Genomic DNA, 72,089 nt, shown 5'->3' with positions numbered 1-72,089 from the left:
AAAGTATTTTCACTGTGTCATCCATAGCAGAATTCCTGGGTCCTACCTCAGTCCTACTGAATTGTAATTTCTGTGGTTATGAATTTGCAACAGGCTCCCCGATTGGTACCCACTCAAGTGTTAGGTCAAAAGCTGAGATGTAGCAAACTTCCATAAAAGCGCCCCTAAACAGAGTGGAATATAAATTACCACAAAGCTTTCCACATTCTTAAATCAATATCCATCTACTATAAGTGAGGTAACATATGAGCAGCCTGAATAGTATTTAAGAAAAGAAGGAAGAAATTTGCCAACATTTTAAAGTCAGGAAGATTTCACTCGAAAATATGGATTTCCGGCTCCTCTTATAAATCATAGAATCTGGCTACACTGAGCCCAAATTTTCGTGTAGCAAAAGTCTGCTGGAGTGGAGTCATGAGCACTAGATTCAGAGAAAAGCACATATGCTCAGATTTAGACCACACTCCCCACCACTCCCTACCATCTCTTATACTGTCTCACTTTATCCATTTCAGTCATAGGTCTGCCTTCTGTGGTCATTTCATTTTACAACTGATTTAATAAATGCAGTCTCAGTATTTATTAATGATGGATTATCATTGACTAATTTATCCATCTTTCACACCAGAACATGAGGGCATATGCTGTTAGCTATACATATGCAAATTTTAAGCTGCTCATTTCAACAGAACACCTCTAGAATGCAAAAGATAAATCCATTTTTATATTTACTGTTGTGTTACCTATAACTCTGCTCTCTCTGTGAAGAATGACAGAGGGGACACTGAACAATAAATGGCAAGTCAAATGCATGATTTTTATCAACAGTTGAAATGTGTCAATGAGACAAAAAGGATCAAGCAGCAATCTTGGTTTAATAAATTAAAGTCTGTTCTAGCACCGCATATTGAAACACCAGCTGCTCCCAGGTGTTTCTAATGGGGACACTCTGAGATGAAGCCTGGAAGAGGGGGTGAAGACAGTGTGACGAGAAAAAATAAGCACTTCTGACTTGCCAGAGCAAATGCTCCTTTTCACCTTTTGTACTTGCTGACAGGACCTTAAAATCTAACTCTTACTGGTTAACATTTCCTTTTATTCTGTGCTCTCTCACTTTCTCCACTATCTACTCTGAAGCCCCTGGTGGGAGGGGGTAGGAAGGTAGAGAGGAAAGAGGAGAGATCATGTAAAGATAGAGTACATTTCTAAGAAAGGTGTTTCTACCAGAGATTTAATGTTAAAAAGGAAAAAATTTGCTTGGAAAGGGTTTATTGTTATCTTTTTGTTATGAGGAAAGGCACTTATGTTCACTCACAATCATCCTAATTTTTAAATGTACCACTAATACCAGGAAAGCATAACAAATGATTATGATGTCAGATACTAGATTTCGCGACAGAAAAATATAGGTGTGAGTGCCAGCTACATAACTTCCAAACTATAAGTAGCTACTTCATTTTTCTAAGTGTTAATTTCCTCATCTGCAAAATGGAAAGAAGAATACTTTCCACCTCATAAAAGTATTATGAGGATTAAATCCATGTGAAGGACTTAATAATGGGCCAGGCATTTAGTAAACAAATGATATCTCTCCCTAATTATTATTTTTATATGTAAAATGTGGATAATGGGGCTTCCCTGGTGGCACAGTGGTTGAGAATCTGCCTGCCGATGCAGGGGACACGGGTTCGAGCCCTGGTCTGGGAAGATCCCACATGCCGCAGAGCAACTAGGCCCATGAGACACAATTACTGAGCCTGTGCATCTGGAGCTTGTGCTCCACAACAATAGAGGCCACGATAGTGAGAGGCCCGTGCACCGCGATGAAGAGTGGCCCTCGCTCGCTGCAACTAGAGAAAGCCCTCGCACAGAAACGAAGACCCAACACAGCCAAAAATAAATAAATTAATTAATTATTTTAAAAAAATTAAAAATAATTTAAAATGTGGATAATAATGAAATCTAGCTCATCAGGTTATTATGGGGATTTAATCAGACCATATTCATGGAACATTTATTCCAGCACCTTACACATGGAGAGTCCTTGATATATGCCACTTGTTGTTATTAAAAAATTATTACTATAACAATTATTGTTCGTAATAAGTCAGAATAATTTGGAAGAAAGAAATTCAGTTTGGAAGAGATTGCTAATGGTTATCTAATTTTTCAAACCACAATCCAAATTATGCGGTATAAGAATCATCCTAGGGGGAGCCATCAAGATGGTGGAGGAGTAAGACATGGAGATCACCTTCCTCCCCACAAATACATCAGAAATACACCTACATGTGGAGCAACTCCTACAGAACACCTACTGAATGCTGGCAGAAGACCTCAGACCTCCCAAAAGGCAAGAAACTCCCCACGTACCTGGGTAGGGCAAAAGAAAAAACAGAGACAAAAGAATAGGGATGGGACCTGCACCTCTGGGAGGGAGCTGTGAAGGAGAAGAAGTTTCCACATACTAGGAAGCCCCTTCACTGGTGGAGATGGTGGGTGGCGGAGGGGGGGAGCTTCGGAGCCACGGAGGAGAGTGCAGCAACAGGGGTGCAGAGGGCAAAGCGGAGAGATTCCCGCACAGAGAGGATCGGTGCCAACCAGCAGTCACCAGCCCAAGAGGCTTGTCTGCTCACCCGCCGGGGTGGGCGGGGGCTGGGAGCTGAGGCTCCGGCTTCGGAGGTCAGATCCCAGGGAGAGGACTGGGGTTGGCTGTGTGAACACAGCCTGAAGCGGGCTAGTGCGCCACGGCTAGCTGGGAGGGAGTCCGGGAAAAAGTTTGGACCTGCCTAAGAGGCAAGAGACCATTGTTTCAGGGTACGCGAGGACAGGGGATTCAGAGCACCGCCTAAATGAGCTCCAGAGACGGGCGCGAGCTGTGGTTATTAGCGCGGACACCAGAGCCGGGCATGAGACGCTAAGGCTGCTGCTGCAGCCACCAAGAAGCCTGTGTGCAAGCACAGGTCACTATCTACACCTCCCCGCCCAGGAGCCTGTGCAGCCCGCCACTGCCAGGGTCCCGTGATCCAGGGACAACTTCCCCGGGAGAACGCACGGCGTGTATCAGGCTGGTGCAACGTCACGCCATCCTCTGCCGCAGCAGGCTCGCCCTGCATTCTGTACCCCTCCCTCCCCCCAGCCTGAGTGAGCCAGAGCCCGCGAATCAGCTGCTCCTTTAACCCCCTCCTGTCTGAGTGAAGAACAGACTCCCTCAGGTGACCTAAACACAGAAGCGGGGCCGAACCCAAAGCTCAACCCCAGGACCTGTGCGAACAAAGAAGAGAAAGGGAAATCTCTCCCAGCAGCCTCAGGAGCAGCGGAATAAATCTCTAAACTCAATTTGATGTACCCTGCATCTGTGGAATACCGGAATAGACAACGAATCATCCCCAAATTGAGGCAGTGGACTTCGGGAGCAACTGTACACTTTGGGTTTATGTTCTGCATCTAATTTTTTTCTGGTTTATCTTTATCTTACTGTAGCATTTAAAGTTTATTATCCTTGATAGATTTGTTTATTGATTTGGTTGCTCTCTTCCTTTTTATATATATATAGATATATATTTCTTTCTTTACCTTTTTCTCTTTTTCTGAGTGTGTATGTATATGCTTCTTTGTGTGATTTTGTCTGTACAGCTTTGCTTTTACCATTTGTCCTAGGGTTCTCTCTGTCCATTTTTTTTTTTTTTTAGTTTAGTGTTTAGCACTTGTTAAAATTGGTGGATTTGTTTTTTGGATTGGTTGCTCTCTTCTTTCTTTTTTTTAATACTTTAAAAATTTTTAATTTTTAGTCATTTTTTTATTTTAATAACTCTATTTTATTTTTTCTTCTTCTTTCTATTTTTCTCCCTTTTCTGCCAAGCCGTGTGGCTGTTAGGGTCTTGGTGCTCCTGCTGGGTATCAGGCCTGTGCCTCTGAGATGGGAGAGCCAAGTTCAGACATTGGTCCACCAGAGACCTCCCGGCTCCATGTAATATCTAACGGCAAAAGCTCTCCCAGAGATCACCACCTCAACACTAAGAACCAGCTCCACTCAATTACCAGCAAGCTACAGTGCCAGACACCATACGCGAAACAACTAGCAAGACAAGAACACAACCCCATCCATTAGCAAAGAGGCTGCCTAAAATCATAATAAGGTCACAGACAACCCAAAACACACCACCAGATGCGGTCCTGCCCATCAGAAAGACAAGATCCAGCCTCATCCACCAGAACGCAGGCACTAGTCCCCTCCACTAGGAAGCCTACACAACCCACTGAACAAACCTCAGCCACTGGGGGCAGACACCAAAATCAAGGGGAACTACGACCCTGCAGCCTGTGAAAAGGAGACCCCAAACACAGTAAGTTAAGCAAAATGAGACGACAGAGAAACACACAGCAGATGAAGGAGCAAGATAAAAACCCACCAGACCAAACAAAGAAGCAGAAATAGGCAGTCTACCTGAAAAAGAATTGAGAGTAATGATAGTAAAGATGATCCAAAATCTTGGAAATAGAATGGAGAAAATACAAGAAATGTTTAACAAGGAACTAGAAGAACTAAAGGGCAAACAAACGATGAACAACACAATAAATGAAATTAAAAATTCTCTAGAAGGAATCAATAGCAGAATAACTGAGGCAGAAGAATGGATAAGTGACCTGGAAGATAAAATAGTGGAAATAACTACCGCAGAGCAGAATAAAGAAAAAAGAATGAAAATAATTGTGGACAGTCTTAGAAAACTCTAGGACAACATTCAGTGCAACAACATTCAAATTATAGGGGTCTCAGAAGAAGAAGAGAAAAAGAAAGGGACTGAGAAAATATTTGAAGACATTATGGTTGTAAACTTCTCTAATATGGGAAAGGAAATAGTCAATCAAGTCCAGGAAGTGCAGAGAGTCCATGAAGGATAAATCCAAGGAGAAACACACCAAGATACATATTAATCAAACTATCAAAAATTAAACACAAAGAAAAAATATTAAAAGCAGCAAGGGAAAAACAACAAATAACACACAAGGGAATCCCCATAAGGTTAACAGCTGATCTTTCAGCAGAAACTCTGCAAGCCAGAAGGGAGTGGCAGGACATATTTAAAGTGATGAAAGGGAAGAATCTACAACCAAGATTACTCTACCCAGCAAGGATCTCATTCAGATTCGACGGAGAAATTAAAACCTTTACAGACAAGCAAAAGCTAAGAGAATTCAGCACCACCAAACCAGCTTTACAACAAATGCTAAAGGAACTTCTCTAGGCAGGAAACACAAGAGAAGGTGAAGACGTACAATAACAAACCCAAAACAATTAAGAAAATGGTAATAGGAACATACATATCGATAATTACCTGAAATGTAAATGGATTAAATGCTCCACCAAGTGACAAAGACTGGCTGAATGGATACAAAAATGAGACCCATATATATGCTGTCTACAAAGGACCCACTTCACACCTAGGGACACATACAGACTGAAAATGAGGGGAGGATGGAGAAAGATATTCCATGCAAATGGAAATCAAAAGAAAGCTGGAGTAGCAATTCTCACATCAGACAAAATAGACTTTAATATATAGACTATTACAAGACACAAAGAAGGACACTACATAATGATCAAGGGATCAATCCAAGAAGAAGATATAACAATTGTAAATATTTATGAACCCAACATAGGAGCACCTCAATACATAAGGCAAATGCTAACAGCCATAGAAGGGGAAATTGACAGTAACACAATCATAGTAGGGGATATTAACACCCCACTTTCACCAATGGACAGATCATCCAAAATGAAAATAAATAAGGAAACACAAGCATTAAATGATACATTAAACAAGATGGACTTAATTGATATTTATAAGACATTCCATCCAAAAACAACAGAAAACACTTTCTTCTCAAGTGCTCATGGAACATTCTCCAGGATAGATCATATCTTCGGTCACAAATCAAGGCTTGGTGAATTTAAGAAAATTAAAGTCATATCAAGTATCTTTTCAACAACAGTGCTATGAGACTAGATATCAATTACAGGAAAAAATCTGTAAAAAATACAAACACATGGAGGCTAAACAATACACTACTAAATAACCAAGAGATCACTGAAGAAATCAAAGAGGAAATCAAAAAATGCCTAGAAACAAATGACAATGAAAACACGACATCCCAAAACCTATGGGATGCAGCAAAAGCAGTTGTAAGAGGGAAGTTTATAGCAATACAATCCTACCTCAAGAAACAAGAAACATCTCAAATAAACAACCTAACCTTACACCTAAAGCAATTAGAAAAAGAAGAACAAAAAAAACCCAAAGTTAGCAGAACAAAAGAAATCATGAAGATCAGATCAGAAATAGATGAAAAAGAAATGAAGGAAACAATAGCAAAAATCAATAAAACTTAAAGGTGGTTCTCTGAGAAGATAAACAACATTGATAAACGATTAGCCAGAGTCATCAAGAAAAAAAGGGAAAAGACTCAAATCAATAGAATTAGAAATGAAAAAGGAGAAGTAACCACTGACACTGCAGAAATACAAAGGATCATGAGAGATTACTACAAGCAACTGTATGCCAAAAAAATGGACAACCTGGAAGAAATAGACAAATTCTTAGAAAAGCACAACCTTCCGAGACTGAACCAGGAAGAAGTAGAAAATATAAACAGACCAACCACAACACTGAAATTGAGACTGTGATATAAAATCTTCCAACAACCAAAAGCCCAGGACCAGATGGCTTCACAGGTGAATTCTATCACCTACCCTTCTCAAACTCTTCCAAAATATAGCAGAGGGAGGAACACTCCCAAACTCATTCTATGAGGCTACCATCACCCTGATACCAAAACCAGACAAAGATGTCACCAAGAAAGAAAACTACAGGCCAATATCACTGATGAACATAGATGCAAAAATCCTCAACAAAATACTAGCAAACAGAATCCAACAGCACATTAAAAGGATCATACACCATGATCAAGTGGGGTTTATCCCAGGAATGCAAGGATTCTTCAACATACACAAATCAATCAATGTGATACACCATACTAACAAATTGAAGGAGAAAAAATCCATATGACCATCTCAATAGATGCAGAAAAAGCTTTTGACAAAATTCAACATCCAGTTATGATAAAAACCCTCCAGAAAGTAGGCATAGAGGGAACTTACCTCAACATAATAAAGGCCATATATGACAAACCCACAGCCAACATCATTCTCAATGGTGAAAAACTGAAACCATTTCCTCTAAGATCAGGAACAAGACAAGGTTGCCCACTCTCAACACTATTATTCTACATAGTTTTGGATGTTTTCGCCACAGCAATCAGAGAAGAAGAAGAAATAAAAGGAATCCAAATCAGAAAAGAAGTAAAGCTGTCACTGTTTGCAGATGACATGATACTATAGATAGAGAATCCTAAAGATGCCACCAGAAAACTACTAGATCTAATCAACGAATTTGGTAAAGTAGGAGGATACAAAATTAATGCACAGAAATCTCTTGCATTCTTATACACTAATGATGAAAAATCTGAAAGAGATATTAAGGAAACACTCCCATTTAGCATTGCAACGAAAAGAATAAAATACCTAAGAATAAACATACCTGAGGAGAAAAAAGACCTGTATGCAGAAAACTATAAGACACTGATGAAAGAAACTAAAAATGACACAAACAGATGGAGAAATATAACATGTTCTTGGATTGGAAGAATCAATATTGTGAAAATGACTACACTACCCAAAGGAATCTACAGATGCAATGCAATCCCTATCAAACTACCAATGGCATTTCTCACAGGACTAGAACAAAAAATTTCACAATCTGTACAGAAACACAAGGACCCCGAATAGCCAAAGCAATCTTGAGAAAGAAAAATGGAGCTGGAGGAATCAGGTTCCTGGACTTCAGACTATACTACAAAGCTACAGTAATCAAGACAGTATGGTACTGGCATGAAAACAGAAATATAGATCAATGGAATAGGATAGAAAGCCCAGATGGCTTTCATGCACATATGGTCACCTTTGATAAAGGAGGCAAGAATATACAATGGAGAAAAGACTGCCTCTTCAATAAGTGGTGCTGCCTAAACTGGACAGCTACATGTAAAAGAATGAAATTAGAACACTCCCTAACACCATACACAAAAATAAACTCAAAATGGATTAAAGACCTAAATGTAAGGCCCGACACTATAAACTCTTAGAGGAAAACATAGGCAGAACACTCTATGACATAAATCACAGCAAGGTCCTTTTTGACCCACCTCCTAGAGAAATAGAAATAAAGACGAAAATAAACAAATGGGACCTAATGAAACTTAAAAGCTTTTGCACAGCAAAGGAAACCATAAACAAGATGAAATGACAACCCTCAGAATGGGAGAAAATATTTGCAAATGAAGCAACTGACAAAGGAGTAATCTCCAAAATTTACAAGCAGCTCATGCAGCTCAATATCAAAAAAACAAACAGCCCAATCCAAAAATGGGCAGAAGATCTAAATAGACATTTCTCCAAAAAGATATACAGATAGCCAATGAACACATGAAAGGATGTTCAACATGACTAATCATTAGAGAAATGCAAATCAAAACTACAATGGAGGTATCACCTCACACCAGTCAGAATGGCCATCATCAAAAAATCTATAGACAATAAATGCTGGAGAGGGTGTGGAGAAAACGGAACCCTCCTGCACTGTTGGTGGGAATGTAAATTGATTCAGCCACTATGGAGGACAGTATGGAGGTTCCTTAAAAAACTAAAAGTAGAACTACCATACGACCCAGCAATCCCACTACTGGGCATATACCCTGAGAAAACCATAATTCAAAAAGAGTCATGTATCATAATGTTCATTGCAGCTCTATTTACAATAGCCAGGACATGGAAGCAACCTAAGTGTCCATCGACAGATGAATGGATAAAGAAGATGTGGCACATATATACAATGGAATATTACTCAGCCATGAAAAGAAATGAAATTGAGTTATTTGTAGTGAGGTGGATGGACCTAGAGTCTGTCATACAGAGTGAAGTAAGCCAGAAAGAGAAAAACAAATACAATATGCTAACACATATATATGGAATCTGAAAAAAAAAAAAAGTGGTTCTGAAGAACCTAGGAGCAAGACAGGAATAAAGATGCAGACATAGAGAATGGACTTTAGGTCACGGGGAGGGGGAAGGGTAAGCTGGGACGAAGAGAGAGTGGCATGGACTTATATACACTATCAAATATAAAATAGATAGCTAGTGGGAAGCAGCCACATAGCACAGAGAGATCAGCTAGGTGCTTTGTGACCACCTAGAGGGGTGGGATAGGGAGGGTGGGAGGGAGACGCAAGAGGGAGGAGATATGGGGATATATGTCTATGTATAGCTGATTCACTTTGTTATAAAGCAGAAACTAACACACCATTGTAAAGCAATTATACTACAATAAAGGTGTTAAAAAAAAAGACAACTTTTTTGTCATTTACAATAGCAAGAAAACTATCAATATCTTAATAATAAATACAATAATAAATGTAATAAAAATGTGCAAGAGTGCTATATTAAAAGCTCCAAATCACTGTGCAGATTTTTAATAATATCTAAATAAATGAAAAGATACATCATAAAAAAAAAAAGAATCATGCTGTACATGAAATTGCCCTAGTTTTCTTGGCAGGATATCGGCTTTGGGGTGTGGTCCCCACTCCTCTAGTCACTAGTTGGGTGATGTCAGGTTTGCCATCTCTGAGCTTGAGTGTGTCATCTCTGAGCCATAATACCCACCTGATTTAGGATAAAAGCAATTCAAACAATTTCTGTGAAGATTCCGTGAGATGAGTATGTCCTTGCTATGAAGGCTTGGGTTTCCAGTACTGCTATAGTTCTTGTAAGCTCTCCAGTACAGGTTTGATTTACACTTGCTCTTGTTCACATCTGCACACATTTTTAAGTTGTTAGGAGAGACTCTGCATAGATTACTCCTATCATCTAACACAGTGGTTCTCCCTGGTACCAACCTTCCTTCAAGGAGATATTGGTAATATCTAGGGACATTTCTTATTGTCTTGACTGGGTGGGGGTGGTGGCAAGGAGAAGGTGTTCTGCTGGTATTTAGTAGCTAGAGGCCAGGGATGCTCTTACACATTCTACAAATGTACAGGGCAGCACACTACAGCAAAGAATGTCAAATAGTTTGGCCAAAATGTCAATAGTAAAGAAGTTGAGAAAGTTGATCCAGTACAATGACTTCTGCACTTCCTTAGACTTTACTGAGTTGAGAAGTTTAAAGTAGAGAGACAATTCCAAAACTGGTCTTAGAAACTGTCAACCTCAAAAAATAAAATAGAACTATCATGTGATCCATCAATTCCACTTCTGGAAATATATCCAAAGGAAACAAAAACTCTATGTCAAAGGAATTTGTGCAACCCCATGTTCTTAGCAGGATTATTCACAATAGGCAAGACATGGAAACAACCTAAGTGCCCATCAATGGTTAAATAGATAAAGAAAATGTGGTGTATATATAGACAGTGGAATATTACTCAGCCTTAAAAAGAAGCAAATCCTGCCATTTATGACCACATGGATAAATCTTGGGGGCATAATGTTAAATGAAATAAGTCAGAGAAAGACAAATACTGTATGACTGGTTATACGTGAAATCTAAAAGAACAAAAACAAAAAATCAAACTCATAGAAAAAGAGATCAGAATTGTGGTTACCAGAGGAGTGGGGTGGCGGAGGGGGAATTGGATGAAGGCAGTCAAAAGGTACAAATTGCCAGTTACAAAATAAACAAGTGCCAGGGATGTAATGCACAACATGATGACTAGACTCAACACTGCTATATGGTACACCTGGAAGTTGTTAAGAGTAAATCCTAACAGTTCTCATTAAAAAGAAAACAATTTTTTTTTTTTTTTGTATCTCTGTGAGATGATGAATGTTAACTAAACTTATTGTGGTCACCATTTCACAATATATGTTAGTCATATCATTATGTCATAAACCTTGATCTCATACAGTGTTGTATATCAATTACATTTCAGTAAAACTGGTAAAAAAAAGAAACTAGCAGCCTGAATGGTATGATTCTCTGCAATACTGAGATCTTCCTATACCAAAATGCTTTCTATATTTATCTCTGCATTTACAGATTCATTCTTTGATTTCAATTATTTTTAATCCTTTCCTAGATGAGAAATGTGTAACATCTCACTCGTCATTGATATACCTATATGTTTATTGTATCTATGGTAAAAGCCCCTAATATTTGCCAAGACAAGCGTGAAGCAACATGAGCACAATAGGCTCTGAGCTTGGAGGTTTCAGAGGCCAGTCATCCAGGGTGACTGGTTTCAGTGCTTCAATACCTGGCTGTTTTGAGTCTCAAGTACATAAAGCAGTATTTCTATAACCTGAGTATAAGATCATCCCCTGATCAAAAATGGCTTCATAGAGTCTTGGAATAAAGTTTAAATATTCACCCGGCCTACAAGGGCCTGTGTGATTTGACCCTGCACGAGCCCTGACCTGGTATTACAACCTGTCCCTCCACTCACTCAGCTCTACTCATACTAGCCTTCTTGCTATTCCTCTAATAAACCAAGCTCATTTCAGGCTCAGCACCTTAGCCATTTCTTCTTTTCTGGAATACTCTTTCTCCTAAATCATTGCTCATTTAGGTCTTCGCTTCGAAGCTCACTTCATGAAAGCCCTGGCCTTCCTATCAGAAATATTACCTCAGCACCACCTTTGCATACAGCATTTCCCTTCAGTGTTTTGTTTTTCTTCAGAACACTTCACTACCCCACATTGTATCATATATTTGTTTGTACATGTGTGTTGTATGCCTCTGGCATTCTCAAATATAAGCTCCCTTTGACTTGTAATCCCCATAAATGTCATGTTAATCAGAGTTCCAAGGGATAGAGTTTGGCAGATGCTTAGTTAATCTGTATTTTTATATTTCATTTTCCCCTGGTTTTTCCATTAAAAAAGAGAAACAGACTACATCTGTGTGTCATTAAAATGTGCTAGAAATTCCAGAACTCATCAGAAAGTTTGATTTATCAGACTGGAGGCTCATTGACAAAATCTGACCAACGTAGTTTTGACAAACATTAAATCTGAGTGGGTTTCAGAGGAGCTTCACTCTCTAGTTCACACTCATGCCTGGTAAACTACTACCTGTATCTATATTCTATATTAGGTGATGTATGTCTATACACATACATACAATCGTCCCTTGATATTCAAAGGGGGTTGATTTCAGGAACCCTCTCGGATACCAAAATACAAGAATACTCAAGTCCTTTATAAAATATGGTGTAGTATTTGCATATAACCTATTCAATCCTCCTTTATACTTCAAATAATCTCTAAGTTACATATACTATCTAATAAAATGTAAATGCTATGTAAACAGTTGCTGGCATGTGGCAAATTCGAGTTTTGTTTTTTGGAACTTTCTGGAATTTTTTTCGAATATTTTTGATCTGCAATTGGTTGAATCCATGGATGGGGAACCTGCAGATACAGAGGGCCTACTGTGTGTAGGTGGATAGATAGAAAGATACAGATAAAGATAAATATAGATATAGATAGATTATATAGATATATAATATCTAACTATAATACCTATATTAGATTCATCTATTTATAAGAAGTTAATGTATTATCATACCCGGTCAGCTCACACATTTATGTTATTTGCCTGACTCCCAAAGGCATTTGAATTTATTTATAAGCCCTGATCTACGTGATAAAAAGCAATTTGCCTAAATGAATTTCATTTGATGAATTCGATTAAACTTTATGCATAGGTGGAATAGGTGGCTGACTATACAGTGTGATGTGAAGACATCATATACCATTCTTTTCCTTTTCCTTTTGATTTGCCAATGACTAAATGGCAATATTAAAAGGCTATTACAAGCCACAGAGGTTTGATACAGGTGCAGTAGTCTATGCTGTACTAGTACGTTATACCAGTACCAAATATACATTTTCCAGTAGAATTTATCACCTCTGTCTCTAAAGCAACTTCTGATGATTTTGATGATATAGGAATAGTGGGAAGTCCATCATTAAATTGGGCACCCACAAAGGTAAAGTTCAAAGATACCACTGGTCAGGGAGGTTCAAAACAAGAAGAGAAATAAGGGAGAAGTAGAAAATATTAGAATTAACCCTGTGTAACACTTTGGCTGCTCTTGTGTATGCTCCTTTGGGTTTATCTCATCTATTCCTACATTATTGTATGACTTTCACCATGCCATTGGTAGAGCAGCCCTAGTTCCTTGCTTGATCTTCTGACACAAATGCCCCTGTCCTGATGGGAACACCACGGTGTTCCATCCTAGACATTGGATAGACACAAATCACCATATCTACTATATTATTGAAGCTTATTGTAACCCTGGATGTTTTAAAGTGATAAAAGCTGTGTGTGATTTTCAAGAAACATAGATGGTTATCAGTAGAAAATTGTACCTGAACCATTTTTAAATATAATTTTTTCTGTAAGAATTTAAAGAATAAACTTTTCTGATGTTTTTCCCATATCTGAAAAGAAAACTCTCAGAGGGAAGAACAGGCACAAGGAATGTATAATCCTTACCCATGGCCTGGATTTATACTATAACAAAGTATATGGACCTTTAACTTTCTTTTATTCTGTGCTATAAAGAGGCATCAATCTTGCTTTAGACTGTGCTGTCAAGTTACTTGCAGGCATAAGTTGAAAGTATGAGAATCTTTAGATACATAGCCATGTAAAAAATGTTCAGTGTATAAGCACTCACCAGATTTTTCCAGCAACAACGTACCAGGGCAGAAGGTTGACAAGATTCATATAATCAGACATGAAAATGCTGCTAATGGAAGCTTTATAATTGCTTTGAAGCACAATTCATCATAATCACATATTCTGAAAGCAAATAAATGACATGATACCTTAAATTATAGGTTTCCTACAGACTGAAGAGTAATCTTTTACTTTTTTTATTCTTTTTTTTTAAACATCTTTATTGGAGTATAATTGCTTTACAATGGTGTGTTAGTTTCTGCTTTATAAGAAAGTGAATCAACTATACATATACATATATCCCCATATCTCTTCCCTCTTGCGTCTCCCTCCCTCCCACCCTCCCTATCCCACCCCTCTAGTTGGTCACAAAGCACCAAGCTGATCTCCCTGTGCTATGCGGCTGCTTCCCACTAGCTATCTGTTTTACATTTGGTAGTGTATATGTGTCTATGTCACTCTCTCTTTGTCCCAGCTTACCCTTCCCCCTCCCCGTGTCCTCAAGTCCATTCTCTAGTAGGTCTGCATCTTTATTCCTGTCCTGCCCTTAGGTTTTTCAGAACCTTTTTTTTCTTTAGATTCCACATATATGCGTTAGCATACGGTATTTGTTTTTCTCTTTCTGACTTACTTCATTCTGTATGACAGACTCTAGGTCCATCCACCTCACTACAAATAACTCAGTTTCGTTTCTTTTTATGGCTGAGTAATATTCCATTGTATACATGTGCCACATCTTCTCTATCCATTCATCCTTTTATTCTTTATGGCTCCCCCACACTCTAATTGTTGATAATTTTGGCAGGAAGAATATGCATACAAGTTTCATCCCTCTTTTAAATGACTTTTAATTTAAAATGAAATTGAAAAATGCCCTATATTAAGAAGCCCTATGGAATGCTATTGAAAACACACATCTGCTGGCTAATTTTTTCATGTAATTATGTAAAGTAAAATCTTCATAAGTAAAGAAAATTGTAATCCCCAGTGCTAGGTTTTGCAAAATAGCCCAAAGCAGATTTTTTTCCCCAATGAGTGAGTCAGAATTAAATCTAACAAATACCACCACCAAAATTCTATTTTCTCTCCTTTCATAAAGAGCTGTAAGTAACTTCTCTTTAGTTAAAATCCATCACTGTGTGCAATGCTACTTTGACTTGGAAGTGAGTACAATTTTAATTTGCAAAGCATGGCTTGCTATAATGCACCCAGTTGTTTGCCTGCCAATATCCCTTCGTCTTTTTCTCCTAACAAAACCATTGTTTTTCCATCCCTGCTCCTCTTCCTTGCCTAGCCCTTTCTGTTTTCACAGCCACTCCAACTCAGGCCTATGAGATGAGAAAGGATGTGAATCAGTTATCTTTTGTTATATAACAAACCATTCCAAAAACTTAGTAGCTTCAGTTACCATTTATTTAGCTCATGATTCAGTGAGTTGGTGACTTGGGCTGGTTTATACTTGGTGGTTCTTCTAGTTTCACCTGGACTCAGTTATGTGTTTTTTTTGAAGAGCTGCCTGGTTGCTGGGCACTGATTGGCCTAGAATGGACTCAGCTGCAAAGATTCATTTCTGCTCCGTGTGTCTCTCATCATCTAGCAGAAAAGCTCAGATTGTTCATGTTGAATCTGGATAGGTTTCCGAGAGAGAAAGTAGAGACATAAAAGGCCTCTTGAGGTCTAAGCTGTTACTTCCACTGAGTTCTGCTGGCCAAAGCAAGACACAAGGCAAGCCTGGATTTAATGGGTGGGAAAGCAGAATCCATCTTTTGATGGAAGCAACTCAAAGTCACATTGTAAGGGCCATGGATACAGACAGTAGAGAAATTGTGTCAATGTTTCCAAACATTCTACCACAGGGAGTTTGCTGGGATTTGGGGAATAAATTCCTTTTCTTTTAAGGCTGTTACTTAGGAAGAGATAGCTCCTTTTCTTCAGATATTTTCTTGTGAGGATGTCAGGTTTACACCTGCAACATCTAACTCACTATCAACAAAGTAGCAAGTCTGCACAGAGGAAGAATGAGTCCAGGGAAACAAAGGAGAGGCACTGGAAAAAGCCAATTCTAGTCCATCCTTCTTCCCATCCCTCCCTGGCAACCACTGATCTGCTTTCTGTCACTCTGGATTAGTGTTAGTTTTCTATAAATGTCATCATACAGCGTGTATACTTTTTGTCTGGCTTGTTTCAGCAGGCACAATTATTTTGAAATTCTTCTGAGTTTTTGCATGTATCAATAATTCATTTATTTTTATTGCTGAGTAGCATGCCACCATACAGTTTGTTGGTTTATTGAATAAACTGTTGAAAGACATTTGGGTTGTTTGCAGTTTCGGGCTACTACAAATAAAGCTTCCATGAACATTTGTGTACAGTCTTTGTACAGACATATGCATTGATTACTTTGGGTATACCTTGGAGTAGAATGGCTAGATCATATGACGTGTTATTTTTAACTTTTTAAGAGTGCCAAACTGTTTTCCAAAGTAGTTGTACCATTTTACACACTTAGTATCAGTGTATGAAAGATCCATTCTTCCTACATCCTCACTGTCACTTAATATGGCCAGACTATTTAATTTTTTGCCATTCTTATAGGTGTTAGTGGTATCTCATTGTGACTTTACATTCCCCTAATGTCTAGTAGTGCTGAGAATCTCTTCATGTGCTTATTTGTCATTCATATACCTCTTTTGATAAAATGTCTGTTCCAACATTTTGCCAATTTTTAAATTGGGTTGTTTTCTTACTGTTGAGTTTTAAGAATTCTTATATACTGTGGATACTAGAATCTGATATTGGGAAACAATTCTCCATGGTTCTCTCATATTTTTGCACATCTTCTGAGCAACGGCATTAACAAATTTGTTTATAGAGCAAATATCCGTGTAAGGTAAAGAGAGTGTTCTTTTCTGGGGCAGAGGACATAGTGTTTATTTCCCAGGATCACACTGTAAAAGTAATATTTCCTTTGGGAAAAGATTGAGCACATTGGTAGCAGTCACTGTGGAAGACTGGAATTTTCTAAGTTCAGAGTTCAGTTGTCAAGCAAACTCACTACCTGTGCAGAATCACTGGACTTCTCTGCATCAACTCATGGGACTTAGGGAAGGAAGAGGAACCAATAAGAATATGAAGTTCATATTGTGGCAGGTTAATTTATTAGCTCTCAGATTGATTAAAATCTCAGATCTTTTACAGTGTAATTTTCCAATATTTTCTCACAGTCTATGGCTTATCTTTTTACTCACCTAGCAATGACTTTCAGAACACAGACGTTCATAATTTTGAAGAAATCTAACTAATAAACTTTTTATTTTATTGATATTTTTTGTGTTGTCTTCTTGAAAGACTTGAAAACTTTATTACTAAATGCTCTTTTGTATGGTAATATTCTTGGCTCTGAAACCTGCTTTGATAATAATATACCAATTCCAGCTTTCTTTTGACTAGTATTAAGAGGGTAAAACTTTTCCCATTTCTTTAATTTAAATCTATTTATTTTTTAATTTAAATTAGGTTTTTTTAGGCAGGACACACTTGGGTTTTGATTTTGTATATAATGTGAAAATCTCTTCCTCTTGATTGAAGTGTTTAGACTATACATACTGAATATAATAATATGGTTAGGTTTAAATCTACCATCATGATCTTTGTTTTCTATTTGCCCATCTCTCCTTTGTTTTTTGTGTTTTTTTTCCTATTTATCTGCTTTTAAAAAAAATTTGAGTATTTAATATTTCCCATTTTATCTCTTTAATTTGCTTATCAGCAATTACTATTTGCTGTGTTTAGGGTTTATAGTATACATCTTTAACTTACCACAATCTATCCTCAAGTGATATACTTTAAATAGTGTAAGAACCTTAAAATAGTTTACTTCCATTTCCTCCCTCCTAGCATTTGTGATATTGTTGTTATACTTCTATGTATGTTATAAACTCCAAAACACATTTTGTTTTTACTATATACAGTTTATTATTTTTAAACAGATCTAAATAATAAAAATTATTTATATTTACCTATTTATTTAGCATTTCTGGTACACTTTATTCATTTGTGTAGATTTTTGTTTCCACCTGATGTTATTTTCCTTCTGGCTAAAGAACTTCCGATAACATTTCGTAGTGTGTATGTTTCATAGCCATTAATTATTTCGGTCTTGGTATATCAGAAAATTCTTTACTTTGCCTTAATTTTTGAAAGATATTTCACTACGTAAAGAATTCTAGTATGATATTTGAACGTTCAGTATTTAAAAAATGTTGTTCCACTATCTTCTAGCTTATATTGTTTTCTATGTGAAATCTGCCATCATCCTTACTTTTGTTCCTCTCTAGGAAATGTATCTTTTCTCTCAGGCTACTTTAAAGACCTTCTCTTTGGTTTCTCACTAGTTTTAAGTACTTGGATTATGATATGACTTGGTGTAGTGCTCTTCTTATTTCTTTTGCTTGGAATTTGTTGTGCTTTTGGGATCTGTGAGTTTATACTTCTCACAAAATTTGGAAAAAGTGTGTCCATCATCCCTCCAAATATTGTTTTGGTCTTTCACCTTTTCTCTTTGTTCTTTGGGGGCTCTGCTTATACATGGATTTGGCTGCTTGAAGTTCTTCCACATTTCACTGATACTCTGAATTTTCTTTTCCAATCTCCTTAATCATTTTGTTTCATTTTGGATAGTTTTTAACTTCCCCCCACCCCATGATGTCCAATTTCCCATTAATCACACAGTGTTTTTTTCACCTCAGACATTTTAGTTTCTATATCTAGATGTTTGATTCGGTGTTTCAAAATTTTTCATTTCTCTATTTTACATGATCAGTTTTCCTCTAGCTTCTTAAACATATGAAATATAGCCACAATAACTATCCTAATGTTTTTGCCTACTAATTTTATCATCTGTGTAACTTCTGGTTCAATTTCACTAGATTGATTTTTTTTTTCCTCAATATGGGTTGCATTTTCCTGCCTCTTTGTACGTCTGGCGATTTTAGACTGGTTGCTGATATGAGTAATTTTATCTTTGGGGTGCTAAATATTTTCATATCCCCATAAATATTCTTGAACTTTATTTGTGACAGACTTGTTACCTGAAACCAGTGGTCCTTTTGAGTCTTGCTTTCAAGCTTTGTTAGTCTAGAGTTAACTTTTCCCACTGCAGAGGCAAGATCCTTATTATTCACAGTGATGTCCCCTGAATAATGAGGGTTTTTTTTTTTTTTACTCTTTCTGTTAGGAAGAGACAATATTCCCAGCCTTGTGTGAACTTCAGAAACTATTTCCTGTAATCTTTTTAGTTGGCTCTTGCCTGGAACTTCAGTAGTTTATTCACACATATTCACTTATCTGTACTTACGAATGCTTAATCCAGGTCTTCAGAATTCTCTTTCCCCAAAGCTATCTCCACTTTAGTATTTTGCCCTTCGTAATGTAGCTTCCTTGGTTTCTTAAGACCCCAGGGTCATCTCATCAAGTGAGGGAAACTGCCAGACTATGCTTGGGTTCCTGCTGCCTGTCCTGGAGTCTGAAAACATTCTCCATGCAGTAAGCCAGGACAATTGTAGGGCTTACTTCATTTCTTTCTCATCACTTAGGGATCATTGTCTATTCCTTGATGCCTACAGTCTAGAGTACCCTTTTACCTCTATCAATTTTGTCTGTTCTTTTAGTTGTTTCAGGAAAGAGTATACATCTGGTACCTATTACTCCATCTTCACTGGAGAGTCTCATTTGATACTGATATATTTAATTCACCTTTGAAGAGCTTACATTCAAAGAGCTGTTTGAATGAGTGCATGGAGAATTGCTTTATTAATCAGGAGCCCAGGAGTGTGAAAAATGATGGTTACTCTTAACACCAGATCTATGAAGAATTTTCCTACCATGAGTACTGTGGAGGAACTGGGCTAAAAACTTACCTGATTTTCTATTTGTTGGCTGGAAAATGTAAAAGGCCAGTGAAGGAAAGATATGATGTTAAAATTCCCTAGCAGCACTGTGGCAGTTCAGGGATTGAGAATGGTAAGGACAGCGGCACAGAACATCCAAGTGAAAAAATGATAAAGACAAGATTTTACATGTTCTTTTCTTCTGATTAATCTTAACAATCATCAGCTAAAATAGCTGATACTCACTGTTTCTATCACATACACAATAACATACTCAGAACTGCAGATACAAGAATGATGAAATAATACTAACACCTATAAAAAGAATTAAAATGCCATAGGATTATTAAATTACTTTTAAAAATAGTTATTTCTAAATATGATTTCTTTTAAATAAGCAATCTCTACCATTTAGAAAAGGTAGAAGAGCTATTATTATATTAAAATTATGAGTAATTCTCTTAGTCCCTTGAAATTGTACCAAAACAATTTATATTTTATGAATTCTTTTTATAGTCAGATAGGTCCTTCATCAACATTGGAAATAAGTACTTTATTTTAAATATTAAAAAAAGGCTTATATTTTTAGATGAGTTTATCAAGCACCAGATAATTTGAAAATCCACTAAAAATGGCTTATTTTCTATATATAAAGATTATGCAAGTTTTCCTATTTAGATATGTCTAAAAGTACTGAGTTAATTTATCCAGTGAATCTGTCAGTTAAATCAACTATGTACCATTTCAAACTGATGAGGGCTGAAACCACTTCTGTACACTTTCTTCAAGGCTACTTTCTTTAACTTTCAATTATTCCTGTTTGGCAAAAAGTAACACACTTTCTCATACTTTCCTAAATGCTAATTTTATCCTCTTCTTTACATATTCAATCATTTCTTGTAATTGTTTTGGCAGAAAAAGAAGAATTTTTTCTTGGTTTACTTAATAAAGAGGACTGTGGGGAAGCTACAAGTATTCAACTTAAAATGTGTTTTATTATATTATACATTTGACAGAAGCTCACTGTAAGCATTTTGAAAATTCATAATGTTAGAAGGAAGTGAGGGAAGGAAATACACATAGTTCCACCACCCAAGAATAAAAATCATTAACATTTAGACTACTTGCTTCTAGTATAAGAAGCCCAATTTGATTTTTGACTGCAGTTGTGTACATGATTTGTTTCTATCCCAACCCATGTGGTTACTCACCATACAGAGAAACCCCACTAATTATCTATGTGTTCTCCAATGTCAAATTTACCAGTTGGCAATCTCACCACAGCTCTTCTGAGTCCTTCTACCATGTTACAGTGTACTGCTTGATGTCTCCACAACTGCATCACTCTCCTTCACTTACTTCAGCCACCCACAGCCCTTCTTGGTTAATCGAAGAGAGAGGTAATTAGAACATCCAAGTGGACTCAATCTATCATTTAGTTATTGGTTTTGAGATAAATGAAGAATAAAGATACATTCAGGAAACTGACTAAGAAGCTTAAGTGACGCAGGGTGGTATAGGATAAAATTCACTGGTGTAAGAGAAAATACTATCAGAGCACTCAGAATATTTCTCTCACCCACCCTCCTCTTCTGGGAACAGACCTAGGTCTAGACAATCATAGGGCTACTTCCCTGTCGTCACAGGTGAAGAAGGATGGAGGCAAAACTGATAGCAGAGATTGCAGGAAAGTTTTAAAGTTCCACTCCTGCCTCCAAGGCACTCTGACTTGTAATGGCCCCAGGCACAGGTGTCAGAGGTGAGGTGTTGAGGAGACAAGTGTGAGTAGACAGATGAGTAGCTCCTCCAAACCTTCAAAGACAAGCAGCCTGCAAATATTATTCCTGAGAATCTCACGATGAAATCCTGATCAGAGATTTCATCCAGTGGAATGGCAACAGTAGTCAGCAGAGTTTCTGTGGGGTCTGGCTTTTCACCCAGGGCTCACCTCTTCCTCTCCCTCTTCCTTAGAATTAACAAGAGGTAATCGACCTGGCTTTCAGCCTTTATTGAACACATATTATCAGACAGAGAGCCTGAAACACCTAAGAGAAAACAAGCTTACAGGTCCAAATATCTATATACTTGAAGAGTACAACTACTATAAAAGAAAAAACAGCAACATGTGCCCCATGAGTCATAACCACTAGAATTCTCGAATCAATGGTTTAGAGTAAGCCCTATCAATAGAGGCAAAAATATAAAATAGATATAAGAGAAAATAAAAGAAGTAGGAGGAAATATTTGATCTGAAAAATATATTTTAAAAAGTTAATTGGAGTAAAATAATGCAGCCACTATGGAAAACAATATGACAGTTCCTCAAAAATTAAAAGTAAAATTACAATGTGACCCAGCAATTCCACTTCTGGGCATATGCCCAAAAGAACTGAAAACAGGGTCTTGAATAGATATTGATGCACCTATGTTTATAAAAGTATTATTCACAATAGACAAAAAAAATGGAAGGAACCCAAATGTCCATCAACAGACAAATGGATAAAGGAAATGTGGTATATACAAACAATGGAATATTATTTGACCTTAAAAGGGAAAGATTATCTGTAGCTTTGTAATAATTTTTGAAATCATAAAATGTGAGACCTCTAACTTTGTTCTTCTTTTTCAAGATTGTGAAGATTTTGGCTATTTAGGGTTCCTTAAGATTTTATGTAAATGTTAAGATGAATTTTTCTATTTCCACAAAGAAAATGCTATTGGGATTTTGTAGGGATTGCATTAAATCTATAGAAACCCATGCATGTTTAAGGGCAATTAATCTTAATTCTGAAACTTCATAAGTTATTCAAAGACAGGAGAAATATAGTCTCATTTGTTTTTGAACCTAGATGCAAATATTAAAATTAGTAAAATTAAAATAATAGTAAAAATAGTATTAAGTAACAAAATCCAATGGTATGAAAAACATCATGATTAAGCAGAATTTATCCCCCCAAATACAAGGAAATAATATGGGAATATACAAGGATTTCTGCATATCAATAAGTAAAAGACAGGAAACCAACAGAAATTTAGGTAGATGCTACAAACTGACAGATTATGGGAATGGAATCTCCAAAAAGTTAGGAAGCATAGAAAGAGAAGCTCAAATACGTAAGCAATCAGATAAATGAAAATTAAACAAAAATATCATCCACCACTATGGCAAAAAATTAGAAAGAGGGATAATGACAAGGTATTAGTGGAGATGTGGCTACATAGGATCCCACACACTGCTTCTAGGTGTGTAGACTAGAGGTTATTCTGGAGAGGAAACTGGGGTCGCTCATTCAAATTAAGTATGCATGTATATATGACCCAGCATTTCCCCCCTTGGGTATATAGCTCAAAACAGTTCTCATATGGGCTCGTAAAGGGACACATGTGAGGATATACACTATCCTCACATGTTTGTGGTAAGGTGGAGTAGAAGCCAATCTGTGTGTCTACCTAATGTGATGCAATTAGAAAAAATTGAATGATATGTACATATAGCAAGATGGATAAGTTAAAACACAGTGCATGTTAAAAAACAAAGTGAGAACTAAAGCATAATATAATTATGCAAATTTTAATATATTCATTGCACATAAAACATTATTACATATTTTATAAGAACACTTACTGAAAACGTTAAAAATTGCATTTGTCAAGCAAATTGGAATGATTGCCTATGAGACGAAGGGATGGGAGTGGGGAATGGGAAAAATGGGAATACTGAACAAACAAGCCAATAAATCAGAGAGGCTCCTGCGCCTTGCATGGACCAATGATGACTGCTGAGAACTAACAGCCAGTCCTCTGCAACTCAGAACAGTAACAACAAACTCTCAAGTGGAGGCAAGATAGAGGACCGTAAGCCCATATTTTAAAAAGTTAATAAAGAGGATGAGAGCCAAAGAGGAGAATTCAGAGATTTTTTTTTCTAGTGTAGTTGTAAACTTTTAAATGTAACAGGGAATAATCTATTAAAGAAGAACAGTAAAAATCTTGGGAAATAATATATTTAAGGAAAAAAATTCATAAAGACATTTGGTAATGCTGAGGTCAATGGCAAACATGGAACAGTTAGCTTCAGGGGGAGGACGGTTATTCCTTATTGTGAGACTAAAGATGGACCATACTGTGGAGGCGAATGGAAATGAGGGAGTTTATGCTGGTTGGTCTAGGTCTCTTAAGTGAGACACGTATGTTAGCACTGACTAAAGAGTTGGGATCAAAGGATGGGTGGTGAGGGAGAGGAAGTAGAATAGCACTGGGTCATTTTTCTTAGTACGTGATTCACAAACTCTCCTTTAATTCTCAGTTTTCCTCATCTCAGCAAATGTTTACATTCTGCTCTGGTGCTTAAGACAAACCTCTGAGAATCAACTTTTATTTCTTCTTTTTCCTCACTCCCACATTCAATCCATTAATAAGTGTTATTGGCACTGCCTCCAAAATATATAGCAAATCCATCCGTGTCTTTCCATCGCTACTAAAACTATCTTTTTTCCAAACTGTGTCATCTCTCAGATTGATTATCTCAATAGTCCCCACTCCTCCTGCTTATGCTCTGGTCCTTTAATCCATTCCTAATCCTTAGACAAAGTGACCTTTTTGAAATGTAAATCAAATTACATCATTCCTCCATTAAGATTTTCTAATGACTTTTCATTGTTCTTACAATAAAATCCAAATTTCTACTATATCTTCAAGGCCCCTGCCTACTTTTCCAACTAATCTTATAATATTTTCCCTACCTGTGACTACCCTCCAGCCCCACTGGCCTTCTGTATTTTTCAGACACACCAGGCTCATTCACAATGCAACATCTTTGCATGTCCCACTCCATCTAATTGGAACACTCATGCTATGATCTTTGTCTCACTGACTCCTTCCCATCTTCATGAACCAATTCTGAAGTCATCTCTTCAAAGAGATCTACTCTGAGCACTGTTTCTAAAGGCACTCTTTCTCAAACACTTGCTTTCACCTTATTTTATTTCACCTTATTTTATACTCTTCATGTTAATGACTACTTTTGAACTTTAGCTTGTAAACATACTTATATATTTTATGTTCCCTACACTAAAATGTAAGCCCCACAATAGCAGAATTCTTTTATTTGCTTATTTACTACTCTATACCTAGGGCCTAGAACAGTTCTTTGCACATAATAGACACAGAAACATTTACTGTTGCTGAATGATCAATGTAAAATTTTGCCAGTTTTCAAGGACCCAGTTGAATTTGGACACATTTAGAAAAAGAAACACACTGGATGCTGGGAAGGCCAAGGTAGGCCTATTTTTGAAGCAGATACAGCTGAGCAGCCTTTAGGGTGATAAACGCAACACTGAAGTTTTGGTTTTCTCATCAATATAATAGAGATGCTGTCAGGAATAAGAGAGGACAATGCATTTAAAACACTCAATACAAACCCTGATACCAGTACAAGTTAGCATTATCATTATTACTATAATATCTAAGCTTTGCTTAATAGACTGTATATAGTTGAAGAGCTCACCTATATAATCCAGAATTCATCTATAGAATTTCTTTTCATCTATATTGTTTTGTGATTCTTTGCTTATGTTTTTCAGTGATCATCTTTATGTCTATAATACCACAGGATCAGCCGAATCTTGCCCAGAATATTTCGAGAATTTCAAAAGTTTTATATTTAACATCATATTGAATGCAGTGCATCAGTAATTCCCATTTATAATAAGGCAGTGAGATCACTTTTTTAACATTCTCTTTCTTTTCTTCACTCTTACAGCCTTAACTAACCATATTTTTGCTTCACATTGTTTTACCTTTAATCCCATGGCAGCAAATATAGCTTTATGCTTGTTCATTTCATATAGCTTCTTCTCCTTTGGAATTTATTCTTCTCCAGTTTCTATTCTTGTATTTTTCTTGGTTTCTCGTCCTGTGAAATTGCAATAAACATAATCACTGCCTTCATGGTGAGAACATTATTTGTTAACAGATGGTAGGTTTTCAAAATCTGAATTGTTTAAAGTAGGAGACACTGAAAAAGGTAGTCAAAATTGGACTCTGTCTAAGACTGAAAAAGAAAGGTCATTTTTTTCAAAATAAATCAAACTCTTATAAACAAAATTACCAACTGCTAGAAGCATTAAGGAAGGTATTTAGAAAGCCATGGGAATTCATTTGTCTCTCTCAATTAGTTAATGGGTTTTGAACATTAGTCATGAGGTTTCTCTATTTTAATTAAAGTAATTTATATAATGAAATTTCTGTACATATAGTATTCCTAATAAGCATTTCATCATTCATCCCGGAAGGATTTCATGTAAATTAGTTCAAGTAATTCAATTCTACTTGGAGAAGGAGGGAGCAGGAGCTGGAAGCTAAGGATGATACTGAAATGAGAGCTAAGCAGAAAATTGCTACAAGGAGTGGGAGTCTAGTGGTGACTCCCTTTGATCATTACCAGTCACCAGGTAACAGACTGAAAACAAGATGACCAGGGCTTGTAAAACATTTAGTTTATATTAAACCTGTTCTTGTCAGTGTACAAGTTTGAAATTTTGCCTGGTAATTATTCTCTAGTCACTTCTTATAGGTATGTTTTTTAAACTAATTGTAAGATGCTTGAAATCGGAAACAATTTGTCACTATTTTATTCGCCCTTTATTATCATAAGAGTCATTACAATGCCTATAAGGACACAGCTTAACTGAAAATTGTGGTTACCTCTAGCAATGGACTTAGAATGCGGGGGCTACTTCCACTTACTCTGTATTTTTTTATTGTTTTTAACGTTTTATTTTGAGTTAATTTTAGACTTACAGTAGGGTATTAACAGTTCCTATACGCCTTTCCCTCAGCTTCTTCTGATGTTAACATCTTACGTGACAAATTTCAATTATCAAAACTAAGAGAATATTAGTACAATATTATTAGATAAGCTGAAGACTTTATTAAGATTTCACCAGATTTTTTTGCTAATGTCTTCTGTCCCAGAACCTAATCTAGGAACCCACATTGCATTTATTTGTCATGTCTCCTTAACCTCCCCTAAATTATGATGGTTCCTCAGTTTTTCATTATATAGTGACCTTGAATTTGAAAAGTACAGGTCAGTTATTTTGCATCCTGTCCCTCAATATGAATATGTCTGATATGTTTCTCATGATTAGGCAGAGGTCATGCATAATTGGGAAGAATGCCACAGGTGTAATGTTTCCTTCTCAGTGCATCATTTCAAAGAGCACATGATCTCAGTATCTCTTATTACCAGTAATTTTAACCTTGCTTTCTTGGTCAAGGTGGAGTCTGCCAAATTTCCCCACTATAAATAAAGTTACTATATTTCCCTTTGAAATTAATAAATATTTATTTTTGGACAGTGCTTTGAGACCATTCAACTTAACTTTACCCACTAACTTTAGCTTTCATTGGTGGCTCTTGTTTGCAGCAATTAATACTGTGGTGTTCTAATGATTTTCTATGTTTCTCAGTCTTCCTACATTTAGTAATTAGAATTATTCCCCTGTAAGAAAGAACTGTCCCTTCTACCCGACTATGTATGTATGTATGTATGCATGTACGTATGCTTTTATTTAGAATGAGAGGCATGTATTTAATCATATAGGCTCAAAGATAATTATTTTATTTGGGTTAATATCTATTCTTATTATTTGGTCAAATTGTGTCATCTGTTTCAGTTGGCTCCTGTGGCCCTTTGATAGACTGCTTTTTTTTTAGTGCATCTTTATATTCTGGCACTACAATATGTTGCAGGTTTATCTTGTATTTTTTTCTGCCCCAGCCCTGGAAGCAACCATTTCCCCAAGGAGACCAGACTCTGTTTATCAGATAATGGTTTCTAGAAACCAAGATCTGATCACTAGGGGTGCTCATTGCTTCTGGACTGTCACTACTTCTAGACTCTCTCAGGTAAACAGAGCTAAGAGGTATAATAAGTATGTACACAAACTCATATATATAAGAGTTTATACTGGCATCTCCCACTCCAATCTAGCATCATTCTAGTCTTCCTTCATTATTTGTGACTTCTTTCTCTGACAGAAATCATACTTTAATTTTCTACAGTTTATTTATTTATTTGATCACCCTAGTAAACATATAAAGTAGCTTCAAAAACCCAGGTCCCCATGAGAACCAAATTTCCCAACTAGGGTACAGTGTTTATTACAGTTTGCTTTTAGCCTAATCGTACCAGGTCAAGACATTGTTTAAAAGCTTTCTTTTTCACATATGAATCTTTCTTTGTTTCCTCGTTCAGTTCTAGGAAGAAAACCAATGCTTCAAGGGCTGATAATTAATGAACCTATACAAAACTCACTGTCTCATTTGGCCCACACTAATACAATCCTAATGGTCTTTGTCTACAATTATCCACTGTAGATGTGAAGTAGCTGCTCTCCTCTTCAATGTTCTTAAGGAACCTGAGTCAGTCACAGATTAACACTAGAAGATTCTCTTCATCTTATAAGCTAAAAATACATTGCTTTTATTTAGAACAAGATTTGTATGGCACAGGTTGGAATGAACAGAATAGCCAACGTTTAATCTATGGCAGGGGTTCTCTAAGGATGGACCTTGGACCAATAGCATCAGCATTATCTGGAAACTTGTTAGAAATGCAAATTCTCAGGCCCCATACCAGACTTACTGCATTTGAAACTTTGAAAGTAGAGCTTACCATTTGGAGGTAGAGCATGTTAACAAATCTTCCAAGGTATTATGTGTGCTAAAGTCTAAGAAACTTTAACCTATCCAGATAACCTCATCTCTTTAGGATATTTTGGTTTAGTGAGGATTTGGGCCCAGTTTAGAATCAGAGTCAATTTCTGATCCATATGGCTCATTACCATCTTGACAGTGCAGATATAAACCTACTCATCCCTTTGGAAAATAGTAGTTTAAAGGTCTGCAAAACTTGATGCAGAATTACAGAATCTCTCAGTGTTAGGAGTATAGTAGCTTTGTGCTTCTTAGACTTTAAAATGCATGTGTACCACCTGTGGATCTTGTCAATAGGCTGATTCTGAGTCAGTAGTTTTGGGGTAAGACCTGAGTTCCTGCTTCCTGACAATCCCCCACGTGATGCTGCTGGTCCCTTTGTATCTTCCCTCTGATGTTTTAATCTCTCAGCAACATCCTCAGAAATTAGACAATTATGATTATGTCCTTGATACCTCCAGCCCATTTCATCTTTGACCAGCTCTGGGCATTATGTATTGCCCCTGTCATGCCATATGTCACACCCAGATTTCTCTAAGAATTCTGGTTCTACATTTATCTTTGGACTTTAAAGTCAAGAGTCAGATGAAATGTTATGGAAGATTGAAAATACATCAAAATTATTTGAAAGCTCTCAAAGTTACTCAAAATTACTGAGGCTGATCAATGAGGTGAGATTTTTAAGGTAAAATTTTAGAAAGTATTTCCCTACTTGGGAATGGTATACTGGAGGATGGCAGACACAGGTAGGCCAGGGACACCTATAAGGACAAAGATTCATGATGTTAACTCATCCCAAACCAAGCATTACTCAGAAGTAATAGAGACATTGTCACAAATGTATCAAAAATCTAATTGGGCATTACCATTTGGAAGTTATATGGTTATATTGGTAAAATGTGACTTGATATTCAAGACCAAATTCTGCTTAAACTTTTTCAACAACATCTTCTTAATTATCTCCATTCCACCCAGTATCAATCATTCTCTCCTTTGTGTAATACTGTACACTGCTCATAGATATTCTCAGTACTCATCTCTGATTGCAGGCACAGCTGTGAGCTCCTAAGATCTTGCTACTCCAAGTATGGACACAGACCAGCAGCAGTAGCTGGAAGCCTGTCAGAAATGCAGACTCTCACATCCCGCCCTTGCCAACTGAGTTAAAATTTGCATTTTAATAAAATTCCTCATGTGATTAAAATGCCCATTAGAATATGTAAAGCACTACTTAAAGAGAAAAGGAAAGTGACTTACTCATTTTAATATCCTCACCTTAGAGTTTGGCATAGAGTATGCCCCTTCAGAACAATTCTTGAATGATGTGGAATGAATTTACTAATATAATTTAAATTTCTATAAATAACTAAATCTGTTTAAAATAAATGGCAAGCTCTAAGACAGGAACCAGGTAGTCAAAATAAGAGTGATAATGGGACAGCACAAACAAATTCAAATACAATTTTCTAAGAATTCAGTGAAGGGCAAATAAAACAACACAGCTATAACTTAAGGGTCACAAATTTTCAAATTCTGCTTTGTGCTTGACCCTATCATAGGGGATAGGTAAGCTCTAACATTTTATGATTGATCTATGTACTACAAAACACCCCACCAGTCCAATGATATTCATAATAGTCTGGCATGTTCCTCCACCAGAATGACATGTGATCATAATAATTTTTACAATAATAATTATAATCATAATGCTTACAGAAATGCATTGGGAACTTACTATGTTTTACAGGCATTCTATTATTGTCCTTGTTTTACAAATAGAGAAACAGATTTATAGAAGCTAAGTGACTTATTTAAGAGCCACTAGCTGAACTCAGCTTTGACTGATTTCACAGATTCCATTCTTAACTACTGCAACATGCAAATGTTAGCTGAGAAAACACTAAGCATTTGTAACTACACATGCATCCAGAAGAAAGAGCATGAACTTTGACATGCAAGAAGCCCTCCTTCCAATCCGAACACATATGTACCAGGAGTGTGGGCTTGAGCAAATTATTTAAACTGTCTGTCTCAATTTCTTCACTTACGGCTAATAATACATACCTACCTGTAGAGCATTGTAAAGATTAATCACTTAACTTGTGATAGAAGCTGAATTAGGGAAGGTTATTCTTATTATTTCTTCTTATTATTAATAGCATATTAAATAGCTATACCTTAAAATCAAAGTGAAGGGCCCTAGAATAAAAAGATATAAGACGTCTAATGTGATGAGGGATGAAATTCCAGCCAGATGGAGTGCTTCCATGGGGAGCTCTTGGTAATTGTCCATTTCCACCTATAGTAACATAAGAAAGCAAAAGCAGGGTTTCCCTGGTGGCGCAGTGGTTAAGAATCTGCCTGCCAATTCAGGGGACATGGGTTCGAGCTCTGGTCTGGGAAGATCCCACATGCCACGGAGCAACTAAGCCCGTGAGCCACAACTACTGAGCCTGCGCGTCTGGAGCCTGTGCTCCGCAACAGGAGAGGCCGCGACAGTAAGAGGCCCGCACACCGCGATGAAGGGTGGCCCCCGCTCACCACAACTGGAGAAAGCCCTCGCACAGAAACGAAGACCCAACACAGCCAAAAATAAATAAATAAAAAAAAGAAAGCAAAAGCAATGTACTAACAGGAAGAACCAACTGCCCTTTATAACCCAAAAGCATTTCAGCAAACAATATATTCCTTCAGCTCAATTCCCCCTCTTCTTAACCCCCAATTAAAACAATTTACAATGCTGTATTTTACAGAAGGATGCATTTCATAAAAAGTAATTTAATACACATTTCCAGTGAATTGATACTTATTAAAAATAACCAACTAACTCTTTGAGGAATTAATATATTTCCCTTTTTGTTCTGAAGTGTAAGTTTGGAAAAGCCAGAGCTATTCCCTGTTGAGTTAAACAGAGGACTATACAATTGGTGACTATTTTGAACGTTGACTTGTTTAATATATTATACATTAAAAACTTCTAAAGTTAAAAGATGCATCATGTGGACTCAGTAAATGTGCAAAATTCTTTGGTGGTTTTTTTAGCTACCCTTTAGACATGCTGTTCAGTTATTTATAATGTATTAAAAGAAAAAAGAACAGAAAGTAGACTTCCTGGTAAAATTAATTGCCAGCCAAGCTAGCAAGTTCAACTGAATAATGGTATTTTGTTCTAGGATAAGTGTACACACATAACATGTACCAGATCTCAAATGAGAGGTGAGGGGAGAAGAACAGGAAAAGTAGGTGATGCAAAAACTATACAGCAAAGAAAAAAGAAAAATTTAATGTGATCTTTTTCTTTTCTCACAGGAAAATACAGAGTAGTTTGTTTGTTTTTTTAACATCTTTATTGGAGTATAATTGCTTTACAATGGTGTGTTAGTTTCTGCTTTATAACAAAGTGAATCAGCTATACATATACATATATCCGATATTGCGAGAGTAGTTTTTAATAGGGTTAACTCAGGCCAGACTGCCTGGGCTCAGTGCCTGATCCCTCCACTTTCTAGCTGTATGACCTGTGACAAAAAAGAAGTCAAATTCGTCATCTATAAAATGAGGCTTATGGATACCTACCTCCATAGGGTTTAGCTATTCAAATGACACATCTTCGAAGAAGCCTTTCTGATTCCCCCTGATGCACCTGGGCATTCCTTTCTACCCTGCCTTACTCTTCTGCATCACCTGACACTTATCACTACCTGATATTATATTAAATAAGCAATGTCTGTTTCTTTATGCTTTCTCTCTCTCAAATGCAAGCCAAATGAGGGAAGAGATATTTTTCCTCTCTACCATATCTTCAGCACATAAAAAATGGCCTGGCACATGGTAAACACTGAATAACTGACGTTCATATTAGTTGTTATTAAAGACAAATGGATTTATTTGTAAAATGTATGCTTATATTTTAAATACTGCAAAATACTTGTTCATTCATCGAAAAATGTCATTCAGCTTAAAAACTGAACTCATCATTTGATGAGGAATGAGAACAAAGCTATCAATTTTTAGCCAGCTGAATTTCATTATGAACTGAATTTCCTCCCTTACCTGCAAGGTATTTTCATTTTAGCTATAAACATATCTAAGTGGCATAAATTGAACTTGTTCAAACAAAATACCAAAGACAGTTTCTCCCAGGCTTTTAGCTGAGGTTCATTTGGTTATAAGCAACACTGAAAACTATGATGGTTTACTTAAGAATAAAGATAAAAGAATGTAGGCTGTTCATTGGAAGGAACTGGAATATCTCCCAGAATCCTAATAATAGCTACCACTTGTAGGGCATCCACTATGTTCCATTATGCACCATTCTAAGTTCTTTATATAATTACCTTATTTCACTCTCCCATGGGCTCTGTAAGGTATTTACAGCTATTATATGCCTTTCATAGATCAATAAACAGCTGTACTGAAAAGTTATATAATCTTCCCAAGGTCACAACTTAGTGACAGATCTAGAATTCAAACCCAGACAGCCTGACTTCTGGCCCCTTGCTCTTATCCACTCTGCCATACTGCATCCCAGATGCTCATGAATAGCGCATGTCCAGGCGGCAGGGAGGGCATGTACTTACGTGGCTCCAGGGAGCTCATGTTATTTCTAGGGTCCTGACATGAAAATGACTCCCTCCGGTGACTGTCAGTTTCAAATTCCCAGGAAAAAGAAATAATTGGCTTAGATGTCTGCCCTGCATAAGTGATAGCCAATGGTCCAGAGACATGAAATATAGACATGATATTTCAGGGTCAACTGTTGTGGTATGAAGCCTTCCTGAGAGAAAAGATAATTATTGTAAACCAAAGAGCCACTCTAAGAATTATTTAATATATAAGGTATGAAATATTAAGGATGTGATAAATAGATTTAGACACAGAGAAACATTAATAAACAGAGGAGAGAAATTCTGTTTAATTTGTGTGACAACCTTGACTGTTATATATTATTATACTAATTTTACATATGAGAAAACTGAGGGCAGATAGATTAATTCACACCCAAATCTAAAGAGCTAGTAAATAGCACAGTTGGGCTTTTATACACATCTACTGGCACAAGTCCATGCTTTCTCTATTACACTATAATCCTTCCTTTTTCATTGGCTAAAATTTGGCTCACAAGAAATAGAAAAGGAGTGTATAGATGGAGTATTTATATGAAAATTTTAATAAATCCTCCTATGTGGTCCATAATGACAATACACAGGAAGTATACAAGAAATTCAAGGGCTGCCTTCATATTTGTCTAAAAATTCCAAAAGACTCTTCAAACAGAAAATTATATAATTTTCAAGCTCACATTTGCTTGTCTAAAGTCCCATCAATAACTCTATAGCCAGCTAATAAGGAAGTTAAGGACTGAAGCAAGGAAGATATTATGAAAAGGCATTGAAACAAATGGGTAATGGGAAGAGCTCAAGAGACCATGTAACACATATTGCTCATTAAATTGTATTTCTACTTGAGATATTGAAATGACACACCAACACCGGTGAACTTGGCTGTATCAAAAATTTATTGATTCCTAATTTGAAAGAGGAGCATATCTGTTTGTAAGAAACTTGTTTTAATGACAGAGAGTGCGGGGAAATTAATCGCCTTCCTCTTTCTCCAAGTATTAAAGCAATTAAAAATAGACATTAGAAAAAGATAAGGTTCAAACTACCAGCTGGATTGCCAGTAAAACTGAATTACATAGCAGATTCATCCTGAGGTGGAAAATGGCCTCTCTACTCCTGCCATTTTACTTGAAATTATTCACCCCGTTTTGAGCAGTTGCTGGACATGGGCATGCCCCCAATCACCCCTGCCCCCTCCCAGAAAAAGACACAAGGAAAGTCTATACATAGGGCTTACAAGAAAGAACAAAGCAGAGGGTCACCCACGACAATGACACTTCACATTCCTCATTGATAATATTAGCAAAAGCTACTCCCCCCAGGAGACACACATTAAGGAGGGAGTAAGATGGGTGGAATATTTCTTGTCACTGGTTCTAAGTGAAGAGGAGTTAGTATTGTACGTCCCATACAGAGGTGATTCAGTAACTTTCCTGTCTATTTGTCCACCAATCCATTCATCTACCCGTGAATCTATGTATCTATGAATCTATGTATGAATCTCTCTCTCTTCTCTCTCTTTCTCTTTATCTATCATGCAAACTCTCTAGGCCTAAAATAGTGCATGTATATTTTTTACGTATCAAACCTATTCTTCAGATGTAAAATTATTATGACCAAATATTATAAATACTAACTAGAAATATGTGTGTGGAGAGAAATATAATAAGTGAACATTTAGGGCTGTATATCAGAGACTTCAAGGCTCCATTTGTTGAATATAAAATCTATGCTGTAGTCATTCAAAGCAGATGTAAATTATTTCAGGTACTACGTCTTTCAAATGTTTAGTAATTTGCAAATTTCATTTAGAAGTGGAAATAGTCTACCCTGGAAAGAAGGAGGCACATGACAAGGTAATTATTATGTAATTAACCTCTCTAGGGTCCCCGACTCATTTCAAATGAATATTTTTAATATCACACTAAAAAATAAGCACAGCTTCACAAATTTAAAAATATGTGAAGTACCAGTTAGATGGGATAGATGCTCTGACATGTGTCACTGAGCACTGAGCACATTTGTTTGTGGAACCAAAAAGATGCTGTAAACATTTGACGTTTCATTTTAAAGACCAAGGCTGAGAGTCTGCTTAACTCATAAATAATACCTCACAATTCTCCTTAAACTGGGCATGTATGAATGAAGGGAAAAAATACTTAGACTTATTTTGTTGTTGTTGCTGCTTAGGATTTATCAAATTCTCCTTCTGTGGCAATTCTCTTTTTATTTCTCTCCCTCTCAGAACTTCCTCTAGTTAGGAATTTAAGGGCCAAGTTTCTCTGTTGAATCATGTAACAGTAAAGATTTTTTTCCTGGACTCCCAGAAACCTTTCATAAAGTTGCAGGGGAAAAGCCTTTTTTTTCTTGCTCCTCAATGAACAAAACAGCAGAAAGATTATATTCATTTATTATTTCATTCAAAATTTTTATTGAACACTCCCCCCATGTGACAGCACAGCTGTATTCCAGGCTCTTTCTGAGAAGTATGGTTAGGAATTCACCACCCTATAGCATCACAATCTGAGCAGAAAAACTAATATTTTGTGCAGGCCTGAATAACTTCTGGAGATCTGCTGTACAACACTGTGCCTATAGTTTAAAATACCATATTGTTCACTTAAAAATTTGTTTACATGCTTCTCATGTTAAGAGTTCTAAGTGAAAAAAAAAAAAAGATATGCTGTTCATCAATTCCTCTAGGATGGTGCTTTTTAGCCAAGGATGGTTTTCAGATTTATTGAGAAACTTTTATGAAAGAACAAGACACACAACACACATGTGTAGGCTCAATACCTGGGACTCCTGTATATAAATCTGGGGTTGGGACAAAGTTACGTTTAATTTGGAAAAAGCTACCCAGTGTAGTTATCATGCTTACCTCTGATTGGGAACTATTTTTCTAGAAAGCATGAAATTTACCCCCGAGGGAAGCATAGCATACTACATTTATTGCAGCTATCTTTCTTCTCCGTATCCCCTGACCACAGATCATGTCACTGAACTGCCTGTGTCAGGGTTTCGCTTCGTTTCGGTGAACGCTTTCCTGTCCCTTGCTTCTTTGCTTAACATCAGGCTTCTGTCCTCTGTCTCCAGTTAGAAATGCTTTTCAACATCATTTCAAGAGTACATGTTGCTCTTTCCTGCTGAGCATTCTAAAAGGAGTGTATTTTTTAACAAACAGACCTTTCAAAGAGTATTTTCAAAGCCTGGGCCTGGCGTGCTCTTAGCTGTCTCCATCTGCTGCTCTTCCCTGGAGAGAACGACCCCTGGCACTTCACAACGAGGTCCATATGCCCAGAGTGCACTTTCTCTCCACCCCACTCCCTGAGATTGCAAGATAGAACCCATGCTTCCTTCCTTAAGTGTTTGTCAAAGGAGTGCCATTTTGAGTCAGATTTGCCACACCCTCCCTCTCACTGCAGCACAGTTAGCGCCCCTGCCCCCATCCACTAAATGCCACTCCTCAGTGTAAAATCCAAAATACCTCCACCTATTTCTAAAGCCAGTTAGCAGAGCAGCAGCACTCAAATTCAGAACCACCGTACACGAATCTAAGGGACTTGGCCGTCCCCTAAAATCCACTTAACATCTCCCTAAAGAGCACAGAGACACTCATTGGAATTGGATTCCAGAAGAGTGCTGGGTACTATTAAATACTTTTGATATGTGAATTCTCTAAGAACATATGTATAAGATATGTGCAAGGATAAACATTTGTCAATATGCTTTCTCTTCTAACAATAAGAACTGTCTAAAAGGATTTTGTTTTACGTACAAATCTTTATTATATAGTAATAAAAATCTGTAGGCTCTGATGTAGGCTGAACAAAATATGTTTTAAACTGGAAAAGTTGTAAAACAGAAATTAGAAGGAAATAAACCACCAATTCTAAAAATAACCTATTTTTTAAACCCCTTTTAAAAAGTAAGGAAACAGCATTTTAAAAAGTATGCACTGTGGACTTAGTATATATTTATTATATTCACTGTGCTTTCAAAGCTTTCCCTGGGTGGCTATCATAGCTCTGCTTCAAGCAGTTCTTTGTGTTCTATGCTGTAGTAGCAATGTGAAACTCCTGAAAGAGAATGTAATTAAGTGACTAATGCAGGCCTCCGAGCAGGCTGTGTCCCAGGCAGCAATTCAGAATGTGTGACTGTTTCTTTATCCCAAGAGGAAAGGACAACAGCACTCTAGGATCACATCCATTCCATGAGAAGAAGACCAGCTTGGATTATTTTAAGTCCTCCTGATATCATCTTGAAGTGCCAGGAAAAGAACTTGTATGAAAATTGGGGTAGTCTTTTATACCTGGTTCTCAAACTTTGGATAAATCATTGAACTTCTCGGCAATTGCTCTAATACAATGCTCCTCATTTTTTTCATTATTACCCCCACCCAACCAAGGAGCATTTAAAAAAATTTTTTTTCTAGGTTCCCTCTCTAACCAACTTAATCAGACCCTCCAGAACTGGGGACTGGGCAAGTACATTCTCTTTGGAAATAAAGAAATTCCACAGGAGTTTCTGATTTGTACCCTTGGTTCAGAAACACTGTATTCTAAGACAGTGGTACTCAAAATTTTCCCATGTCTCAGATTCACCTGGAAGCTTTGATAGATAGGAAATTTCTGGGCACCATCTTGAGTTTCTGATTCCATAATCTGGAGTGGGGCTCAAGAAACTGCATTCTTAATAATTTCCCAGGTGATGTTCATACTGCTTGTCCAGGGACCACACTCCAAAGACCATTGTTCTAGGACCTTAAAATTCAAGGTTTAAGACCTTGTAACTCATCTTAAAAAGTGGTACCCTGGCAGCCTGTTAGAAAGATATTTTCTGGGAGATTGTTGAAATGCAGAGTCACAGACCTGCCCCAGACCTACTAAATCAGCACCTACTTTTTAATAAGATCTCCAAGTGATTCAGATGCACACTGAGACTGAAGAAGAGCTGGCCTAAGGTTTCTTGAAATGCCTGTGATTTGTATTCTGATAATGAGCTATTAAGCCTGCTCAATACCAGCATATATTTTATCAATATACTACAAAAACCATAATTAGGTTTTGTGTTTTAAAGTCCTTAAAATCAAATTAACTTCCATTAAAATATCATAAAATATTTTAATCTTTTCACTTTTCTTTTACCTCACCATTATTTCCTGATCTGACATTTCAACATAATTTAATTTTATCTTGAAGTCCTTAAAAACTGTTGCTTCCACAACTTGGCTTTTGGCACACACAGGTTCTGCTTAAATGACTCATTCATTCACGTTGTTCCTGCTGTGCCTTAGAGTGCATTTATATTTTATGTTGGCGCTTTTATCCTTTCTCTGTCTACTTCCTGCTGGGGTGTTTAGGGAGATTAGTTCATAAAATTAGTATATATAAGATATTACCAAGAAACTCTCCTATAGCAAATATTTCATAACATTTAAGCAATAGAGTTCTCTTTCTTCTGCCTTCTGCCCCCTACCATAACTAAGAACATGATTTTTCTAAATTTCCCTAAAAATAGGTGTGTATAGTGTTGTGCAAAATCTCATATTTCCTGTTTTATCTGACTAGTTATCACTCTTAGCTGAGTTCCTAGAGTACTTATTGTAATTTTGGCATTGAATATCAGTGGAATTGAACTATCACAAAATAGATATAATATCTAGTGGTTTAACAGATTCATAGTCAAAGTTCCTGTCCTTTTTCCTTCAGTCTCACTTTCATGCCTCATTTTTAAATGTTGTATCTCCTACAGGGTTGGACCAGGATGAGTGAGGAATTTGCACAGCCTGGAGATCAAGTGCCTCCTTAAAATCTGTGTTTTAGATTCCTCACTCATCTCCCCCTTATCCCACCCTGATGTCCTGCATTAGTTATCTGTTGCTGTGTCACAAATTACCCCAAATCTTAATGGTTTAAAATAACCAACATTTCTTATTGCACAGTTTCTGTGGATCAGGAACCCAGGTGCAGCTTAGCTGGCTCCTACATCTTAAGGACCTATATCAGGTTGGAATCAAGGTGTCAGCCAGGAGCTGTAATTATCTTACAGCTTGACTAGGAGACATGGGCTCCCAGGCTCACTCATGTGGTTGTTCATTCAGTTCCTCATGGGGTGATGAACTGAGAGCTTCAGTTCCTTGCTGTTAGCAGGAGGCTTCCCTCAGTTGCTTGCCATATGGTACTCTCCATATAGAAGCTTACAAATGGTAGCTTGCTTCATCAGAGCAAGCAAACAAGTAGAACCAGAGAGAGAGACAGACGGAGAGAGAAAGAGCAAACAAGACAGAAATCACAGCCTTAAATAGCCTAATATTGACAGTGACATCATATCACTCTTGTTATGTTTTAACTATTAGAAGCAAGGCAGGAGGTCCAGTACCCACAAAAGGAAGGGACTGCAAAAAATGTGAATATCAGGGATCACTGGGGTCATCTCAGAAGTCTCCTTACCAACTCTCTCTTATGCTCCTTAGAACGCCATTCTTGTCCTTTTTCTTGTACTTCCCATCCTCCTCCTCCGTCGCCTCCCACCCCTCTTCTTCCTCCTCCTCCTCCTCCTCTTCCTCCTTTTCCTTCTTCTTCTGATCCAACATACATCACCATGCTTTGCAAAATGGGAACGCCATGCTTATTGGTAAACAGATTGTAGTTTCATTATTTTATTATTTATTTGAAAGTTGTTTAAGTCCTCTAATACGTTCAAAGGAAGGGGAAAGCAGCCCCTGTCATCTGGGAGCTGGCCTGGCATTACCAGATAGTCCTTGGTATTGCTAGGAGATGACCCAGGGCTCAGAACTAGCACAATATTCTTCTAGTGAACATAAAAATTTCACAGGACATCATCAGACGAGGCCATCCAATGACTCCAATAGAACAAGACTAAAAAGACCATTGTCCAAACTACAAAAATGACCAACTATCCCCCTATGCTGGTTGATTATGAGTAACTGCTGCTCTTTTACTAATTACAGCTTTACCCTTGCTTCAACTTCTCACTTTCTAAATAAGAATTATTATGATAGCCAACCATAGAATTACCTCAATTTCCTGACAGCATCCAACGCAGTGCAAATCCTCCCTTCCTTAAATCCACCTCAAAATCACCTAACCCAAGCCCAAGTCTTATAAGTCCTTTCTAATATATTCTTATTAAGACACTCCATAGTTTTCCATGGTGTGCTTTCACTCTCATGTCAGCAAATCAATAAATTAACTTTATTTGACTATAGGTGATCCTGGTGGCCTCTGGCTATAGGGCATCGGTTGTTCTATTATTCATCTTAAAAATGACATAAATTAATCATTATGTACCATTTGGGAAGGATTTGTTTGCTATTATATAATAGTCTTTGTTTCATTACTTTTTTCAAAACTTGATTTATGAAAGCAAAATAAAGATGGCAGTTCTATTTTATTTGCTTTAAATTGCATAGTGAAATCTTTGATTATGGGTCATATGGTCCTGAACAGCCATTAAGCCAATACTAGATCCAAAGGGAAGGGATTAGCCTCATTCCTTTTTGGGATCTTACCCCTTCAACCCCCCCTTCACGCAAACATACATACATAATACTGAGCATAGGGCTGATTGGCAAGAACTGAAATTTACTTCCTTAGGAAGTCAACACAATGTTGTTCTGCCACTCAAAGTTTGGCCTATTTTCTCCAAAAGCACCCTGCCTATGTGACAGCCTCTGACTGTGCAGTTAATAGTTACTTTGGAGCTTAATTTCCCAGGCTTTAAGCCCATCCCTGATAGAAAATTTAGCACTAGCAGAGGTATGTTACCTCCTTTGTATTTCTAAGATATTGTTGGATATAAAACTTTCATAAAAAACTAAGTGCTATTCAACTAAATGTCATATCTATAATTAGATGTCGCTGAGCTTTAGGTCAGTCATATGTAAAGGAATAAAAGTTGGAGTAAAAAATATTGAATACTTATGTTGGTGTTAGGCAGCCTGTTTTTATTAATGTTGGATTGAATATAAATTGACTTCACTATAGTTAGGTATATAGATAATTAAAGGAAAGCATAACAATGCCATTGTTTAATGACACCTCTTATTTAGTCATTTTCAATTCCATTAAATTGTATTAGACTTTTTAAGAAAATATATTGTTGATCAATCAGAATGTAAATAGGTGATTCTTGCCATTTGTCTTTGTAACAGAGGGGAATTGAATCTATAACTCAATCATTCTAAGCTCATTAGCCATTATAAATATTTTTTATTAAACTTGTCTACTCTTTTAAATGTTAAATTTCTTAAACTGTAATGGGAACAAGCTTACATCTGATAAATACCTCCTTTTACTTTTCTTTCTTATTTGAAAAAGAACTAGATGGTTAAGAAATTTAATAGACAAAAAAACCTGTAGAAAGGAAGAAAAAGAAACTTTTTCTTTCATATGCTCAGTATACAACAACACTTCTGTAGAGAGACAACAGCAATGTTCTATAAAGAAATGTAATTTTTTTGGTGGGGTGGGGGAGTGGGAGTTGCTTACTTGCTTTTTGTTTTGTTCTCTATTTTTGCTTTTTAAAACCCAGACATGACCTTATCTTCCTTAGACCATATTAGTAGAAGATTAAAGCACCATGAAAAACATTAACCAAAAAGAGTGATAAAAAATGTTGGCCATATTATTCCAGGGCACATGGTAGCTGGTAGAGGAAAAGGCAAATTAAATGTATCCACTAAACTTTAAGCAGAATGCTTTCCAAAATGTTCCAATCAAAAGTAAGCATGTATCCACAGCCTAGAATTTGAAAAGGGAAGATCAAAAGATTTCTAAAACATAATTAGATGTTAGCAAATAATGCCAATGAAGGGAAAAGGGTGGATGTGACATCTTAAAAATCATCAATAAGACAGCTCTAGCAGGCCCACATTTAATAGGAGTAAGCAGAAAAAGTAGATGGAGAAAAAGGCACATGATGTAGGATGAATATAGGAGAGGCACAGATGTCTCAGAATAGTTTCTAGAAATAGAAATCCTAGAATAACCCGAGGCTTGTGAAAAAAGGTAAAGGCAAAAGAATTGTATTTTTTTCCTTATGTATGGAGAAATAAAAAAAGAAGGGATATAGCCATTGCTTAGCACAGATGATATAACACGATGGATGACAAAATGCGAAGCTTCTCAAATTTTGTTTTTATCATCTTCTCTATTTGTACTTACATAGGTGATTTTCAGACCAAAAAGTTTAGAATGAACTTTGGAATAAGAGAACAGTTTCTGAAAATAAGTAGTTGGTAGCAGGACCTCCTAGTATTCCTAAAGCTGGTGATAAATTCTAAAAAGTCTTCGGAAATGTATTTGATCACTTCATGTGGTAACTCATATTTAAAATATTTCTCTTAATAATTTAATGCTGGTTGTCTTATTATCCAAAGCAAAACTCTCTATGTTTTATAGCTACATTTCAGTGCTTAGCTGCACATATTTTTGTTTCTACTTGTGAGTAGGTAATTTATCAATTTAAGGATATTGCTTGACTTATGACATTAGTGGGGGTTTTTTGTGTGTGTTTCCGAGATAGCATTTGCTATTCCATCTTTTATTGTAAATGGTAATTACCTAGTCAATCCACTTTAGGCTTCATATAGATTAGTTTTATGAGCCAGTATAATCCACATACACCTTCTCTTAAATAAATACTGCAGAAGTGAAACATCACATTTGGGTTTTAATATAAAAGAATCCTTCAGTAGACTGAATCAAATTTATGTTTGTTACAGCTTTGGTTCCCGTGTATAAACTGAAATTGGGATATTATGCATCAAAATATGTTTCATCCACTCCATTCCATGCAACAGAGATAAACGGTGATCCCAAGGCCCCACCACAGCTTCTTCTTTGAAACTGTCTTGATTAGTAAGGAAGAGAGTAAAGAAATGATTTTACGGATGCACGCAACAGAGGATGGTTGATTATCCACAGTGCTGACAGGCTGGGTAGGAAAGGTGTATAGCCTGAAATGGAGAATAAGGAGAGACTATAATCAGGGTCCTGAGACAACTGAGGAATATTTGCAGAGAGTCAGCTACTGAACAAGGGAAAGGCAGCAGCTTGCTACTAGGAAGTACTGCCAGACAAGGGAGGAAAAGTCCACTGATGATGTTATGGGGGAGCCGGGGAGAAAGAGTCTCATGAAGAGGCTCGACTAAGCGGAGCTTGTGATGGAACCACAAGGAAAGTAAGCATGGCTCCAAACCCAGGGCAGACTATTTTCTAAAAGAAGGAGACACAGACCTGAAATGTGAATGTACAATTTTCTCTATATGAGGATGAGGGAATTCCAGGAAGGTCACTATTAAAGCCACCTTGTATCAACTAGACCTTCTCCTGCTCACAGAGGCCTTTTTGAAGTCAGGGACTGGGTCTTCATCACTGCAAGACACAAAGTGTTTCACATAAAATGAGTATCAGATATGTGTGGGACTGAATCTTTTTTATTGAAGTATAGGTGATCTATAGCATTATATTAGTTGTGTGAGATTGAATATTAAATCTAGTTTGGTAAGGATAGAAAATTTTGGAAATACAGAAATATCCAAAGAAGAAAAAGAAACTAACACTTATCTTTCCATGTAGAGGTAATCTTAGCTAAATTTTCAGTGCAATTCTTAGTCTTTTTCTATGCACTTGTATAATTTGACATTTTTTTTTACAGCTTGGGGAATTACAGAACACTGCAAATACTTTTTCACTAAATATATTATGAACATTTATTAGCCATCTAGTCTTTCGCTAAAGCATGAATTTAATATAATGCCTGCATATACTAGTTTACAAAATAATAACAATAATAATAAATATACAATAAATATAATAATAAATATATAATAAATATAATCATAATAATAATGTGTTATAAGTGGCAGTTGCTGTAGTAAAAGGAACAATAGTAGTAATAATAGCAGAGGTTGGCAACAAATCCAATTATATTATGTACCTATGGTGGGCAGAGCAAAATTTTTAAGTACCTTCTACAGATGATCTCATTTAATCGTCTAAATGACACTATACTATGTACATTACATGTCATCCATTTTATAGGTGAGAAAACAGACTTTTAGAGGCCAAATAATTTTCAAGCTTAGATGTGTATGTACACCACATGATGATAGAGAGAGAGAGAGAGAAAATAAGAAAAAAAGATAGGGAGTAAAAGAGGAGAGCAGAGAGATTAACTAATTTAGTACAAAGAGGAATTTGATCAAAAAAACAGTATACATTTTATTGTACTCTAAGTTTTCATCCTTAAAGTAACTTCTTTTTTCATTTTTAGGAATGAAAACTCCCTCCAAATTTTGAAGTTTTACATATTTAACAGACTATTTAATGCAAACAATAATTTTACCATTAAAGATAAGATGCATGAAAACTAAGAAAATAACTAGATATAAAGTAGGAAGCTTATTCTTTAACTTTCTGAAAATATAAATGGCAAAGGAGAAAAATCGTGAGACATATTAAGTCCTAGAGGGGCATCTTCCAATAACTAGAATACAGTTGTCTTATAAAAGAGAGTAGGAACAGAAAACTGTTTGTAAGACATATATGATATAAAGTCTATAGTAAAAATTATTTTATAAAAAAGGCATAAAAATGAAAGCAATATGAGGCAGTAATGGTATTCACCTCTACATTTATTTTTGTCTGTCTTTTTAAAACAAGTTATCAATTATCTTGGATAATGTTTTAGCTCTTGTTATTTATTATCTATATAAAAGTTAAATTAAAATGTACCTTAAATTTTATTCACTTCCAATCTAGGGAACATTTCTGTTACTCTGTAGAATATAGTGGTTGTATCTGTCCAGAATACTTCAAATGAAAATTTGACATAACAGTTTTGTCATATATTTCATTATAAACAATGACACAAATTTGCCTGACCTCTTACAATGCTGTCAAAATGTTAGTCTTCCGCTATAATTACACTCTAAATTGACCTTTTCCTTAGTTTAAAAAATATCTTTAGTTTAAAAAGACATCAATTTATTTCTTTATTTCCTCTTGCATAAATTTTAAAGGAATAAAATTCTGTAATTTGGATATTGTTTCCCAGGGAAAGAGTTGGCTTTCATAAAATTAAGTTTTTAAATTTCATAATATAAATGTAAAACCAGAAAATATTCAAGTTAAACAAATTTAACAAATATTTGTCAAGCACCTACTATGCGCTAGGTACTCTTCCAGGCTTTGGAGCTACTTCAGTAAGTTTTGGACAGAGGATCTACAGGAGTTTCTGTTGGATTAAATGCGGTAGAAGAAGGAAACAGACATCAAGGCTGTCTCCTAAACTTTGCTTGAATAGGTAGGTGAATGCTCCTGATCATTTATAAGATGGGGAAATCTCAGAGAAAAGATTTGTAGAGAAAATCAATAATTATAACTTAGATGCATTATTTCTGAATGCTTGTTACATCCAAACAGACATATCTAGTATGTGATTGTACCTTATAGTCATAAATTTAGGGAGAAGGTCAAGGCTGGAGAAATTAACTTGAGCATTCTTAGTATTAGATTGTATTTGAAGTCATGGAACTGGATAGAACTGTCTAAGAAGATTGGATAGAGAACAACCAAGAGAAAACCTATTATTCAGCCCTAGATCACACCAACATTTAGAGATCAAACAAAGGAAGGGACTCAACAAAATGAACTTGAGATGGAGTGACCAAGGAGATGGGAAGAAAACCAGGAGAATGCCATCTCATGAAAATGAGAAGAAAGTATGTAAGAAGGACTAATTGGCTAACGCTATTGAATACTACTGAGGTTAAGAAATGCAAGGCTATTTGGTTCTTCCACTCAGTGCCTCTTTTCTACCTCAAGTGCATACACATACACATACACTGCAATAATACATTAGATAACTAGTCACAGCATTCTCTTAAGGCAAAAGAAGACAAATGGGGATTATATTTCAAAGCACAGTGCTTTGAGAGTAGAAGGTATTTATTCAATAAATGCCAAATCTGAATCTTGTAATGGAAAAAGCTTTGGTGACTAATTAGAAAGACCCAGGCTTTATCATGCTCTGTCACTAGCTACTTAGTGGCCTAAGAAAGATAATTTTGCTTCATCTGTTTTTTTTAATTTTAAAGCTAAGGAGCTGAATTAGATTATTTTGAGGTTCCATCTAAGTTTAACATTCTCTGATTTTATAATTCTCCTCTGCCATAGTTTTTTAACCCAGAAAAATGAAAAAAAAATCAGACCTAAGATAATAATACAGGGTTCATGTTCTAGGCCAGGTGGTTTTAAACATAGGTTCTGTTGCAGTAATACTGCTCTATGCTTTTAAAGGCCTTATATTCTCTGAAATATGTACATGTAATTGAGTTAAGTTCAGAATTATGGTTTTCACAATAAATAAAATCTACCTATACATCTTTTGGAATATATACACAAACATATATATATATATATATATATATATATATATATATATATATATCACATACAAAAGATTTCTAAATGAAATGTTAGGGCAGTCTTTAATTAAAGCAGTCTTATCACAAATCTTTCAAAGAGTAATATTTACAAGACTGTAAAAAATGTTAGGTAACATCAGAATATTTCACAAATGCATAGAAATGCTTAAATTTCAGTTTCTGATTTTGTTATGACATATTGCAATAAAATTGAATAATGGCTTCTCAGGGAATGAGAGTAGAATAAGCCTGCACATATTTTATTAACACCATTTATACAGAATGCTCTAAACATTTTTTTAGTGAATGGGCTTTTTAAAAGTGAGCTAAACTGATACAGCCACTATGGAGAACAGTATGGAGGTTCCTTAAAAAAACTAAAAATAGAACTACCATACGACCCAGCAATCGCACTACTCGGCATATACCCAGAGAAAACCATAATTCAAAAAGACACATGCACCCCAATGTTCATTGCAGCACTATTTACAATAGCCACGTCATGGAAGCAACAAATGCCCATTGACAGATGAATGGATAAAGAAGATGTGGTACATATATACAATGGAATATTACTCAGCCATAAAAAGGAACAAAATTGGGTCATTTGTAGAGACTGTCATACAGAGTGAAGTGAGCCAGAACACGTTAACGCATATATGTGGAATCTAGAAAAATGGTACAGATGAACTGGTTTGCAAGGCAGAAATAGAGACACAGATGTAGAGAACAAACGTATAGACACGTAAGGAGGGAAAGTGTGGGGGGGGGGGGGTGGGATGAACTGGGAGATTGGGATTGACATATATACACTAATATGTATAAAATAGATAACTAATAACCTGCTGTATTAAAAAAATAATAAAATAAAATTCAAAAAAAATAAAAGTGAGCTAAAGCTTTCAGTTACATTTATTTATTTACTGGTGTATAACAAGCCATTTTCTATTTGTTAAATCAATATATATTTAAACGTAATATTTACTAAGTAGCATTGAGATAGTTATTTATTATTAAACTTGGTGTCATAGGGAAAGATCATTGTTTCTTTACACTTAAGCATATTTTTAGGAATCTGAAAGAAGAAATCAGAAATCTTTTCAGAAAAATGGGCTTTCAATTCAGGCCACAAAAATGTGTTATTGCCAAAAATGTTAGTACCAAAGAGCAAAATGTCACCTCCCTTCCAAAAGATAATTCATGAGGAAACGATGAATAAGAATAATCACAAACAGAAATCACAAGATCAGATCTCAAATTCTGCAGATGTTAGAATTATCAGAAATACAGATATTCAAGTAAGTATGTTTAATAGATTTGAAGAAATAAGAAAGGGAGCATAAGAAGCTCAAGTTGTCCTCCTTATTCCCATTTTAACATGAAGTCTAATGTCATTCTTAGACGCACGCAGGAACAGCCAAGGGTGCCAGCTGAGGAGCTGAGACGGGGTAGGCAAGATGTAAAGCACTTCACTATTTTCCGAGGCTAAGGTGGAGGTTTAGCAGCTGAGGCCTTGCTATAGATTCAGACAGAAGTGGTCCAATCAAGGTTCTAGCACTTTCTGTCCTTAAGACCTTAGACAAATCTCTGAATTTAGATCTGACATTGTTTTCCTTCTATAACTTTTGACTGTATGTGTCATCTATACAGAGGACTGTATGAAACACAAAGGAACATTCATTTAAACATTCCAATATTAAGATGCAGTAGTACCTTGAAAGCCCTGTTCTTGATCCCTCCTCAGTCACCTAACCTAATCACCTCCCTATACCTAGCTTTTAATCTCACTCACTCAGAAAGACCTCTATTCTGAATTTTGTGACAATCATACCTTTGTTTTCATTATACTTTAATTTTACCATCTATGTATAAATCCCTAAACAGTAAATGTTTCCTCTTTCTCTACCCATTTGTTCAATAAATATTCATTAATATAATACACATTCTTCTGTGATTTACTGTTTTTACTTCATATCATGTTTGTGAAATTCATGTATGTTAATGTGAGTAACTGTAGCTTTTTATTTTCACTAGTGTATAATATTACATGGTAGGAATATATTATATCTGTAAAATACATATTTGGTGAACATTTGGGTTGTTTTCAGAATTTTTTCCTGTGACCATTTTTGCAACATACATCCTACAGAAAACATCATGGAATTGAATTTCTGGATCAATATTGCTAGACAATGTCAAATTGATTTTAAAAGTGTTTGTACTAATTTACTCTCCCAATGCAGAGTGTAAGAGTTTCCTTCATTCAGCATGCACACCAACACTCAGTATTGTCAGAAATTTTATTTTTTGCCAATATGAACTTTGTATTTTTATTTTTCATTGTGTTTTAATTTTTATTTCTGTAATTGCTGTTAAATAAATTTTTTAATATATGTATCGGCCAATTGTATATTCTCTTTTATAAGGTTCTATTCTATCTTCTGCCTTTTTCCTCTTAGGTTGCTTAACTTGATCTTATTATTTTTTGAAAATAAATATAAATATAAAACTAGATTTAAACATTGGCTTAGCCCATTTGGACCATAAAGAAATTTATTTCTCAAAATTCTAGAGACTAAAAAAGTCCAAGATCAAGGTGCTGGCAGTACTGGTGTCTGTTGAACACTTGCTTCCTGGTTCATAAACCATCTTCTCCCTGTGTCTTCATATGGTGGAAGGTGCAAGGAAATGGCTGGAGACTCTTTTATAAGGGTACTAATCTCATTCATGAGGGCTCCACCCTCAGGACCTAATCACCTTCTAAAGACCTCACCTCCAAATCCCATCTCATTGTGGATTAGGATTCAATACACGAATTTGGGAGAGACACAAATATTCAGTAACAGCAAACACAAACATAGATATAAATATAAACTAAATAAACATATGCATATATACACATTCTAAATAATAGTCCTTTGTCAGTCCAACAAAAAACGTAGGAATAATAAACCCATGCTTGTATGTTCAATTAATCTCTGACAAAGGAGGCAAGAATAAACAATGGTGAAAAGACAGTCTCTTCAATAAATGGTGTTGGAAAAGGTAGACAGCTACATGGAAAAGAATGAAACTAGACCACTTTCTTACACCATATACAAAAATAAACTCAAAATGGATTAAAGACTTTAATGTAAGACCTGAAACCACAAAACTCCTAGAAAAAAACATAGGCAGTACATTCTTGGACATTGGTCTTAGCAATATTTTCTTTTTGGACCTATTACCTTAGGCAAGGGAAACAAAAGCAAAAATAAACAAATGGGACTACATCAAACTAAAACACTTCTGCACAGCAAAGGAAACCATCAACAAACCAAAAAGGCCATCTGCTGAATGGGAGAAGATATTTGCAAATTATATGACTGAGAAGGGGTTAATAACCAAAATATACAAGGAACTCCTACAACTCAATATCAAAAAACAATCTGATTAAAGAATGGGCAGAAAACCTGAATAAACACTTTTCAAAAGAAGTCATACGGATGGCCTACGGGCACATGAAAAGATGCCCAAAATCACTAATCATCAGGGAAATACAAATCAAAACCACAGTAAGATGCCACCTCACACCTGGCAATATGAAAAAGACAAGAAATAACAAGTGTTGGCAAGGATGTGGAGAAATGGGAACCCTGATGCACTACTGGTGGGAATATAAGTTGATAAAGCCACTGTGGAAAATAGCATGGAAGTTTCTTAAAAAAAATAAAAATAGAACTACCTTATGATTCAATAATTCCACTTCTGTGTATTTATTAGAAGAAAACAAAAACACTAATTCAAAAATATGTATGTACCCCAATGTTCATTGTAGCATTGTCTACAATAGCCAGGATATTGAAGTAGCCTAAGTATCCATCGATAGATGAATCCGTATAAATGTGATATATATATAAATAAATATATATATATATACACACACACAATGGAATATTAGTCATAAAAGAGAATAAAATCGTACCATTTGAGACAACATGGATGGACCTAGAGGGTATTAGGCTAAGTGAAATAAGTCAGACAGAGAAAGACAAATACCATACAATTTCACTTATATGTGGAATCTAAAATACAAAACAAATGAACAAACACAATAAAACAGAAGCAGACATGGATAGAGAACAAACTGGTGGTTCACTGGAGGAGAGTGAGGGGATGGGTGAGATAGGTGAAGAGGATTAAGAGGTAGGAATTTCCAGTTATAAAATAAATAAGAACTGTTCTGAATCTTGATTATGATGGTCGTCACTTGACTCTAGGCATTTGCCAAAACTCATGTAACTGTACACAAAAATGAATAAATTTTCCTAGATGTCAATTTCAAAATAATTTTTTATCTGCTCAAAAAAAAATAAGTCACAGGGAGATAACATGTATCATAGGGAATATAGTCAATAATATTGTAAAAACTTTGTAGGTGACGGATGGTGACTAGACTTGTGGTGATCGTTTCATAATGTATAAAAATATTGAACACTATGCAGAAACCTGAAACTAACATATTATTGCAAGTAAACGATACTTCAAATAAATAAATAGTGAAAGAAATATAGGGACATGTTTGGAATTGCATTGAATCTACAGATGAATTTGTGAAAAATTAACTTCATGTTGAGTGTCTGAAACCGTGAACATGATTTTTCCAAGATACTTCATATTTTTATAATACTATAGTTGGTATATTTTAAGATTTCATTTTCTAACTTTCTACTGTTGTTATAGAGAATACAATATATTTGGTATCTTTTATCCAGTTGCCCTGCTGAACTCTCTTATTAATTCTAACATTCCTGTAGATTCCCTTTGGCATTTTCTATGAACAAAATCTATGAATAGTAATTTATTTTTAATCTTGGTTTTTAAATTTTCTTTTCTTTTCCCCTCTTATTGTAGTTGATAGGAACCCTAGTCAATGCTGGGAGGAATTTATATTACCAGATTTCCTTGTTTCTGATCTCAAATATGATGCTTCCACATTTCACTGTTAAATATGATGTTTGCTGTATGTTTTGTAGACACTCTTTATCTGGTTAAAAGAATTTCTTTCTCTTCCCACACTGCTGTGTGTTTTTAATCATGAATGCGTGTTGATTTGTATCAAACTTCTGAATCTATCCAGCTGGACATATGATTTTTCTATCTTCATCTACTAAGCGTCCAGCATTCTTTGGATAAATTCACCTTGATAATGGCGGAAATTTTTTTAAAAAATTCATTACTGAGGTTGGTGCGTTAATATTTCATTTGACATTCTGCACCCTTTTCATGGAATATGTAGCCTATATTTTTTCCATTTTCCTTTTTAATACTGATCATGTCAGGTTTATTGTCAAGGTTGCGCTAGCCTCATAAAATGAGTTGTATTTTAGTGTCTTTAAGCAAAAGAAATCATGTATAACAAAATTAATATCTTCATAAAATAAATGGCTGAATGTGTCCATTTTTATATACTCTTTCAGACATTCATTCAACAAATATTTATTGAGAACCTACTATGTGTCAGGTATTTTCCTAGATACAGGCTACATAGTGGTGAGCATAATAGACAAAACTCTTTGTCTTCAGGGAGCTTATATTCTAGTAAGATGGGACATAAAATAAACAAATAAGTAAAATATATAATCTGGCAGATGCTGATAAATAATATGAATAATTATAAAGCAAAGAAGGAAGGGAAACAGGTCATACTGGGGAGGGACAGAAATCACAATTCTAAATTGGAATTAACATACAGGACCCCTGTGAAGGTAAGCTTTGTGAAAAGACCCAGAGGAGGTGAGGGTGAACACTCAGTGATTTCCATGAGCGAGAATTCAGATTCTCATCCTTCAGCGATACACTAGTCCTTTATATAATTCATGTGTAATTTAATCCTGGGACCCACTCCACCCTGCCTCATTAGAATCTTCCTCCTATACCCCATACACCGAATCTCTGTACTTTTTTTGAGGAGCTCAGTAAAGTTTTCATACCTAACTTGTAAAGTAGCCAAAGAACATTTTAAAACACTTGAAATCTTTCACAATATTTTTCTAATAAAAAAAGTACAAGTTATTTCTTCAGCTGAAATAAAATTCCATATAACATTAAATGAGATACACTGCGGTCTTCAGCTACAGATTTTGGTATTTATTCTTATGGTCTTGAAGGAAATCAAATACATTTCATGTTCTCTGCATTCGGCCTTTATGAAGCGTTGACATTTAATTCTTACCCCAAATGGTCTGGAAAAGTCAGACATTAGGATGAGTTGGGGTCCATATAACCATAGTTTTATGCATTACCAAACATTCAAAATATGTCTCTGGCCATAAAGTTGACCTGAATAGTTAAAGTTCTATTCCCCAAGTCTTGCCATGACTTTTTGGATGTTTTAGGTGACAAAAGAAAATATAAGAAATGCACAATATTTATGTACTTTAAGATCTAGAAAATGACTGGTTTTGATTTTTTCTTTCATGAGATCATAATTTTTTAAAGATTTTTCTCAGTTTTAGGCTAAATGGCCAAGCATGTTTGTCATTTCCCATTTTAATCCTGAGAAAGAAATGTTAACAGAAGTGTCATTTTCCAGTGATGCACTTTTAGGGCATCTGTCTGGGATCAGAGATTACGAACACATTGTAAGACTGTCAGCTGAACTGTGCTGGAGAAATGTTTTCTCCTCTTGTTAAATATGTTTGGAAAGGGAACTTGAATGGAAAATCTCTGTGCACACAAAAGTATTTATTCAGATTAATAGGATCTGCTTATGATGGTTGTGACAGTGCCAAAGGAAAGGCAAATAATAAAACAAAAATTTTATCTTGCCACATTAATTCTCTTATTTGATGTATTTCTTAGAGAAATAAACAAAAAAGACTGAGAGCAAATATGACAAAATGTTAACAGTTGCTAATTTAGCATAGAAGAGAATATAAGATGTTTTGTTTTTTGGCATTGTTCTCTGTATTTTCAATTTCTCAAGATAAATTTTTAAAGGCAGTACACACTTGAAAGAAGAAAAGCTGGACATATGGGTATGGCGAAGTCCCGAGAAATCACTATGATATCAGGAGAATGCTATTGAGACAGAGGCAAAGATCTGAATGTTGGAAAAGAAATCATTCAGAGTGGAAAAATGGCTTCCCAGTGAAAAAGAAAATTGTGCGTTCTCAAAACTCACCTGCTCCTAGCAGCTTCCTAAATCTGCTCAGAGGTCATGCCCTTGGGTATCATTTGCAGAATTGTTTTAAATACACCCATCATTAGGGAACCAGTTCACAGAGGTGACAGCATAAGGGAAATCATCTGCTCCCTGCTCTCATGTCCTCAATCTCTTCAAATAGAAGAGGTCAGTTTCAGGTCCCTTTGATGACAGCCTCACCACATGATCAGATGTGAGCTACATTCCTGAATGCTGAGGGGAAAATAAAGCATCCATCTGCTAAGTATGACCCTGATCTCTCCTCTAAGGAGTTTTCTTTGGATGGTACCCAGCTCCACAGATTGCCGTGAATTGGACATAAACAAGGAACAGAATGGTTGTCTAAGGAAAAATAATATTAAGTGGTGAGCCAAGCATATTCTATGCATTTCCACCTCCAGAATGTATTTCTTAAATGCTATATTGATTTCCCCTCATTTTAAGAAATGAAATTAACACGTTCACACTCTTATTTTCTAGCAACAAATACAGATTTTGTGCTATAACAAAATCCAATCACATTCCATTTATTTTTCACTTTGGGGTTGAATTAGTTGATTTGTAGTAACTGCTTCAATAAGATGGCTCCAGGCAACCTGTCATTTTTTTCTGTTGCCTTCCAGAAATTTTTGGAGAGGAAATCTATCCGTAAGTTAGGCTTTCTTAGTTTATATCAGCAGCTTGCTGACACTTGCTGCCAAAGGCCTCTACCTTCTGCTGTTATAGAGAAGGGATAGATAATTCTTTTCAGAATACTCGCAGAAACATCGTAGATGTTCATTGCTTAAGGAAATTCAAAATATATATTTAACAGCAATTGCTTATATTTTCTTGAGTTATTGATGGTAAGAGTCCTAAGTAGGTAGGTAGATAGATAGATAAACTGATAGACAGACAGACATCTATCTAGATAAATAGAGTGGAGCTCCTCTATTACCTAAACATACTTGATTTGTAAAATTTGATTTATAGTTTTGTTCTATGAAGACATCTATTTATAAAACAAGGAAGACGTGTACTAAACAGGTTTTCTGCTATAGCCACTCATGTCTTTAGCAGGAAGCATTCCTGCAGAGAACCAATACTTTTATTTCAGGGACAGCCTTTTAGGAATATTAACAAGTTAGGACATGATGTTCCAACAAAGATAATTAACACCTTTACTCAACTCTGAAATTGTTCTGTAGAAGTTGAAAAATAACATGATACTGTGTGAGCTGACAGAATTTAATTCCAAAATGATGCTGAGTTTGTTCAGGAAGATATAACTTTATTAAAAACTGTCTTTTATTGGTTTTTGCCATGCTTATATAGTACTTTGAGTTGAAATATTGTAATACTCAAATTCTAATAACTTTAGAAATTTCCTCCTTTCCCCAGTGTTGAATATAATAGATCCTAAAATTCTTGTGCATTATATGCTGATTTTTGCATTTCTTTCTTCTACACATTGTTTAATAAGATCACTGATTATATTCACTTCTAGCTCATTAATTCCTTGGCTTGTATTTTTGCTGATTGCTTTTCAATGATGAGGAAAGTGATGAATGACTTCTAAATAAATTTCTCTGAGAGTATTTCAAGCACTTTCCATCAATTCACCAAATTCATCTTCAATTTCACAATGAAGAGACTGATACTGAAAGAAATGTCCTCCTTGTTAATATTTCCCAGATTACAAGGCCAGAAAGTAAGGAAACAAGGCATTGCCATTCAGGGAGATCAGAACAGAGACTCACCCGGACTCATATTTTTGCAGTTGTGCAGACATAAGATTAGCAAAGAGTTATATGAGATACTTTTAGAAAAATTCAGAAGATAAAATGACAAATCACCTATAGTAGGATTAAAAAATCAGATGGAGGATAAAGCAGCAACAAAATGGAAAAAGATGCATTATCAAGCAGTCAGTTCAGTTCTCAAACTTGCAAGTTATTAGAGATTGGTTTGTTCATCTTTTGTACATTCATTTCTTCCTCCATCCTTTATTCACCTGAACATTAGCTGAGAGTGTACTGTGTACAAGCCCATGTCCTAGGAAATTCAGAAATATTAAAAGGAGAGGACATTTCTTTTTGTATCAATCTTTTCATTGCAAAATTGAGAATGAATGTGGTAGTGACCTGGTGGGGAATACTGTCCTTACGTACTCTGAGAGTCTATCTATGAGGCAAAATATGTTTTAATCAAGGAAATAGACCCTTGTTAAAGCTGTAGATAGTTAATTATCTGTACTCTCTGGTGAGATGCCATATAATATAAAAGGGTCTCAAGAGAAAAAAATGCCAAGAATATGTTATCTGTCAAGTTGTACTACCTAGCAATGCCCTAGAGTACAGCATGTGCTGTTTTTGGCTAAACTTTTATTTTGAAGTTTCTTTCTTCCCGAAGCACATGATAGGAGACCCTAAGGAAGAAGTATTGGAGACCTCCAGTGGGAAAGAGGGAGGACCAAAGACTTTCTCTGAGATTTGAAGTCTGCTGTCAATAGTGAGACTTTTGGATGCTATAATATTCTGTGTCTTTTGACCAAAAAACGGGTACACCTGTCCCTTCTTATTGATTTTAGGGAAATGGGACCCAGCTATTTGCCAGCATGTTCTGGACACAGTCCTTCTCAGAGGCAGAGGTCTGGACTAGATGACCTTTCAAGGTCCTTCCTGACTCTGTGATCCAGTGCCATGAACTAAAACTCGGTGTCCAATTCCAAGACAAGAAATTAAATATTTATAGATAAGGTTTTCATCTAATGATCTTGTTTCCTTTTATATTTAATTCCAGCATATGATTTGAGAAAGCCTAAAGGTTCTATTCAAAATTTTATGAACCCCTAGGCCCACCAGGTTGTTAATTGGATGGTGTATTACTATAAAGGAAGTGAGAAATGCCTGGCGTAATTGTATAACATTTGTTTTCTCAGCTCTGTGGGAATTCTCAGGGGTTTCATTAGCAGATGGTTACTGAAAGCAGTCATCCTGGAGTCTGGATTGGTGAATATCATTCTTCTTAATTATTCAGCATCTAGCCTGCACAGGTCAGGTCTAAAAAACAGATATTAAATTCAGAGCATCCTGGACAATAAATTGCCTGATCTAGAATTAGGTTTGTATTCTCTTCAATAAAATAGTGCTAGGGTTGCATAACACTAATTCATCAAGACACTGAGTGTTATTTACTTGTGACTCACAAGTAAGTTAGATTTATAAACTGGATCCTTTTCAAAAGCTATCTAGTCACCTTTATATACTTAACTCAGTGAATATACTAAAAAGTTAAACTGAGGCATATCTTCAAAGGCAACTTTTAGAGACAGATTCTTCTGCTCACGTTGAATGTGGTGATTGATTAAATAAACAAAATAAAGCAACAAGTATATGGTAGCTATTATAGTAAGCATGTTGGTGATATCCCAAACCGTGGAATTCACCTAAATTGATGGGTTTGCTAGACCTCCAGTCCTACCCCAACTTGATCAAGATCATTATGCCTCTGGTCACATTCTAATTCTAACTCTTTACACATAAGAAAAGAATATAATAATTCTGTAAACAATATTGGTCATGTGTTGGTCGATGTTGAAACTTGGTGATAGTTACATAAGAGCTTATTATTCTGTTGTATGTTTTGTATTTTTAAAGTTTTCCTTTAATAAGTAAAGAAAAAACATTTAAAATTTATAATAGTTGTGCCCTGGTTATATAAAATGGAAAATAATAAATGGAGTAAAAGGTAGTAAATATTTGCTATAAATGTTGAATATCTAATCCAGGACTCAGCTGTCATGCTAGATAATGCCAACTTGATAATGCTCTGATCCTGGAGCTTTATCACACTGATGCTGAAGTTGATGTGGATTTCCAATTGGTGTAACACACTGCACCCCCAAACCCCTGAGCTCAAGGGATCCAGCTCCCACAGCCCCCACTCTGGCAAATAGCTGTACTACCACCAATTTTACCCAGATTAATCTGATTGCACCAACTCTCCTACTTGAAACAAAGGAGCAACCAACTTGATGATGTATCCTTAGATTGGCTTTTCCCTCTCCCCTTCCTCATTCTACTTAACCCGCCCCCCCACTCACGCTATCTGAGATTAACTCCCTAATAAAGGGTAGTACATAAGATTTGCCTCAGGTGCATATATGATTTTCCAATTCCATTCATAGTTCTGTTGGAAATTTAATGCAGGTGGAGGTACAAAAGAAAATTTAATATTAAAATATCTATTTGTATCTTGGGGGGATATCTCGGCAATAGGTATACTTTATCACACAGTGGTGGAAAGAGAAATAATAAATGTGAAAAAAATATTATCTCATTGGGAAATGAAGATGTTGTTTCAGAGCTGTTATGCTATTACAGTACATAAATTGTTATGAAGAAAACTATCTAGCAGCACTTTTCAAAATATGATCCTGAACATAGATAGACCACATTCTGGGCCAAAAAACACATTAACAAATTTAAAAGAACAGAAACCATAAAATATATGCTTTCAGGCCGCAAAAGAATTAAACTAATGTATGCTTTTAGACAATATTGGAATTACTCTAGAAATAAATAACAGAAATTTAGCTGGAAAAATTCCAAAATACTTGTAGATTAAAGAGCACACTTATAAATAACACATGGGTCAAGTAATAAATGTTAAGAGGAATGAAAAAATATTTGAACTAAATGAAAACGAATATACAACTTACCAAAATTTGTGGTATGCAGTGACAGCAGTGCTTAAAAGGGAATTTATAGAATTGTATGCATATATTAGAAAAGAATAAAGATCTAAAATCAATAATCTAAACTCCAATCTTAGGAAAGTAGAAAAAGAAGAGCAAATGAAGTCCAAAGTAAGCAGAAGAAAAGAAATAATAAACATGAGAACAGAAATTATTGAAATTGAAAACAGAAAATCCATGAAACCAAAATTTGGTTCTTTGGACAGATGAATAAAATCAGTAAGACTCTAGCCAGGCTAAGGAAAAAAACAAGAGAGGACACAGATTACGAGTATCAGAAATGAAAGAGGGGGCATCACTACAGATTCCCTGGAAATTAAAAGGATAATAAAAGAATACCATAAGCCAATCTATCCCCACAAATTTGATAACTCAGATGAAATGGACCAGTTTCTTGAAAGATAATCTGTCAAAAAAAAGGAGAAACAGATGATTTAAACAGGCATATATCTATTAAAGAAATTAAATTAATAATCTTTTAAAATAAATATTGTCAGGCCCAGATGGTTTCATTGGTGAATTCTATCAAACATTTAAGGAAGAAATTATATCAATTTTCTAGAATGCTTTTCAGAATATAGAAGCAGAGGGAATACTTCTTAACTCATTTTATGAGGCCAGCATTACCCTAATTCCCAAACCAGAGAAAGATATTACAAGAAAAACTACAAACCAGTATCTATCATGAATATAGATGTAAAATCCTCAACAGAATATTAGCAAATTGAATCCAACAATGTGTAAAAGGAATTATACACCATGAACAAATGGGATTTATCCCAGATATGCAAGGCAGTTCAACATTCAAAAATCAATCATTTAATCTACCCTATCACATCAACAGGCTAAATAAGAAAAATCATATAATCATATCAATAAATGTAGAAAAGGCATCTAACAAATTCCAACACTCACTCATAATAAAAACTCTCAGTAAACTAGGAATAGAGGGGAACTTCCTCAACTGGATAAAGAATATCTACGAAAAACCTACAGCTAATGTCACACTTAATGGTGAGAAACTCAAAGCTCCCTCGCTAAGATCAGGAATAAAGCAAGAATGTCCCCTTTCACCACTCCTTTTCAACATTGTTTCTGAAACTCCTAGCTAATGCAGTAAGGCAAGAAAAGGAAATAAAAGGTATAGCGCTTGGGAAGGAAGAAATAAAACTGCCTTTGTTTGAAGATGATATGATTATGTATGTAGAAATTTGAAAGATTAGACACAAAAACTCCTGGAACTAATAAGTGATTATAGCAAGGTTTTAGGATACAAGGTTAACATATAAAAGTTGATCACTTTCCTATATACCAGCAATGAATATATGGAATTGGAAATGAAAAACAAGATACCATTTACATTAGCACCCCCAAAGAATGAAATGTTTTTGTATAAATCTAACAAAACATTTTCAAGATTTATATGAAGAAAACTACAAAACTCTGATAAAAGAAATCAAAGAATACCTAAATAAATTGAGAGCTACTCTGTGTTCACAGATAGTAAGATTCAATATAGTCAAGATGTCAGTTCTTCCTAAATTGATCCACAGATTCAACACAATACCAATCAAAATCTTATCAAGTTATTTTGTGGATATCAACACACTTACTCTAAAGTTTATATAATTTATATGGAGAGGCAAAAATCCCAGAATAGCCAATGTCATATTAAAGTTAAAAAGGAAAAGGAAGACTGATGCTACATGATTTCAAGATTTATAAAGCTATAGTTATCAAGACAATGTGGTATTGGCAAAAGAATAGACAAATAGATCAATGGAACAGAATAGAGAGCCCAGAAATAGACCAACATAAATATGGGTAACTGATCTTTGACAGAGGAGCAAAGGCAATACAATGGACCCTTTTAACAAATAGTACTGAAACAACTGAAAATTCACAGGCAAAAAATGTGAATCTAGACCCAGACCTTACACAATTTACAAAAATTAACTCAAAGTAGAACACAGAACTAAATGTAAACACAAAACTATAAAACTCCTAGAAGATAAAATAACATAGGAGAAAACCTAGATGATATTGGGTATGGCAATGACTTTTTAGATACAGCACCAAAGGTGGGATGCATGAAAGAAATAATAGATAAGCTGAACTTCATTAAAATTGAAAACTTCTACTCTTTGAAAGACAGTGTCAAGAGATTAAGAAGATAAGCCATAAACTGGGAGAAAATATTTCTAAGAGATACATCTGATAAAGAACTCTTAAAACTCAAGAATGAGAAAACAAACAACTTGATTTAAAGATGGGCCAAAGACCTTAAAAGACAACTCATCAAAGAAGATATACAGATAGCAAATAAGCATATGAAAAGATGTTTCACATTGCATGCCATACGGAAAACGCAAATTAAAACAATGAGATACCACTACACATCCACTAGAGTGGCAAAAAATCCAGAACACTGACAACACCAAATGCTGGTGAGGATGTGGAGCAATAGGAACTCTCATTAATTGTTGGTAGAAATGCAAAATGGTACAGTCCCCTTGGAAGACAGTTTGGCAATTTCTTACAAAACTAAACGTTCTCTTACTATTCAATCCAGCAATTGTACTCCTTGGTATTTATACAAATGAGTTGAAAACTTGTGTCTACAGAAAAACCTGCACACAGATGTTTATAGCAGCTTTGTTCATAATTGCCAAAACTTGGAAGCAAGCAAGTTGTCCTTCAGCAGGTGAATGGATAAACTGTAGTGTATCCAGACAATGAATATTATTCAGGACTAAAAGAAATGAGTTATTAAGCCATGAAAAGACATGGATGACTCAGATGTATATTACTAAGTGAAAGAAGCCAGTCAGAAAATGTTTCACACTGTATGATTTCAAATATATGACATATTAGGGAAAAGGCACAACAATGGAGAAAGTAAACAGATCAGTGGTTACCAGGGGTTTCAAGGGAGGAAGGGATGAATAGGTGAAGCACAGAGGATTGGGGATGGGGGTGCAGTGAAAGTATTTTGAGTGATACTACAATGGAGGATGCATGTCAGTATACATTCGTAAAAACCCATAGGATGTACAACGAATGTACCCTAATGTAAACTATGGATTTGGGGAGATAATGATGTATCAATATAGTATCATTACTGCTCTAATGATGATAGTAGGTCCATCAATAGTAACAAATGTTACAATTCTTTTGCAGGATGTTCATAGTGAGAGAGGCTGTGCTTTGTTTTTGTGGGGGCAGAGGGTATATGGAACACTGTACTTTCTGATCAACTTTGCTTTGAACCTAAAACTGCTCTAAAAAATACATTCTATTTAAAAGGAAAAAACAATTAAATTTTTTTTTTAAATATGAGCCTCATTTTAAAACATTAATTAAGATGATTCTCAGATACACCAAACATTGAGAACCACCTACCTATGTTTTGGGATGGAGTCACAAAAGAAATTTTATGCCAACCTTTTCAAAATATAAGCCAAGAACGCAAGTCAGTCTCTAAATCATTCCTTTTTAAAAGAGAAAAAAAGAGTGTAATTCACAAGTCCACAGGCCATTCCTACCTAACTTTTGGCTCTACCCCTAAAAGGTAAGCTAATTTTCTAAACCCCTACCTCAGCCTGGCTATGACATGCACAGATAAATATCTGGATGAATTAATTAATTAATAGACACTGCCTCCTATTTGGAGACCATATCTAAAATTTCAGCTGTGCTACTTAGGAAAAAAGAATCCACACCTGTGGGAATTGAATTTTTAAGTCCATATTCATTAAAATCTCAATAGGATCACCTTATTCTATTTATGCCAACTGCATTGGTCACCTCATGGGAGAATATCTCCTAAGCACCTAACAATCTTTTAACAATCCACCATAAATTTAAATTATTTTAGTTTCTGGGATTCCTTATTTGTGTTAGAGTTCAATTTGCTACAAGCATGTTCTTATTATATTGAAAGATGATACTTTGGCTATTGGAGTTGTCTTTCAAAATTTGCAAAGTAAAATGTGATTTTTAAGATACATACAGCTAATTTTGGAGAATGAATCCCTTCCACAAGAGTTACATGAATTTGAAATTTTCTGATTTGAATTAATTGTTGTCTGTCCATTTTCCAAGTGCCAACACATACCACTGAGGGGAAAATTTACCCTTCTATGTAAACGAGGCTCCATTATGAAGTTTCATGTATCATGACAAATGGTAAATTTATATTTAGGCCTAATTTTAGGTTAAGTTCTGCCTAGATCAAAGGAAACTTAGCAATGTGTGCTCCTGATATATATAGGAACAGAGAAGGTTTAGGGCAAAAGTATATGACATTCAACCAAGATGTATTTAGGGAGCTCCGGAGCATATCTGTCATGCCTGAGGGAATGTTCACATAAAAGAGATGTACTCTCAAGGTGAACATGTCATAAAGAAGGCTCAGGACACTTGTTCTAATATAAAATCAGCCATGGGAAGTATTCATTTGACAGCTCACCCCAACAGACTAATTCACGAGATGCAGAGTGAATGATATGTGAAAACTAACTTTACTATCTTTACTAAGCCCTGGCAAAAGAACAAAGGAGAACAGTGTATGGGTATATTAAGTTAAGCCAAGAGAAAAGTTGAGTCATATTGAAAGAGTTTGTGTGTTTATATACTCATGTATATACACATGGGTATACATACTTTTGTGTTTATATATATGTATACACATGCATTATTTGGTGTATATATTATATATCATATATTATTAAATATATATAATCATATAATGTATATATTAAATTGTTTTACTAAGGCAGAGAGAAGATCTAAATTCCAAAAAAAAAAAAAGTCTCAATAAAAGATGACTAAAGGAGCAGATAGTTCACAAAAATGAAAAATAGAAAACTGAATGGCTAATAAATATTTGAGAAGACATTCAACTTCATTAGCAATTAAAATGCAAGTAAAAATGAAAATCATTTTATAGATAATATTGGTGTAAAAAATTGTGACAGCAAGTTTTGGTAAAATTGCAGGGAAATTGAAATTCCCATAAATGCTGCTGGGAATATAAATGGGCTCAACCACTGTAGAAGGCAGTTTGGAAAGAACTAGTATCTATACCCTCAACACAGAAATTGTACTTATAAACACCCTGGAGAAACCTTACCTGTAGTTATATAGAAGGTGGTTTACTGCAGAATTATTTTTAACAGTGAAAGTTGTAAACAATCTAAATTCCATCAACAGAGAGACAAAATAAATGTAAGTATTTTCATACACTACATTTCTGATCCAGATCTATTTAACTGTCTATGTTAATAGATGTCAAAACAATGTTGAATGAACAAAGCAAGTTGTAGAATATGTATACTATAAAACAATTATATGTAGATTTTAAAAAACTATATAAAACAATATTGCTTGTGTTTATATATTTTCCTATAAAAATAAGGTGGAGAGAAAATCCATGATAGTAGATGACTGGGATGAGAGACAGAGGGACTTTATGTTTAATGCTTTAATTCTTTTAAGAAAGACAAATAAAATATAACTGAATATTAGCAAGAGTTAATTCTGGAGAGTGTATATGGGCTTTATTTTATATATTGTATTCTCTTTTTAAATGTCTTAAAAAATAGAAATAAGTTGTATTTGGGGAAATATAAGCACCATTGATGGTAGATGAATGAAGACATGAACTCATCTATGGATCTGTCTTCTACTTTCCTTGATTATTGGAATAGTGTCTCAAAATTGAATTTATGTCTCAAAATGTGAATTTCTGTATCAGTGCTCTGGATAATTCTCATTCACTTCCTTGGAAGAAGTGGGGAAATCGTGTAAGTTTGTGAATTTACATTACTGAAAATGTGAAACAATGCTAATATCATACTACAGGTGTAATTCATCTTTGTATACTGGTTAAAATTGTTTCTAGCAATGTGCAGCATATAATTTTTAAAAAAGACTAATCTAATAGAATATATAATGCCAAAATTACTACCTAGGTTCAATTTATGGAAATACAGAACAAGATTTTAATCCTATCCTTACTCTTCTATGCTATTAATTATGGCAATAGTTTCCATTTTTTAAATTGCACACCTAATCAGTTAAGACCTGCAGGGTCTTAGTCTATTTGGGCTGCTATAATAAAATACCATAGATAGGGTAGTTTATAAAGAAGAGAAATTTATTTATTTCTCACAGTTCTGGAGGCCAGGAAGTCCAAGACTAAGGTACCAGCAGCTTCAGTGTCTGGTGAGAGCCTGCTTTCTGGTTCATAGGTGACATTTATTTAATTGAAGTATAGTTAGTTGGTTTACAATATTATATTAGTTTTAGGTATACAGCATAGTGATTCAGTATTTTTACAGACTGCATTCCATTAAAAGTTATTCCAAGATGACGGCTATAATTCCCTGTGCAATATATTTTTTTTTGCTTATTTATTTTATGCATAGTAGTTTGTATCTCTTAATCTTATACCCCTCATTTGCCCCTTCTCCCTTCCCTCTCCGCTTTGGTAACCACTAGTTTGTTTTCTATAACTGTAAATCTGTTTCTGTTCACACATACATTCATTGATATTATTTTTTAGATTCCACGTATAAGTGATATGATACAGTATTTGTTATTCTCTGACCTATTTCACTAAGCATAATATTCTCTAGGTCCACCCACATTGCTGTAAATGGAAGAATTTCATTATCTTTTATGGCTGAGTAATACCTCATTATACATATATATATATGTATATATACCACATTTTCTTTATCCATTCATCTGTTGATGGACACTTGGGTTGCTTCCATATCTTGGCTATTGTAAATAATGCTGCTATGAACATTGGGGTGCACGTATCTTTTCAAATTAGTGTTTTTGTTGTTTTTTTTAATATATACCCAGGAGTGGGATTGTGGGATCATGTGGTAGTTCTATTTTTAGTTTTTTAAGGAACCTCCATACTGTTCTCCATAGTGGCTGCATCAGCTTACATTACCACCAACAATGTACAAGGGTTCCCTTTTCTCCACATCCTCCCCAACATTTGTTATTTGTAGGCTTTTTGATGATGGCCATTCTGGCAGGTGTGAGGTGATATATCACTGTTGTTTTGACTTGTATTTCTCTAATAATTATCAATGTTGATCATCTTTTCATGTGTCTGTTAGACAACTGTATGTCTTCTTTGGGAAAATGTCTATTCAGGTCTTCTGTCCAATTTTTGTTTAGGTTGCTTGGTTTTTGATATTGAGTTGTGTGAGCTATTTATATATTTTGGACATTAGCACATTGTTGGTCATACCAAGGAAATATTTTCTCCTATTCTGTAGGTTGTCTTCATTTTGTGAAAGGTTTCCTTTGCTATGCAAAAGCTTTTAAGTTTAATTAGATCCCATTTGTTTATTTTTGCTTTTATTTCTTTTGCCTTAGGAGACAGATCCAAAAAAATATTCATGATTTAAAGACCTAAATGTAAGACATGAAACTATAAAACTAGAAGAGAACATAGGTGGAACATTCTGACATAAATCATAGATGGCATTCTTTTCACTGTGTCTTCACATGGTAGAAGGGGTGAGAGGTCTCTCTGGGGATTCTTCTATCAGGGCACTAATCACTTCCCAAAGGACTTACCTCCTAATACTGTCACCTTTGTGGTTAGGATTTCAACATATGAATTTGTGGGGAGGAGACAGGAGATAATAAACATTCAGTCCACTGCAACCAGTTTGTTTGTTCATTTATTTGTAAGTTATATACAATGTACTATTATCAACTTGTATTAAATATTAGAAAAATCTGAATTTTTCTTATCTTTATATAGAGAAAGTTCAAGTAATCTCATCCTAAACATGAGATGAATCATCTCTCACTGTACTTTGGAGACAACAGAACTGTAGAACTATAGAATAAATTATAAATTTATTTTGGTCTGTTATGCTTTCTAATCTGGTTATGGAAATTGTTCAACTGTGTCCCTTTTCTCATCCGACTTCTATTGCTACTGATAGTTAGCACTTACTGCTATACACCAAAGCTGGTGTTTTTAGCCACTAGTTTGCCCGGCTTTGCACTAATCCCTGACATATAACATATGCCACAACCAAGTGTTCTCTTGTGCCAAACAGTTCACCTCACCTAGTATATCTGAATGCTACTAAACCTTCACCATCCATGGGCTGACTTCCTTGACCCACCCCACCCCCTTCCTACAAGAATTCTGGTCATGGTGCTTAAGTTGTGACTCTAATCCATATTACCTTGTGTTGATTTTCACTTTTTGGTGGTATTTTGAAGTCGAAGTTTGTGCATTCTTTGGAAGCTCCCATAAGCAGTCTTACTTCGGTGTAGTTCCTTCAGCATACAGGTCATGCAGTTCTGCTTAGCACTGAACTCACAGCACATAGGGACTAGGTGAGTGCTCCTTAAAACTTTCTTGAAAGAATGAATGAACTTTAAATTTTATGTTTATAGGGAATATTTTAATAATATGCATGGGTGAATTTTTTAAATGCATGAGTCTTATCCTTTGTTCATCTCATATATGCTTCTAGATTACCTTTGGATTTCTTTAAGCTGAAGGTAGGAATAACAGGAAAAGTAGCAGTATTTTTACTCGTGAAATGTGTCTGGCTCCCGGGCAAACACACTCCAACGAACTGAAATCTTGGGTTCAGGTCAGAGAAGCTGATTCTTCGTAACGTTCCAAACCCTGAATTCCTGAATCCAGCAGGAACTTTTCAGACTACAGATGACACCTAGCTATTCTAGGACCCTTCAGGTACTTCACTGGTGACATATACATGCCCAAGACTGTGCCAAAGTCAAAGCTATATGAACAAAAACATGTTCTCTGATGTAGGGTTTCAGGATAGTCATTCCTACAATAAATATAGCAAGAAAAGTGCACTTAATTTTCTCAATGCTCAGCGCCAAGACTGACATGCGAGTTTTTTTTCAATGTGGATGGAGTAAATAAGTAGCCATGAACTCAATCGTCCCTGAGAAGAAAGAGTGAATGGAACTAAAAGACAACCATGTAGGCTGCTAAGACCAAATCTTTATATATCAGGAGAAGAAACCAGGGATGGGTTTATATATTTTCAACAGATTATAATATAGATTTTTGGAAAATTTGTGGGTTTTATCCTCTTTGATCAGTTTCTTTTGGTTTTAGTCAGTACTTTCTTGAAGATATTGCAAATGCATTTAATGAAACTTTTCTATATGTGATCTTTTATCCCTAGGTATCTGTAAAAAGGAAGTATACTTCTGAATAAACTGATTTCAATTATAGGTACAGTGGGCCCTCCATAGCCTCGGATGCAGAACCCATGGATACAGGTGGATGGCTGTAAGGCAACTGAGTATTCACAGGGGTCCTGGAACCAATCCCCGCCCTCCTGGATATTGAGGGAAAATTGTAATCTGATGACAAAGAAGAAAAATGTATCATCTTGACAATGTAGTATATATAAAACTAAATGAGCTTTCCAATTATGTTTAACAAAATTTGATTCTTGTTTAGAACCATTGTAGATAATGAAGAAAAATGTGCATTTTTATCTTTTTTTCTTTCCACCATCTATTTATTTACTTTGCCACCATTTAGTTAGTACTTTCTCATAGCTAATCTAATTCCTGTTTAACCCCTGAAGTAACTGAGCAGTGAAGTATTCAGGCAGGGGAGGGTGGTGGTGAGGTGAAAGACACATGATGCAGGTGCACTGCCCTAGGAGATACTGCTCTGACCCTAACCTGGAGATTGTAGGATGGAAAATAGGAGCCAAGCAATGTAAAGATAAAGTTAAGAAACGTGTCACACAGCATTGACTTTCTATATTTCATCCTACTGAATCCCTTTATCAGGTTATTTATTTCACACAGGAAATCACTGGGAAGTCAAACCCTAAACTTTCATATCACAGCTCTGTGCCTACTGCTTCAGAAAATACATCCCCTCCCATTGAGGATTATTGTATTTAATAACAGTGTTTACACTGGAATCTGTCTCGTCCCCTACTGTCTCAAGATAGGCTGTGGTGACATATAAGAATAGCAAGTGAGTAAACATGTCATTTTCTCAATCAGCCTTCCCCTGAGGGAGTCCTGAGCTTGGCAACACATGGGATATTTACCAGATCTACAGACTTTTGCCTATACTTCATCAGGGTGAGAGGTAGTTTTCCTCTTTGCACTTTGTCCACAGAATCCAGGTGTGAATCCATATGCTCAAGGTATTATGAAAATTATTGTGTCTGAAATATAATTTTATATATGCAGAATGTCCTTATATATTTGTGGTCAATTTCAACACTCTAGTCAGGATATTTCTGATTCTACTGCTTATGCTTGTATGTCTCTAGCCCTGAATTCTTTTATGAGCACCAAAAAGAAAAGGATCACAGATTCCTGTACAGTTGGCTACCACATTATTGACCCATATGAATGAGCTTTATTATACCAAACTTGGCTTATGAGTTATCAGGTAACTAGCAATGATTTCAATATGTTACATGGTAGAACTTTCTGCCAGCCCTTGCCCCTAGGACTTCTCTTGGGAGAGAGTTTTTAAGGGTGGGCATTTTTTTAAGATGATAGGCATCTTTTTTAAAATTAATTTTTATTGGAGTAGAGTTGCTTTACAATGTTGTATTAGTTTCTGCTGTACAGCAAAGTGAATCAGCTATATGTATACATATATCCCCTCTTTTATGTATTTCCTTCCCATTTAGGTCACCACAGAGCACTGAGTAGAGTTCCCTGTGCTGTACAGTGGCTTCTCATTAGTTATGTATTTTATACGTAGTAGTGTATATATGTCAGTCCTGAAGAAGGGAAGCAGAACATTATTGGTATCCTCTACATCTGCTGTGTGTGCTTGCCACCAACCCGGGCTGACTAATCAGAATATTCTATCCTGCTGGCCCCACTAAATGGTTCATGGATAGATAGCTGACTTAAATTAAACCAAGCAAAGAAGACGCATTCACAATCTGGCACTTTTGTCAGATCCTTTGGGAAACAGACCTTCCCTGTCAATGTATAGGCCAAGAGCACTCACCACTACCTGAGGGAGAATCTACCTTAGAAGAAGAGGCACAGGAAAGAAAATCAGAGCTAAAATTAAAAGGGTACATATTTCTGACATCATTTGATTATCTGGAAGAGCCATGCCAGAAGTAAAACAGACCACTGGAGTTTTCACTCACATTATACAATAAATCCTTTTTTGCTTAAGCAATATTTAGGTGGGCTCTGTCACTTGCAACCAAGACCTGAATACACATCACCTACTATCTCCAGAGATCAAAGAGGGGCACTCAAAGATTCCCAACTGCCAGGGAGCCTGGAGTTTGATCATTAACTGAAGATCATCTTGAGTGAGTTTCCCTAGGAATAGCCTCCTCCTATTCTACTCTATCAAAGTTCCTCCCATGGGGGTGAGGGGAAGGAGGGGGAAGGCATCCAGAAATGATCACATGTGAGGAGTCAGTGGAATATTTGAGCCTCTCCTGAATCACCATATATAGAAAAGGTAGAAGAATAAAAGAATATGTATATTAACAGTGAAAAAAGTAACTTGACACTCAATTCAAAATGAATCTTGTTTTCCTATCAGGTGGTTTGAGAAAATACAAATGTATTTCTTACTTACAGTGATAACATTTACTGAGAGCTTATCATGTGTCAGACATTGTTTGAATTCATTAAGTACTCATATAAATCCTTAGAGGTAGGTACAATTATTATCCTCAATTTGTAGATGAACAAGTTAAGGGCTTAAGTAACTTGCTTAATGTCATGCAAGTAGTGAACTGGCAGAGCTGTGAGTTGAGTCCAGTGTAGCACTTAAGTGTGAAAATGCTCTAGCCCTCTATACTAGAATTAATCATTGAAAACATAGGAGAGGCCCAAGCCTTCAACTGTCAATTGAAAAAAAGGAATGGATCTTAGCGTCTGCATACACACAAAAGAAATCCTAAAATGATTATAACAAATCTATGTCAGTGAACAATATATGCAGAAAAAGGACCTACTGAATGAAATTATTTTTTATTATAACAGAATCTTCATCTTTTCCAGAAGATTCAATTGAAATCTGCTTTAAAAAGATATTTTCAAATTCATTAACTTTTATAAGTCAAATATGGATATAGTTATTGGCTTTAGCTTTATAAAAGGAAAATCTTAGATAAATGCCATTGACACTTTGCTTAGTGAGATATTACACTTTGACCACTGGATTGAGGCTCCTAATAGAAAATAAAAATCAAAGAATATGCAGTTAAAACTATGAAAGGGAAAGTATAGCTCCAATTTTACATGTGTGTTTCTATTCATTCTTTATTTGTATTAATTAATCCTACTCATTATCATAAAATATTTTTGAGTGGCTAGTAGCATAAGTAACTCTTTTTCCTTTCTCATTTCTCTTCCCTTTTCTTGTTCCTCACTTGCATTCAGTTGTTCTATAGACTTCTCCCTTAAAATTTTCTTGCTGGCTGAAAATGACCTAATAGTGAGTTCTCAGAAAGGGATCTGGTCCTTATTGTCTATTATGGGCTAAGCATTGTTCTTTATGCTTCTTATGTGAAGCATCATTCAGTCCTTGCACTGACCCTACCAAGGCATGATTCTCATTTTTTAGATGAAGAAATTGTAGCTCACGGAAGCAAAGTAGTATCCCAAAGTGACCTGGAATTGATGCCCAAAAATATATGTTGTAAAGATCAAATGGGGAAAATCCGTGTAGTATATCTCATTAGCATGAGGCACAGCACACAGTTAAGTCCTGAATGGCAGCTTCCACATGGACATTCTGCCTTCAACAGTTTCCAGTTTCAGGATTGTCATCCTGGCATAGGCACAGTTTCATAGGCCAAAGTTATAACTTGTCATGCCTCTGTCAAAACCCTTTAATGTCTTTCTGTTTCTACTCAGACTAAACCCAATGTCTTCATCATGGCCTGTAGGGCTTTATACAATCTAACCCCAACCAACTCTTCAAGTTTATTTCCTAGCACTCTCCCCCTCCTCCTCTCCAGCCACACCAAATTTCTCCCTTTTCTTCCTTGAATGTGCCAAGGTCACCCCATCTCAAGTCCTCTGCACTCATGGCTCCTCTTTCGGACTGGCATCCACATTAACTCCTCTCAATTTCTTCAGGTCTCTCATCAAATGATACCTCATCAGATAGGTCTTTTCTGGCCATCTTATCTAATGAGGCACCTTGTTATTGTCTGTTTCCTTACCTTACTTTATGCTTCTTTGTAGCACTTAAAATACTCAACATAGTAAATAAATTTATTTGCTTGTTTGTGTATTATTGACCTCCTCCCACCAGAGTATAAGTAACATGAGAGACAAGACTCTATTTTGTTTACTGTTAAATCCCCAACATCTAGAACAGGGTCTGACACAAGATAGTGCTCAATACAACTATTTTGAATGAGTAAGTGCCTGTGGCACATGGCCTCGCATCTAGGGTTTGCATGTACCATCATACCCTTGTATGTAGTTGGAGGTAGGTGACCAAGTTCTGCCCAAAATATGTAAACAGAAGTGATGTGCAAACATCCAAGTCTCTCCACCTCTTCTCTCATTCTACAGGCTGGAAATTAGAAATCATGGATAAGCCATCTCTGATCACATGCATGGTGAAAATGCAACAATAGAAAAGGAATCAGGTC

The sequence above is a fragment of the Balaenoptera ricei genome, chromosome 5, assembly GCF_028023285.1.
Source record: "Balaenoptera ricei isolate mBalRic1 chromosome 5, mBalRic1.hap2, whole genome shotgun sequence".
NCBI classification, from domain to species: Eukaryota; Metazoa; Chordata; class Mammalia; order Artiodactyla; family Balaenopteridae; genus Balaenoptera; species Balaenoptera ricei.
This window is presented reverse-complemented; position numbering follows the sequence as displayed.